The 72,089-nt window shown below is 42.6% G+C and overlaps 3 protein-coding genes across 6 annotated transcripts in view; 1 reads left to right on the top strand and 2 right to left on the bottom strand.

The window, feature by feature from the left end:
* Positions 1-21,497: 21,497 nt before the first annotated feature.
* LOC135255214 (synaptotagmin-5) lies at positions 21,498-48,578 on the bottom strand. 3 transcript variants are annotated; one of them, XM_064336074.1, is made up of 6 exons: positions 47,618-48,578; positions 44,237-44,346; positions 29,188-30,200; positions 25,170-25,338; positions 24,273-24,439; positions 21,498-23,683 (listed from the first exon to the last, which is right to left on the bottom strand). In XM_064336074.1, the coding sequence occupies exons 3-6, from the start codon at positions 30,079-30,081 to the stop codon at positions 23,534-23,536; spliced, it is 1,380 nt and encodes a 459-aa protein (XP_064192144.1). In that variant the 5' UTR covers positions 30,082-30,200; positions 44,237-44,346; positions 47,618-48,578; the 3' UTR covers positions 21,498-23,533. The 3 variants fall into 3 exon arrangements, with proteins under 3 accessions (XP_064192144.1, XP_064192141.1, XP_064192143.1); XM_064336071.1 differs by lacking the exons at positions 44,237-44,346; positions 47,618-48,578 and adding an exon at positions 36,768-37,861; XM_064336073.1 differs by lacking the exons at positions 44,237-44,346; positions 47,618-48,578 and adding an exon at positions 32,531-34,442.
* On the top strand, positions 41,914-60,552 carry LOC135255212 (semaphorin-7A-like). Of its 2 annotated transcripts, none has more exons than XM_064336069.1 (14): positions 41,914-42,090; positions 49,759-49,885; positions 50,204-50,257; positions 50,362-50,460; positions 50,576-50,672; positions 50,841-50,945; positions 52,739-52,869; positions 54,855-55,033; positions 55,609-55,684; positions 55,950-56,151; positions 57,010-57,125; positions 57,644-57,795; positions 58,615-58,670; positions 59,416-60,552. In XM_064336069.1, the coding sequence occupies exons 1-14, from the start codon at positions 41,990-41,992 to the stop codon at positions 59,940-59,942; spliced, it is 2,022 nt and encodes a 673-aa protein (XP_064192139.1). In that variant the 5' UTR covers positions 41,914-41,989; the 3' UTR covers positions 59,943-60,552. The 2 variants fall into 2 exon arrangements, with proteins under 2 accessions (XP_064192139.1, XP_064192138.1); XM_064336068.1 differs by having other exon boundaries at positions 41,915-42,080; positions 49,743-49,885.
* A 685-nt stretch (positions 60,553-61,237) lies between these two features.
* The window catches only part of si:dkey-205h23.1 (AT-rich interactive domain-containing protein 3B), a 55,615-nt gene continuing 44,763 nt past the window's right edge, over positions 61,238-72,089 (bottom strand). Inside the window, exons 8-9 of the mRNA XM_064336070.1 lie at positions 67,815-67,904; positions 61,238-67,546 (exon numbers count right to left, since the gene is read on the bottom strand). Of these exons, the coding sequence (XP_064192140.1) occupies positions 67,356-67,546; positions 67,815-67,904 (281 nt within the window). The 3' untranslated portion in view covers positions 61,238-67,355. The remainder of the gene's footprint in view (positions 67,547-67,814; positions 67,905-72,089) is intronic.

Here is a 72,089-nt window from a genome sequence, read left to right as displayed (position 1 = left end):
AATGTTTTTTCACCCAGTGCTGACATGGCTTCAGAGCAATCCATTACAACGACACACATGGTTTACAACGCTTTATTCAACGGAAAAAATAACAAAAGCACTATGATTTACAAGTGTAAGAAAAATATTGCATATTATAGCTTGGCTTTGTAATGCTGATTGGTTTGACACAAACCAGGCTGAAACATCACAATAACATATTGTACCTCCCAATCAAATGGAAACTATCAGTAACTGCAAACATTACAACAACAAAATATATAAAAATAGCGAGGCACTTCACTTCCCGAGGCAATCAGTGAGGCAGCGATGATGACACTGACGTAACGTGCACTCTCACGCAGCAGCACGCAGAGGCTGAGCCCATCTGTCTGGAGCTCACAGTCACCACCAGTAAAATTACACTTCTCAACTCTGCTTGTAAATCTGATTTGAATGTTATTCTCAGCACGTTGAAGACCTAGTGTTATATATGAAACAACGTGCACGAAAATACGGGACAAACTGCGTCCCGTATTGAATCGGGACGTAGCATTTTACTTTGAAATCTGAGACGATCCCGTATTATACGGGATGGGTGGCAACCCTAAGTGTAGCCTCTGCAGTTCTGTTCGTGGAGCCTTCTGTGGACAGTAGCCACTGATACTTCCACGACTACTTCCTGAAGATTGTTGTGGATCTGTTGGTCAGGTGTTTGTCGGTTTTTCTTTACTGTGGTGAGAATTCTTTGGTCATCAACTACACAGGTCTTTGTAGGCCTACCAGGCCCTTTGCGATTATTGAGCTCACCAGCGCTCTCTTTCTTCTTAATGATGTTCCAAACAGCTGATTTTGGAAAACCTAAGGTTTGGCTAATGCCTCTTACTCTTTTTCGTATTTCTCAGCCTCATAATGGATTCTTTGACTTTCATTTTTACAACTCTGGTCCTCAAGTTGACAAACACTAGTAACAGACTCCAAAGGCAATCAAAAGATTAGAATCAAGACTATATACTGAAAGATCTCTTATACCTGCACTAAGGACGCAATTGAACATACCTGACTAATCACAAACACATGTGAAGCCATTTGTCACAAATGCTATGGTGTCCTGAAATGGGGGGCTATGTAAAAAAAAGTGGCATAACTTCTACATGGTGAAATGAAAATGTATAAAATACTCATTTTATAAAGGAGTACAGAGCCAAATCAAGAGAAAAAATGTCTTTCTACCAAACATTATGATGCTCACTGTAAGACTGACACTCCCTGTTGCATTAGCTTAATCGAGCTTAAACTACATTTTTTGTTGGATAGTTTCAATGGGAATAAATTCCAGAATTTGCTGAGGTGTTTATCAAAGTTCTGCAAGTAGACTTGATTTCCATGTGCAGTTTATGGGGCTTTTATTGGCTTCCAAATGGGCCTTGAGGCCTTTTACAAATGCAGTGATTTATTGATGTTTCTCATCAGCAAACATACTTGATTGATTGGAGAGAGCAGAGCCGGGCCGGATAATGTACATTATTTCAGGGTTCGAGTTGGGGGGTTGGGGAGTTGGGGCTTAATGTGATTTTTTTATTTTTTATTTTTTGCTGAAGTCTGTAACTACATGGGACAGGCCAATTTGTGAGAGAGAATTTAAGTGAACTGGCACGGGCTGTTGTTCAGTGATGAAAAATCACACTTACCATCTTTGGCAAATAGTTGTAGGTTGAATTAGCCTTGTGAAAAGAGACCAGTTCGATTAATTGTTCCTGTCATGCCTGCAGTCTTGTGAAAGTTACATTGCCCTGCAGTCCTAGTCCTCCCCCCCCCCACAATCTACATCTTGTTTGGATTTGTTTGATGTGCAAATCTTTTTTGTGGTGAGAATTCCCCAGCTCTCACAGGTGCTCATACCAGCCAGCTGCTGAGAACTGAGGTTAGCGAGCTGCAGGATTTAGACACAATTCAGACTTCTAACTTCACCAAAAAGGCTCCTGCCTTGTGCTGTGGACCATCGCAGAGCCAGCATACTGTTATATTTCCTTCTGTTTTAATTTTTTTTTTTAACCAAAGCATAATATGACAAAAGTGGGCTTGAAAATTGCTATCTTGTCACATTTTGCTACATTATCTATATTTTACTTCCTAGCGACATCTGAAACTTCTAACTAGGTGATAGCATTTATTGGCAATAAGTTAATGGCATAATTTGTTTCTCATAGATGAGTTTTCCACAAAATGGTGATTTCCAAGTTTTTAAACTGGTGGTTGTGTTAGGGTAGGCCTGCATGAAAACAGATTACAAACTAAAACTTTTTCCTCAAGTCTTTTTACAACCCTTACACAACCCTTATTTAATTGTTAAGTCATTGTGAACGAAAATATAGTCCACCATAAGCTGCATAAGTGCAATAAAATGCTTTTTCACAAAAGTCATTTCTCATCACTTTTACACAAAATTTGAATATTAAGCACAGAATTCCATAATAAAGACAGCCAAAACAGTGAAGTAAATCATATCAAACCAAACTGAAGCAATCAGTCTCAGCAGATAATGTTCATGTAGTTATGAATGCTTTCTGTACATTAATTTATGCACATTAATAACCATGCATGGTTTTTTTTTACCCATATTCCAAGAATTGAGCCATAACACTCAGGTCACCCAATTATAATTCTTTATGTCTTCAACCAGAGCATTGTGTCACCAGAAGAGGCCTGATATGCCACACTTTGTAATCATATGGGATGATGTGGCATCCCATCACTCCTGTCAGGTCACTGGATGGTTTGCAACCCACCGATGTGCGACGATGCAGTCCTATCAAAGAATTATTCTCTTCATGGAGGTGAAAGGTATATGACTACTGTTCATATGGCCAGATGTCCCTTCCTGATGCTTGTCTGGCAGTCCATCAGACTGAATAGAAATAATGGACTGAAAGTGCATAGTACAGTACTTTATTTGTTTTGTGTTTTTGACCTTGCTTTTCACTTGTTCTTGCTTTGTTTTACAGATTTTTTTCATCATTTTGATCAGTATTTGTTCTGTTTTTTCAATATCTTAGATGTAAAATCATGTTTTTTTGAACCACTGTGTACTGATTATTAGAAAGAACTTTCTGTGTAATGGGAAGTTGTGTTTTCAATGTTTTGGATGTTTACTGCATTGTGGAAATGGAATGTGTCATTTTGGCAAACACAGCTCAGTTTCGGGGGCTGCGTTATCTGTTTTGCAGAAGTGACTTGACTAGAGAAATGTGCTCAAGCAGTTGCGAAAAACTAATATTTAAAGTAAAATAAAAAAGGGCTGTAACAAAATTAGCTGCTCATTTGTTCCTGTAGATGTAATAAATGCAATAGTGTGTGTGTGTGTGTGTGTGTGTGTGTGTGGTATACGTACATAGTTGCCACACACATGGTTGGCGTATGATCACATGCAATACTTTCCTGTTTAATTTGTAGAATAACTTATTCATTTTACTGGCACTTTTGGAAGAAGGTGGTAACCTGAAGCGCACCTATTTGCTGTAGGCATCATTAACCTCTACTCCCCTCTACTCTACTCTGGCATGTCCATGTTTCACTGTACGACAATGGCCTATTAAAATCCACTTCTTTTTAGCAATCAGACATTATCTCATGCTCATTTAGTCAGAGAGCAATTTGTCGGCTGTGACCCATCTTAATGGTTGGGAAATTGATGTCACCAAAGCCATACAGGCTTGCATCCTGTTGAAAGATCCATGAGTTTGTGGGCCTCTCGGAGGGGGTGTATTTTTACATTGTCATGGGGGAGGAAGGAACATTGAGTGGGAGGCATCCTCAATCACTTGAGCCAGTGACAGTGTTAGTAATAGACTTGGCTTTTTCACATAGGAAATTTTTGCATGCTCTATGGCTTGAAGACCAAGCGCACTCAACCCCTGTATAAATAGACCGGGATAATTACGCTGAAACCTTGCCTCTCAGGGTGATCTGCTGGATAGTGGCCCAGGAATAGCGACAGCAGACTCCAGGCCTCACTTCTGGCTTATGGCACTCGTCCCCGTGGCCTACTCCTTCCACAGGGTTGTTGCTCTTGGACACGGACCAGCTGTGCGCAAAGCAAGAGGACAGAGCCTCCCTCCAGGAACAGAAAAGAGCAGAGCACAGCACGTGTATGATGTGCGCAACAGCATGATGCATTAGCATGCATCCAATGCTCACCGCATTCATGGGGTCAGGCAGCAGCAGTGGGTGTCCCACCAGGGCCTGGAAGGTATGAGGTGGTCTCTGCCCCACTCCTCACCCGGCACAGGTGCGGGTAGAGAGTCTAACAAAGTGGATGGATCTTGTGTTGAGGCTGTTGCATTGCGATCCTTTTGAGTGATGTGGAGTTTCTCGTTTTCTCTGGCAACCAGTCTGCCATTACTACAGTGGGATTCTGGGAGAGGTTAAGAGTTATGCATGATGTATGTTGCGTGGTTAAAGGTGATTCACATTAAACTTGCTATAGTGCTATTTTTACATTTTAGAGATTTAGAAGATGCTCTTATCCAGCATGACTTGCATAGTTTACATTTCTTACATACAATCCATCTTAATGGCTGGACATCTCGCTCAACAGTACAGAAGTAACAGCAGTGCTTAACCTGGGAATGAAACCTACAACCTTGGAGTTACAAGCCCAGTTCTCTAACCACCACGCTTCACCGCTGCCCCATCATGATTTTGGTATTTACTCATGTGCCATAAAAAAGTGCACTGCTAATGTTGGAGGCATAGGTGAGTGCCGACCCCTCATCTCCTTTTTCTCCATCTGTGTCAGGAGAGAAATCAGCCTTTTTGCATCTTAAATCTGTAAGAATATATCACAGCAGACAACAGAGGCAGTGAGGAGAGAAGGACTTCCTCGGGGAAGCTCAGGGGAAACAAACCTACATTTTACACTATGGCTGTAAACAGTGTGCAATAAAGGCAAAGGGCATATTGTATAGAGCTGAGTCTACTCAATGCAGAGTTTCCCTATGTTATTCGCTGGCCCCATTCTCATTCTCGCCATCCTCCACTACCCCCTTCGCCACACTGTCGCCCCTCCCCCTGAAACTTTGCCTAAGACGTGTGTCAAAGCTCATGACATAAATGTTCAGCACAATACCCAATGACCGCCGTGGGAAACAGGTGATCTCTTCCAGTCCAGGAAAGCAAAGTACCAAACGGACTCTTTGAGACTCAGCGGCTGCCTTGGTAGCACATACAGAATATGCGCTAATTCTTCGATGAGGTGTGGAAGAGAATGGAAAATACAAGATGGGACATTTTATTGCAGAAATGCTTTTATAGGGGGATACCAGGTGTCTGGCTGAGCTCATCCAGGACCTGGAGCCCTGACAGCACAAATTGCTCTAATACACAGAACATAATTGGACATAACTGAAAGCAATTGAACCCAGGATGGGTGGCAGAGAATGGCAGGATGAGAGAGCAAGAGAAAGAGTACAAGTGACCTTGAATTCACTGATCAAAGGCACACTATCTAATGGAAAAATATGTAGACAAAGAAGTCTGGTGACACCTAGAATTTAGTGGATTCTAAAAAAGAAGGCAACCCTGAGCTGAATTAACATAGAGCTGGCGTGAGAAGAAAACCACAGAGTGAAGAGCAAGGGAGAGCACATATTGAAGGACATTCCCCTTGTAATTCTCCCCCTCGGATGTCACTTGGTGTCATAACTCAAGTGTTGCTTGGTGACAAGTTCAATGTGGTGGGACGGTGCCTGCGGAAAACACGGCGAAGGATTTACAGCCGTCGTAAACGCTCATCCTGCGTCGCTGCTGGCACCAAGCCGCGCCCCCTGCACGCCCTCAGCAGATCCACCCATTTCTTCCCTGCGCTGCCTGCATCTGGCATCCAGATAATCCACAGAATTTGACCAAAACAGAATGGTTTCTCCCTCAGGAGACGAGCTGCCCGAGTCATGCTAACAGGATTTCCTTCCCCCGTCTGTGTTCGGCTCTGTCAGTGTTACGGTCAGAATAGAATTTGACCTGAACTGTGGGGCGCACTATTGAATGGATATGTCATCCAGGGAACCTGCTTTCTCTGAAAGTTTAAAAGCAGAAGGACAAAATCGGAGCACCTCAGGGTCTGGCTCTCTATGGCAACGTGAGACGAGGACCATTTCCTGCAGACGTGCATGGAGCGCGTCACCGAGCCGGTAATGCGGTAAGGAGCCGAATATAGACGCCGAGGGACCAAGTTCGTTACGTGAGCAGCAATACAAATGAACACCATGCAAATTGGACCACAGCTTGCTAACGAATCCCAGAGCCTTTAACAAGACTGGGTTTATTATATAGGGCTGAGTGGCTGCCGGAGAATGGGTGAGAAACGGTTGTCTGGAACTGTAAGACAGATTAGTAGTAAGCAGAAGCAGATGGTGACACATAGCACAACAGCCTATTCCCAAATCACTCACCCAGTGCTGTTGTCTGAGAGGCCATCTATATTAAAGGTTGTTGTAGCTATTTGGTTCTTGAAAGGATTACAACAAATCTTGTTGACATTAATTAATGACAAGGCTAGCCAACTGTTGGTACACTATATATTTTGCCCCAGAATGGAACTCCTCTGTGTTGAGCTGTATGAACACGCTCAGAGACTGGAGATGAAACAGGAACTAACCTCGACAGACCTTGACACTAACCTTGACGCTCTGACCATGTGTCATGTTCACATTAATCAAGACAGGAGATCACCATAGCCTGGACAAGTAGCTGGGTGGAGTACATGATTAGGTATGGTTGAATCCTCCTCCTTGTATCAGAGGAATCTGCAGGACCGTGACGTTGCCTTACTGTACATCTCACAGCTCAACAGGTGGGTATGGAGAAGGATAGATACTGGCATGGGCTCTGCACAACTATTGAAGGAGTTCAAATAATTAACACACAGTCTCCATAAATGGCATCTAACCTGGGGTTCCAAAGTGGTGTATCTAGTTGAAGTGCTTTTACAGGGTGCAGTGGTTATTCTGGATTGAATCTGGTCTGCGGTCTGTTGGCAGCAATTGCATCAGCTGCACAGTAGAGTGAAATTATGCTGTCAGCTGGGCGCGTAATGTTGCAGCGTTGCGATGGGCTAACATCTGCATTTGGGAATTCCCATTTGGGAGAATCAAGGAAAAGATGAATGAGTGGAAGTTCAGAGTCATCAGTGAGCAGGCCAACTGTCACAGAATGTGATGTCACCCAACCCCTCACACCTCCCAGTGTTTGAATAAGAGTGCAATTAGTTTGCACTTGTGTGGGGACCTTCAATTTGTAGCTCTTCCGGTGACTGGTGAGGACCACAATTCAAAGATATCTCTTATTCAAACTTCACATCGGGCAAGTGGATGTCATCACAGCTGGGGAGTAATAAAACAGAAATTGTGAAAACTGAAGACAGAGGCTGCAGTTCACACCATTCAAAGTATGATTTTGCCCCCAGGGCTGACTGCTGAGAAGGAGCTGCAGCTGAGTTTATGAAGTCTTTCATTACAGTGGTGAGATTTCACCCCTGTTTATTTTAAACAGTAATCTACAGTACAATGGGCAACATACAGGCAGCAACCAATCAGAGCATGAGGGACAGGTAGTGCGTATCCAGGTCTGGGGCATGTTCATCTGCACAGGGTCTGTAGTGGGAGGGCTGTAGTGGGTGGCCTGCTCATCGTAGACTCACTCTTCACACATCCTACTAATTATCCTCATTGTCACATGGCTATATGCCTTTCGTTATCACTATATTCTGTGTGTTTCCTTTATTTATTTATTTTTCTATTCTTTTTTTCTGGCAGGGGAATAAAGTTGTGGTGATGCAAAGGAAATTAAGCAATCCTCACAAAGAGCTTACTCAGCGCTGCCAATGATTATCAAGGGAATCAATGCTCTTAAGGCTCAGAGGGAGATTAGTTACTGCCAAAATGCTGTGTTGAGACTCTGCAGCGGCTGTCACAGTGCAATCACTCTAATTATGCCTGCAGATGAATAATTAGCGCCTGTGCTGAAGGCACAGCCTTCTCCGTCACTACAGGGGGCAAAGGCTCAATATCTTCAGTCTTCTCATCAGCTTTGTCCTGCTAAACCTGAGGTGATAACTGTTCTGTTCATTTGGACCCCTGTTAAAATAGGGATGCAAGGTAATGTATAGTAGTTCCAGTGACACTCTAAACAGGAGAGTGCAGAATGCTCTAGGTCTAGGAACTACAGAGCAGAAGACCTGGATTGGCTCTGAGGGCCAGAGGTAGAGCTTCAGTGCAAGGAACTCCAACGGAATGAGGGTGGAGTCTGAATTAGGTGGGGTGAGGTATGTAGGTTTGTTTTAGAACACTTTTCATATTTGGTTAAATTTCCTTCACATTCTGACAGATATCAATAAATTAAAAGCTCTAAGAAAAAATTTCAGTTTCTCTGATGTGCCCCAGTCTCTGAAATCGGCCACTCCAAATTTCACTGCGCCAGAATCAACCAATCAGGACAGCTCTCTGCAAGGAGGCTGCCCTATCAGCCTGTCAATCCTGTTGGTAAATCACAACAATGCCAGGCAAGCAGGGTGGGGCAGAGCAGAGATAGTGCTAAAGCCAGCTAGCTACTAAAAAACGGTATGTTGAGATATATGTGATGCAAACAGAAATACACTACAGGGCCAAAAGTATGTAGAAACCTGACATCCGACATCTCATTCAAAATTATGGGCATTAATTTAGAGTTGGTCTACCCTTTGCTGCTATAACAACCTCCACTCTTCCTGGAAGACTTAGTGCTAGATGTTATAGCATTGTTACAGAGACTTGCTTCCATTCTGCCAGAAGAGCATTAGTGAGGTTGGGCACTGATTGGGTGATTAGGCCTGGCTTGCAGTTGGCTTTTCAGTTAACCCCAAAGGTGTTGGATGGGGTTGAGTTCAGGGCTCTGTGCAGGCCAGTCAAGTTCTTCCAAACTCTTCTTGACAAAACCATTTTTATATAAATCTTTCTGTGTGCCTGGGGCCTTTGTCATGCTGAAACAGGAAAAGGCCATCCCCAAACTGTTGGGAAAGCACAGAGTGTTTTCTTTTCTGCATGTGAATGAGACATGATGCGTGCACTCATCCACCTAATTTTCAACACCTTATATGGCCTCTCCAGTACTCAGATGTCAAGCAGTGCACATGCTTGTGTTTGGAAGGCAGGGCTTTGGAGGGAGAGCTGAGGGGAGGGGGAGGTGGTAGGACTTTTTTTTTTCTTTCTAAATCTAGCTCACTCTAGCTTGTTTCTCCAAACTTACATACTGCACCTTTAATTGAAGGGACACTGCACCTTTAATTAGAGGTGTGGCAGAGGGTGAGGTCAAGGTGGAAGGAGAGGTGGTAACAGGTCTGAGGGGCTGTTCCAACCCATTCAAAAAATAGTGGATCCCACATAGCGGCCCATAGTAACTGTTCCAAACTGCTGTGACACTTCAGCAGAATTACAGTGGTACAATGAGCTCAGCTCGGATCCAGATCGATGAGGACATGGTGTGACTAGTCTTTTTGCTGGAAAGACTTCAGAGGGAGGTTGAGAGAGTTCAGATAGACCCCCTTCTGCACACAGGAGCGCACACACCATATTGTACTGACGCTATATCTCATACTCACATGGCATCACTTAGTCTATAATTATTATCCGGGGATTAATAGAGGTCTATAAATTATAATTACTGGCAAAGACTAAAGCATAGCCATAAAATACTTTTCACTTTTGCCCCGGTATGCTTTCTATAGGGACCATATTCACACTTTGTGCTCTCAGAAAGCCGACTCAGCAGAACAACATCAGTCCAGGAATGGTCACGAGGCACGAAGTTAAGGCAGGACGCTCCTGCCGCAGTCCAGTCCACATTAGCGGCTGGCACTCTACACCAGTGACGTTTGAAGTGGTTTCTGGGATCAATGCCACAGGAAGCGGCATAATATCATTTCCACCCGAGCACCTGTTTGCCACCCATTTCCCTGCACCACATCTCATTTAACGCGCAAACCGCTGCTCAATTAGCTTCTTTTTTATTACGTGGTAATTGGACTGCAGAGCAAAGAAAGTGTGTTGAGGGGAGACCGAGACATTGACTTAAAAAGAGTCGCAGTGCCCGTGGTATTTTACAGGATGAAACAGCAGGGGGACACAGCAGGCAAATTGAGTCCCCAGAGGAAAAGGCACTGGGCCATGATCTTGTGGTGGTAAACAGGAAACGGTGAGGCGGCTAGGGGCTGCGGCTTCAGACCCGGCAGCCATTGTTATTGTCGCCTTAAGAACTTCCCAGAAACCCCAGTCCAGAAATTATTCACTGCTCTCAAAACTGGAGTCAGTCCTTGTTAAATTCCTTTTCGTGAACTGAAAGAGAAATTTGAGCTCCACCAAACATTATTTTTGCAGACAAGCAGAATGGCCAGCACTTTTTGAGTATTGAGTGCTCATTGTACTCCCAAATGTACTCTCGGGTTATTCTGTATCCTTAAATGCTACACTGTCTAGACCTATTTGTGATGTTGGGTCGTGAACTTAAAACCTCATGAAGAAATGCAGTTTGGCTGCAGTGGATTATGCTTAAACGGTTGGAAAAATTCAAATGAGAAAGCATGGGAGACTTTTTAAAAATAACCCAGAGGTGAAGCTACAGTACCTTGTGCTAACATTCACTGGCTTTTCTGAATCAATCAAAAGAGTTTGCTGTGCCCACCCAGGCACCACAACTGATGTTTTGTCAATGAGTCAAGTGCATAAGTCATGATAGCACCACTAACTGTTCTTAAACATATTGTTCTTTTCCCATTTTTTACTTTTTTTTCAATGTTCATGTGGAATACCCAATGGAAAAAATCATCATATTAGTGCAAAATCCTTTGGCAGTTTGGAGAACTTAGGCATGCATCCTCAGAAGCCTACACAGACAGCTCCCACTTCTTTTCACACTACAGTCTATCAGATGCGTTGCTACGATGATGTTCTTTAAGAGGACTTACACAAATTGATGAGGAGGGAGATACCTTGTGACTGAAGCTCAATCTTCTTTACCCAACACTGGCCAATTAAGCAGCACCACGTGGAGCTTCCCACCACAGTCAGCACTGGCACGGCCAGGATCTGATTGGAGAGCATGGGGCGCATCGCTCTAGCAAGACGTTGAGCTTTAACTGCATTCACCATGCAACATCTACCATTATATGGTTCATAAAGCCCTACTCTCTGGACACATATTTACAGGAGAAGGGTGACATTGGACTGAATAGCTGAGAGGCCAGGAGTCAGTGCTGTCTCTCCCTTGATTTCCAGGCTGCCAGATCTCCAGGGTTGGCATTGGAATTGTGAGGGCAACTCCTGTGACCAGTACAGCTCACACCAGCCTTGCATCTCCCCATCAAGAACTTCCAGGCCTCTGCGAGGAAATCCTTTGATTTACTCTGCTTTGATTCAGAGATGTTTGAATCATGTTCTACAACCAAGCTGTGTAAGGATTTCCTTGAAACAAAGTGGTTCCTTGTGAAATCAGTGTGGGATGTACATGGGGGAGAGGTGGGAGGGGGAATGTGGGAACGCGGGTGCCGCCTGTGATGGAGCAAGCATTAATCATCGCTTTTCAGAAGTCTCACTGAGGAAGCTGTCCACATACATCTCCTGAAAATGAAGTTAGCATTTACTGTGTGTTCCTGAAGAATGAGTTCTCCTAGATGGACCGAGGTCCAGATGTTGGAATTCGCAATGGAGTGGATACAACAAGGCCTTTTAAATTGAAAGCAGGATTCGGCCAGAGGAAAAAAAAAAGCAGAAAAAGAAGTCCATTTGTTTTGACACAGCTTTGAGTATGACATTATTATAATCAAAACCACTGGTTTATGACCAAGCAGAACCTTCAGCCTCACCTGAATTAAGAGAAACGAGCACTCAAGCCACAGGCAAGAACTGCATTGAGCCCAGTGCGTGGAAATTCGCATAGACAGGCAGAGCTTTGATGTGTTGAACAACATTCATTACAGAAATCTGTGGACCCTGGGCATGATGTGTGGTTAATCAAGTTAATCTGGGCTTCTCTCCTCAGGGAGGAACAAGCTGTCCCTGTTCGCTGAGGAAACTGGCCTAATATGACATACGATTCTTTACACATACAAATATATGGGGGTCACATGAACACCTATGTTTGTTTTGAGACTGGTTGAAATGGACTTCACTCAGCCATATAATAGTCAGCAAAAGGCCCTTGTCTCCAGCTGTTTAACATGTCAGTCTCATGCCGTTCAGTGTCATGTTACCAGAAGCATTTCAGTCCACACTTCAGGCACACATGTTGTCCCTCCTGTGACCACAAGAGGGCCATGTAACGTATTTATATTTCATTCTACTGCTTTTGTTTGTGTGGACCACCAGGTAATGAGCCAAGTAATCATAAAATAAAATTTTCCCATATAAAACAGAGCTACCGACTCAGCAGTGTATGGTGAGCATAATAAATTGCATATTTATTACCTACAAATTAAATATAATCTACTTAAAAATGAAAAGCAGAATTGAGTTGGATATTTATATGACATTAAAAAATCTGATCTATGAGCTTCAACATGGCACTCATTACAAATGAAACTGGGAAACACTGTAAGATGTCCGTTTAATGACATCTCTGTAATACAAAATACACTGCAAGTCTAATGAAACTGACAATCATATTTTATTGTAATGAATTTACACAGTAACTCCAGACACTCTCGTCTTTTATTGATATATTGTTTTCTTTGTATTTTTTAATGGTCGAATGGCACTGATGAATCTTGGTTTATTTTGTTGTGTGAAAAATACACATGAAAGTGTGTGATTTAAGGCTGCAGCAAAGAAAATTATAATTCATGCACCTAGTTTTTTCATTGTAGCCTGCCTTTATCTTAATCAAGTAATTTTCCATACATACCATAATAAAATGCATATTTCAGCAATAGCTTTATGTGAAATTATGTTGTTTTATGCAGAGTGTATCTATGTGATACTCTGTCATGAATTACAGTGAAATGATTCTGTAATATTCAGGTGACACATAAATAAAGTTTAGATCAGTGATACTGAAATCTGGTCCACAAGGCCGGTAATACTGCTGGTTTACATTCTTCCCCTCCAATCAAGGCTGATTTCAACCTGGGACACTGGATGAATGAAATCTCTGGACAATCACTGGCATTAATTGGCCAGGTAGAAAAGAAAACCAGCAGTACTACTGGCATCAGGAGCCAGATTTGAGTATCATTGATTTGATTACTGTAAAATATAATTTCAACCAAATAATACAGCATAATACATACTGTGTGGACTTTACATGTTGCATTCTTTCACTGTCTACAGCCTGAAGAACTGAGACAAAGAAACAGTGTGGACAGCGTGGATGTGAGTGGGTGGGTGCGTCTGAGCGCACACGTGCATGAGTGTGTCTGTGTGGTCTCTCCACAGATAGCCCCAGAGGAAACCTGTCACTTGTGGAACAACTGAGCCAAAAGAGAGCTCTGAAGCATGGCTGCCCCTGGCAGAAACGTACGGCTTCGTGACAGAAAGGATGACATGCTACATTTCTCACTAAAGGGTCGGATGTAGTTTCTGACTTGGCATATGCTCTGTGTGTGTGCTGGTGGGAGGTTGTGTGTGGGCAAAACTTTCTTCATTTTTCTTTCTAGTACCTGTCTTTTAATCCTAAATTATTGCAGCAGATGCAACCTTTTTAGTAATAGTTTTTTTTTTTGGAATAGTGCTGTCCGTCTGAACATTTAATTACAATTAATAATAAGTTGGAATACAGAGTGTGTGTTTGAAAATGTATGAACCAACTTTCTCAATGACTTCTCCAGTCTGTTCTACTGCACACCAGTAGCTGGTAGAAACGTCTAACCATAGAGAGATGTAGCTAGCAGACCCCAGCCAATGGAACCATATCCAAAGCTTTGTTAGCAATGATTTTCCATTTACTGAGACTTGGTCACGGTCAAACTGTAACCCCACAGCATGCCGCTATGCTTCCAAATACCCGACTATATTTTTGTTGGAGCTTTTAAATCCTTGATGCTTTTGAGGGATATTTCACAGGTGTAAACCCTGAAATCATTCCCCCTCAGACACAAGGCCGGCCCCACTGCACACACCAACAACTATTCAGCAACCTCACAGTAACCCCTAGCAGTAATATAATTACTGCAAATTACCCACATTACGAGCTGTGATGTGCCTTCATGCTCCAGTGTTCTTCCATTAACCAGACTCACAGGGGAAATTGCGCATACGCCTGGGTGCTGGGAGTTTCAGCCAAATTCTGAGCTCTGTTTTCGCTACAGCTCAGGGAACCATATTTCAGGCATTTCTGTTAGCGCCTGTAAGCCTCCCCGGTTTAAGAAGACCCTGCAGAAGCTGTTCCGTTCTTATTCAACCCGAAAGCATCACAGTTTAAGAGGGCTCCTGAGAGCCTGTTTCTAAAAGGTGCTTGCTATGAAACCTGGTTGTTTCCTATTAAATTCTTTCACGTAATGTGACTTCCGTTTTCCACCATGTGAGATGCTATAATGAGGAATTGTCAGGTACTTTCTATTGACTTATGTTGTGTGAGATGTGGGTTCGCTGCATGAAAAATCAGTTGGACCTAGGAATAAATATCACTAGTTCAGTGGGCTAGTGCCAATAGCAGGCTATGGCTAGGAATCACAGTCGGCCTTGTACCTCGTTGGGTTGAGGGGCTTGTGTCAGCTATGGTTCCTTGGGTTACCACTGCATGAGCACGTCCCAGCTACCTACAAGCTACCAGTTCTCATTAATGAAATATGCAGTTGTCCTCTGATAACTTGTTTAGTAAGCTGTGTACCGTGCAGTGTGAAAAGTTTATGGCTCATGGGCCAGTGTAATGGAAATGTGCATATGCTTCGCTAGCAATGCTCCCTGTGTGGGTGTAGAAGCTGATTAGCCTAGCGCAATCTCTGATTCCAAATGGGAGAACTAGCTGGAAAAAAAGAAAAGGCCATAGTACGGACAACAGTACTGCTTGAAGGGGCACAGATGCCAACCTACGTGACTTGTCCTTTGTTAGCACTGGCGGAGTCGTCGGAAAAGGCCAGCTGTCACAGAGGGTTCGCCCATCCAATACGCGCGGACACACGGTGCGGGGTAGCAGCAGTGCATCGATCACTGCGGCGAACGGGGAACGAGGAGAACGGGCCAGTCGATACCCCCCGGCCCGCGGCACACTCATTCTTCGGCCGGAGACTGGGAGGGAGGTGACTCATCTAGTTGAGAGGAATGGTATAATGGCAATAGAAGCCCGTAATTTCATTAGGAGCAGGCGGGAGGAGAGCCAGTAAATGTCAGCGGCCCGGTTGTTTTTCATAGGAAGCTCAAGGTTATACTTCAGCAAATGTTATGTGACTCATCAGGCTAATGCGGATAGTTCCTGCATCCACCTACAGAGCAAGGACTGTTTCTTTCAAAGTAGAGAGTAGAATGCTGTTGGGTGGTTCATCCCGTTAAGACACCAGTGTGTGGACAGGCCTGTGGTCAGGTGATAGCTCAGGACCATACAAGGGGCGAAGATGAAACACATTTCAGATGGTGGGAGGTCTGTGTCTTATCGTGCCACAGAGTACCCATTTGGGCAATCTGTTGCTTGCAGTCTGCTGTGATTGGTGGGACTGAGGAAGGCAGCCATCAGAGAAACATAGTGGGCCTGGATGTGTCTGACTCTCACATCCAAAACCACTGCAAACTGGTTATAGTTGCAGGTTTATGTTCTGGACTGGCAGTATGCACCTGTGCATCATGTCAGACTAGTACCATGCGTGTACAGCCTCTGAAAAATTTTGCTAGAGACTTTGAAGATTCCACATGTCTGGATTGTTTAAACAGCCAACACATCAAATGAACAACAGAGATATGCTTTTAATCTTAAATCATGATAAATTGTAGTATTTTAAGTTTTTAGAACAAGATTTCACATGTAAGCTAGCAATGCTAATGGCTCAGTTTGTGCTGGTATCCACCGAGGTCCCCACAGCTCAGGCCTGTCTGGAGAGAGACTCTGCAGCAGAGGCGCAGTATTGAACAGGTTCTGCTTTAGTTTTCCCTCCCCTGTTTTTCTCTGCTTTGTGGCCCAAATCAAAAGCTATGGAAAGACTGTAGCCGGGCCAAACTGCTGTTACTCATTCCTCTGAAGACCCGACCCTGGAAACCGGGCCAGGGAGCATAAATCAAAGCGTTTAAAGATGTCTGGTTAGCAACACTCGTTTCGAACAGGTACACGTTGCACGGCGGACAAATAGGATTAAAGTAAGGCTGAGGCCTACAGGGAGCGTAGAATGCTATAGAAATGGCAGTAATGGTAAATATCACGGTGCTGACTCATCCAGAGCGAGTCAAAGACCGCAGGGAACAATCCTTTCTGCTGTAGATGGCTGAACATCTAGCGATTATCAGTCAGAGAAAGCCAGCGAGGCAGACGCCTGATCGATGCAGAGCGGAGCGAATCGGCCTCCCGCCAGTTCGTCCATCCTGATAATTGACAGATCGTAAGGAAACCAGGGGATGAATTTGGCTTCACTCTCTTTACATTCACACAAGCGAAATCACAACAGTTAAGAGTGTATAGTACTCATGTTCGTATGACTGTAGGGAGTGGGTGGGGTCCACTATTCTCTGGATCCTGATAACCCCCACCCATTACCAAAATGTAATAATTTCCAGGAAAATTGTAAATTGCATTATACAAGCTTTCACCAATCCAGAGTACTAGGTATCTATCAAAATGAAGGAAACATCAGCCATAGTATCTCTCTCTGTCAAGTTCTTGCCAGACTGTTCTTGATGTGTTGTTCCTAAGAGAATTGCTTTATCAGCTCAGGAACCACCCTTGTGGAAGAACCTCCTGGCAATATACTTCGTATGCTGTTTCATTTTGGCAGTTAACAGTAAGCAATGACAGATAATAATACACAATTCATTGAATGGAAAAAGTAGATGAGAGTTTATCAGCAAACTTGGAAGTGAGAACTGTTCATACATCTGATGAGGCTGAACACCTTTGAGAGAGAACAGTGATCAAAGCAGATCTGGGGTCACAGGTCAAAATTCATCAAGGTTAGCTTCCTGCACACTAGGCACCATAGATACGTTCATTTATGTAGTCCTTTTTCTATAAAGTATTCAAACCGATATACTGATTTTTTTTTTTTTTAATATAAGAGGCAATTAATTTTACAGTATCGGTCCATTCTCCATTCTCCATTCTCCATGAAATTGATTCCTCTGCAGGTACAAGATCGTCAATGAGAGATGGGACTGCTGTGGCACAAGTACCACCTGCAGGGGGCAGCAGTGAACATAGTACCTACAGGACAGCAGGGACCGCCAGATAATCCAGTGTGTCAAGGATGAAAAGGAACAGGAGGTCTAATTCAGAAAGGATTTACACGGTCAGACTGACAAGACGAGCATACAAACCAAACTTTTCTCTTCATCCCACAATGGTCCACATACTGAGTACAACTTTTTTATGGAGATGCCATTCTTCGTGGCATCTGAATGTAAGGCAGAGGAATGTGGGAATGTGATATTAAAATTAGGACCAAACAGCATCTGCTCTACCTCCGCCACTGTCCTCAGCTTCCCCATTCCATTTACCTTCGTTAATATTGACCTGGACAAGCTGTTGTCTGTTGCATAGCCAGCCTTTTAATATAATTCTGAATGTCATGATTGACTGTACAAAGAAAGAATACCTGAAGCAAAAAGGAAAGGCACAAACACAAACCCATACACATAGCAGTAGAACAGGAGGTCAATCCTAGACATTACTAATACTTTGGTGGCATGGATAACAAAATCATTTCAAAATTGATCAGAATATGTGGCACTCCATGGACTGTATGAATTGAAGCTTGCTCAGTGCAGCTCAGCCCGCACACAGCTCATACCCCCCCAACACACACACACACACACAAGTACTTACTTACACAGCCATACAAAAATAAGTATGCATGAGCACATACACATACGTGCATGCACATCACATTACACACACACACACACACACACACACACACGCACAAACACACAGCATTAATATTAATCTCCCAGACCCACCATAATCACCCAGCTTACTGAGAAGGGGGGGGGGGGGGGGTAGAACGAGGCCAAAGAGCAGGAAGATGATAAGGACACGTGATGCCCAGATTTCACTAAAGTGGGTGAATAATCGGCTTTGAAATCAAGGAAGACAGGAGGCTATCTCAAAAAGCACAGATAAAACATATCTCAATATCCCTGTTAACAGCCATTGGTGACAAGAGAAATTATGTAGATACTGGGAGACCCAAACGTCATTCATCTGCAGAGACGTAGGACCGGTGTCTGATTTCTCCAGGAAATGAAACCAGCACAACCTTGGGCATTTTGCAGTTGGCTGGACTAATGGTTAAAAGCAACTGTGAATGAAATGGAAGCCAGCAGGGGAAAAAAAACTATGGTTATCACTAACCCCTCATGTTCAGCAGCTGTCAAGAGTACTTCCTCCATTGTATACTTGTAAAGAGCTTACGGCTTCAGTGAAATACCCCACAAACCTTTCATTGCAGAGTCGCAGACAGAACTGTGCACATGATAAGAGCTGTGGGAATGTTTACCTTTTCCACAACATAGCCTTTCACTTGTACAGGTGAAGGGGGGAGGGGCAGTAATCGCAGCTACCCAATCACAGGTCTGTACGATTGTGGGAGGCCTTTCTGCCACCCACCAGTTCCAGCCACTGGTCGCTGATCCTCTACCCACAAAGCCTGATGCTACTGGGCAGAATCTCAGAATTCCCTGTTCTCCCCATGGCCAAAGCACTACAATCCTGCCACTTCCTCTATAGCAACAGACAAGAGGCTGATATCAAACATAACAGACAGACATGGGGGAGGATGGGGATTAATACTTTAGCCCCTTCTTCACCCTGAGTGCAAACGTGCCTCAGGCTTTTCACAAGAAGAATACAGCCGTATCTATTTTTGCTTAAAAGGAGCAGGTCCATTCTCTCCTACATGAGCAGTCGGGGTGCTGACGAGGTGAAGAGTTGGGAATAAAGAGGACTCTCCTTCCAATAGGCACGCTCCAGGTACCCCCTCACAGAGAGGGGCTGATAGAGTCGGGCCCTGCATTGACGTCATCTAATCTGCAGTAATCAAATCTTTCTAATCTGCCCAAACGTTGCATTGTTTTTATTGATCGGAGGCATCCTGTGTGTTTTTCAGGTCACTTATTTTCGGGTCATGTTGCTTGCTGCTCGGTTAACCCCCACAATGCCCAAATCCTTATACACACTCAAATAATAGACATGCACGCGCACACACAGGCACGCACACACACAAGTACATAAATACACAATCACACACATACAATATACATGCACACACACACAGGCACAAATGCAAGCACACAATGAATGCATGCACGCACATACACACACATGCACGCACACATAAGTATATCAATACACACAACCACACACAAAATATGTATGTTTTTTGTGAGTGTACAAGTGTTAACTACCTCCACTCTATAATATGTTCCAGGGCTGACATAGTTTCCATTTACTTCCAAACAGTGAATAAATATGTGCCTGTTTTGTCCTGTGAATATCTTTACCATTAATGCCCTTGTATTAGAAGTGTCCTCATGATAACTCTATGCCTCCGACAGCAATTGCTCCTTCACTTAACACCAGGCGACCTTCAGCAGAAAGGGACTATTTTGGCTGTGTGAATAGATTTGATTTAATTCTGCGCATGGTTCGCTCATTAAGCTTCTGATGAGATGATTTGTAAGTACAAAAATAGAACACTCTGATGCATGCACATAATTTGATATTAGCATCAAAACGAATAGCTGTCTGCTTTTCCGTTTGTTGCAACTGCATCCAGCTGAAGTCATTTCAGTTGACACAAGAGTATGCTGGGCATTGAATTACATTATCTTTGCATTGTAATATGAATAGATAAATTTCAGGGGAAATTTTCATTAATTTTGTTTTATCATATTTGTTTATAACTGATTTACAGCATTTTAAATGCTTGACCTATGCTGGGAAACACTTTGGGCTGTAAATTCATTGTTTAAAATGTGCTATACTAATAAAGTTGATTATTATTATTATTATTATTAGCATTAGCATTATTATTATTACTGAGTGTCAGTGATTTCACCTGAAACCTCAACCTTTTTCATTTTTTTTCATGCTTTAACCCATTTCTCCTTGGAACGGAATGCCTATATATACTGTATATCAATCCCCGTTATCGATTTGGCAGGGCACAGATACGCATTTGTTCTCCTCTAAAGCATGATGTGATGCCAATTGCCTGTTCTTCCACAGACAGCACTTAGCAACTTTGGCTCTAACAGATATGAGTTGGAGGTAGAGAATTCATATGCTGCTTAACACATGCAGGCTTATTGGCATCTGAATGACCATGGGGGCCAGCTGAAACCCTCTGATCCCTGGTGCTTTGCCCCGGGGAGCTGCCACCACAGTTGCATGGCATGGTCCAGATTCCATACCAAACCCTGAATCCATCATTGCACTAGAACAGGGCCTTAACAGGATGAGCCACCCAGCAGCCCCAAGGTGCCTTAAATGTTCTTATTATCCTTGGGTTAATTTTAAACTTACAATTTAATTTCCCTCACGAACATGCATAAATAAACATATTTTCCAACAATTATGCATGAATCACATTTCAGTGAAGTACAAAATTCTCCGTTCAAAAGACTTCTGGTTTTTTAAATGATAAATGTCTAAATGTTGTTGTTTCAGCCCTTAATTGTGTAATATCCATTGTGAAACATATCTGAAATTGTAAATTTGTGTTTAATATTTGAGTCCGTATTCTAGAAAAATAAAAAACTGATGTTTTATTTTAAACTGCATCATTTTAATTCAAAGTAATACCATGACACAACAGAATTGATTTTTTTAGCTATAAGTGATCTCCATTTAAAAGCGGTAAACAGAATTCTCAAATCTTCTTAACACAAGAAACTTCATATCCTTGAAGAAAGACATTGAACATTTTAAAATAAGTTCTAAACAGCATTCCAACAGAATTAAATAACAGGTTGGTTTGGGAGTGCAGCTCCAGCAAGATATGTAGGTATTCTGAGGAGAATGTGTACAGTGGAAGATGTAGATGATTTTGGGGTGTGACTCTGGCATGGAAAGTGAATGACTTTGGGAACTTATGGAAGACACTGATGGTTTTGGGGGTGTGTTTTCGGCAGAGAATACAAATGAACTGAAATATTTCCAATGGAATGTGTATACTTGTTTAGGGTATGTCTCTGGGAAGAGTGGTGCATTAATTTGACAGTACCAATGACATTTCCAATGATATGCATAGGTTTGGGGGTTTAACTCCAACAAGGCATGAAGATGATGCAAAAGGTTTGTTAAATCTCCAAGTGAGAGATCAGCAGGGTCAGAACTTAAACACTACATACAAATATTACGTATTTTTTAACACACAATTGCTATTTATTTCCGGAATTTAGCAGTTTGAAAGAAATAAAACGGTACATGTGGCACATGCAAAAGTTTAGGGACGCTTTCGATTGATCCATCATATAATATGATGGATCAATCAAAAGGGATTAGGGACCCTTTTCAATATGATCCATCCATAATATTTTCAAGGTCTCAAAACTTGATTGGCTTGTTAGGCCTTAAATTAAGCCATCTGAAGACGATTCCAGAGCTTCATAAATACTCTACTTACTGACCTTTCTAACCTCTCAGGGTGTTGTGCTTACTTTCAACAACCACAGGCTCCTCCAAGCAGCCGACAGAGGACTTGAAAATGACGATGCTTGACTCTTAAAAATAAGAGAAGGCTATAAGAAGATATTTAAACACTTTTTTTCACTGTCAGAAACATAATTTAGAAATGGAAGTTTAGGGGAACTGCTGATGTCAAGGCAACATCTGGAAGACAAAGATAATTTTCTGATAGAAATACTCATAGACCAGTCAGCTAAGCAAAGCGAAATACACATTTCATTGCAAAGGACCTGCACAAAGGCCTAGTGACACTGGAGTAGAGCTGTACTGGTCCACTGTGCACAAAAATTTCATAAACATGATTTGTATGGAAGAGTTGTCAGAACCATAGATTTCCTGCAATCTCATCTCAAAGTCATTCTATAGTATGCAACACAACACTTTGGTAAGCCAGAGACTTTTTGTAACAAAGTGCTGTGGACTAAGGAATGCAGCATACTCCAAACAACTAACCCTATCCCTAACCCATACCCTAAACCTAAACATTTCTAAATAGAACGAACAGGCGAACATGCTGCCAAATACTGTTGTCAGTGTACTCAATACGAACTCCGCGTCCTTCTATTTATAACACTCCAGGCCGCAGGGGGGCGCACAAACTTTCCGCACAGATTTTTTTCAAGTTGCCTTTCACAACTCAGGATCATTGACACCCAACTTGACTGGAAGTTGTGATTTCTGCCAAAGCAGACATGACAAAGAACTGACTGACAAGGTGGCCAAATTTCTGCATATGCCACATTTAGCATTTCATTTTGTCTGTTGAATTCAGCAGATTAAAATGAATTGTGCGTTACAATTTACAGAAATGTCATGTTAAGGTTCGCTCCCTGCAGAGGTTGTGTTAACTTCTTTTCAAAACAAATTTTAGTAGGGGCGCCAAAACATTTGCATGCCACTGTGATAGACAACCCTGTGGGTTTTAGGATGTGACTCCATAAGGAGAGTATGATGGAAGATGAGATATGAAGATGATTGTTTATGAACAATTCAATTGTTTGGGGGAAAAACAAAGTGCAAATCTTTAAAATCACTCAAGTGCTAGAGAACCTCAATAAAACACAACCTAAAAACTCCACTTCACAAAGTTATAAAGACTATGACTGTCAACAGATTGTTTGGATAACACTGCAGCCCACGAGAAGGGAACAGACCCCCAGGAACTGTTCTTTCTCTTGGAGGATATTGTTTTCCTTCCTTGGTGGAAGGAAAACTGTCTCGAAAGGTGTGTGTGTGTGTGTGTGTTTGTAGAGCATGCCTAAAAAGTATGTACTCATGTACACAATGTGAAACACATAATGGGGCTGCAACAGCTGGACTGAAGCGTTGGCTCTGTCTGACTCCCAATGACACAACAGTGCAGACACCACTGTGGGTCTGTGTGATACGGAGCATCACCCATGCCTCCAACCAGCGTCCCTCACCTGAGTACCCCTGGCTTCCTGGCACACTGTCAGGCCTCTGCGTGCCAGCAGGTCTCTAGATGTGAGATCACCGGGCAGGACCTTCAGGGCTGGGTCTGGCTTTAGGGGGGTCAGGCCCGCTGTGGGAGAGGACACAGCCCCCTTGCCCTCTCCACGGCCCTGCCCCAGCCCCCGCCCTTTTGGCTCAGGGTTCCCTATGTGGGAAAGGAGAGATTATTAAGAGTAGGGGGAGGGGTTTTGAATCTGGTGGGTGGAGCTACGGGTCCAAGGATATCCCTTCTGCTCTAAGGTGAGTCGGGCTGGATGGCGTGCCAGCGGGCTGTCTCCACCTGCCCCCGGCTGCACATGTCCTTCCAGTGTGTCTGCCCTGTCTCTGGAGCCTCGCGGCCAATCAGGACGCGGCCCAGAACGCTGCCCTTCGTGTAAATCCGCCCCTAGTGGAGAAATGCACAGCATCAATGCTCATTCTACAAACAATAAATCATGGTTCTGAAAAAATAGCATATTTAATGCTAAAGGACAGCCATGCAATATCACCTCAAGGAAATTCATTGAAGTAAATACAGACAGATAGGAGCTGCTGGGTGGCTCACCCTTTTAAGGTACTACTCTAGCATATAGATAGACCCCATGATCTGGTATGGAATCTGGGCCATGCTAGAACAGACAGCCCCACAGTGTGGTGTATAATTGGCTGTACATTCTGGAAGGATTTCAGTTAATATTTCAGATAACATCTGTCACCTGCACACCAGCGACCCCTTTTGGCTGACCAAGGGCTCACAATCTACATGTACAAATTGCACCATTTCTGTATATTATATATGAAAAGAACCAGCAGCTTACATCATGTGTTTTAAAGGAGAAGGCCTGCTTCTCCTGATTTGACAGAGAGGGTTCTAACACAAATGAGCTATCAAAATGGGAAGAAAATGAAAAGCTAATTAAGCAAAACGCGTGATAATAGAAATAATGTGGCCAGCTCTGTCCAACTCAACTTTTAGTCCCACCAGTGCCCCCTACCTGCATGACAATGAACTCCAAGACAAGGGGCAGTTGATTGACATCCCCAGGTGGTAGGTCAAACAAGAAAGGGGCGTTCCACACGGCATTGTACCCGCCGGCTCCCTTCGTCTCCTTGGTGCCAATCACCACGCCCTTCTTACGCAGGTTTATCACCACATAGTGGTCTGTGGGGGGAACAAATCAGCGACTGTCAAGCCTCACTACATTTCCCAAGATCCCCACCACCTGTGCAAGACAGAACCACATGGGCTAATTCTGCAGTGGTTTTGCCCATGGAACATGACCCATAACTCTGAAACCTTAAAGTGGTGCATAAAACTACCTACAACCGGCACTAAGATGAATCAGTGTTTGGAAGGAGACCGAAAAAAAATGTCTGGAGGATTGTGAACAGTGAAAGCAGGATTTAAACACGCGTTATTAAAAAATGACTACGATCCTCAATGGCACTGAAGTTCTGTAAGAATGGTTTAATCCCCTTGATTGAACATTACACAAAGCTTTTTTTTTTTTTTTTTACTTCACCAATAAAAAGCAGAGGCCAATTCTACTTCTGGGGGTTCTCAATTTTAGAGGCAAATAATTATTTCCACCTTAACATTTCAGCATCTATAAGGTACAGAAAATTTAGACTGACAAATTACTTTTTCATTAGAATAAAGCCTAACCATGCTATCACTTGAATTGATCCTTTAAACAGTTTTGTGCACATGACACATGCATTTTAAATGTGTCATTGCAAAAGACTAAAATGATGTTTGGAATGTTCAGTAGATGAAGATTAAGCTACTGTCTAACAGGAACAGGACTGAACTACAAATATGACTCATATGGGACAGCTGAAGAGACATGACAGTGAGAGATGAGTTTAGGCGGGAGGAAAATGGATTTCACCTGGTGCCCCGGGCATTCTGGTGAGCTTGGCCAGGTTCTCGGCCTTGCGGACCATGACCTTGATGCGATGGGCCAACGTCTGATACTGCAGCAGGACGAAGAGCTGGCCCAGGACCCGGGGCATGCAGACGGGCTCCTTCCGACTCAACGCATCCACGGAGCTCAGGCTCTGTGGGAAAGAGACCAAAACAGCAACAGCGTTAAGATTAGGGACAAACGCACGTTTGTTATGTTATGTTTTAACAAACGTGTGGGATGCTATGTTTTAAAAAAAACTTCTTGGGACGTTCATTCCCTGTTTTGGGTTGTGTCCCTTTTTTGACCCACAACACAGATTCGACCAAGATTAGGCCTTACCTCTTTTTCTGCAAAACATATTGGGAACAACATTAAATTTGTGCTATTATGTAAAGCAAATAAAACTTGTAATTATTATTTGCTTTAAAACATTCTGCAAATTTAATGTTGTTCCCAGTTTTTATTTTCAGTGTATGAAGCAGAGAAGAGAGAATTTTGGGCTCTCCTTGTAATGAGGGTTTAGTGCTTTGGTTAACCCGATCCCTTTCCCCCTCTCCAAAATATTTTTCAGAAAAAGGGGGTAAGCAAATAATAAATACGTTTTATTTGCTTATGCGCTTGGTTATACAAACCCAAAAATTATTTTGTTTACACGATCCTGCGTAAAAAGCATAATTAAGGTGAATCCAACCCACTTCGCGGAAGTCACCTACTGGTATTTCATATTGCACTCAAAGTTCCACTCAGACTCAATCGTTTAATGCGTTAGTTTAATGCCGCCTTATGTTTCTACAGCTGAGAACCTGACAATACAAGTGTTTACGGGCCCAGTACACTGACAACACCCAGAGTGAACTTTCAACACATCTGTGTCCATGAATTCAGCCTACATAGAAAAATACCGTCTATTCCAGCTAGTGATTATAGAATTCACATTTGAAATGTTTGACTGATTACTTGCGCAACAGCCAGGATTATGCATGACTCAAAGAAAACAAACAAATTCCATGAAACTTCAGAGTTATGCCAGAAAAGATGCAATAAATTATTGTTTGGCTACACAATCCCTTTGTATTTATTTCTATTTGAAAACAGAAGTTTAATCAAATGCTTTTTAGTGAGCTCGCAAGATAAGTGCACTGGCTGTCATCTTGGGTCAGAAAGGAAATGGGTTGTGTCCACTGAACGGTTAGATGGGCTGTATGTAATCACATTGTTACACCTGGGCCAGCCAGCACACAGCGACCGCATGGGCATAGAGTGGTGCTTGATGAATGGCTTGAAAGGACAAAGAAGCAGGCCTCCAACTAGCACTGCTGGCACCAGCTCTCAGTTTCACCTCCTCAACATCTCTATATCACATGGCTCAAACAGCCACCACTCTCTCAGCATGCCGTCTTCCACCCCAAGAATGCTCCGCTCTCTCTTTCTAGAACATCACCCGCATAATCTCCACTTCTCAGAGCTGCTGTAGTTTCTCCAAGAAAGTACCACATCCTGTCTCCTTCAGGACTTTTTGTTCCAATACATAACAACATCTCCACAACAACTGCTTTACTTTCTCTCCAAAACATTACCGTACCACAGGGGTGGAGACACAGGCAGTGCAAGCAGTGCAGCTGCACAGGGGCCCATGCTGTGGGAAGGCCTGTGATCCTCTAGCAGATAACTAGCTCTACATCAAAAAAGTCAGTTCTTGCACGTGCCTTTTTTTGACACTCGTTAGTTCCATTTACTTCCTTAGCACCATCTGTCTTAGATATCATTCAATAAGCAGACTCATCTCGGTCATGGTAATAACACTTTCTTTGTAGTCTGTGATGTATTCATACAGTATATGTCCATGCAACAGTAAACGTGTGGTTTAAACTATTCAATTCAATAAATTGTGGTCACGTCTTCATTTTTTAAATTAAAGTTAATGAAGATCTACAAACCTCAGGAGCAGTATAGGGCAGGAGAGACTGACTGGTCAGGCTATAGCATACTTTCTGTCAAGAACGTCAAGAGTTCGGGAGCTGAATTTGAAGGAGGTTTTGTAAATGTAGGCTCTTCGCATTCCCTTCAAATGAGTAAATAGATAAAGTGCTTTTCTAGGGGATTGGTGTTGGGTTACTGATGGCGCCAGCCTGTTATAGTCTGAATTGGGTCACTGCTGTGTGTCTCACGTGTTTTGATTTGTATAGCAAAGCAGAAACGCTAAACAGTAACAAAAATTTTGGATAAGGATAACCGTAATGCACATGCGTTTCTTAAAGGGATAGTTCACATTTTTTAGACCCAGGTCCGCTGAGCTGCTCACCACAAATTATAATGAATTGGGGGACATATCAGGCTTTTGGCCACCTTTGGACCTTCAGTGTAAAATGTAGACTTTGAAGTGTCCTGTGTTCCAAAGATGCAGCATTCCATGGGTTAGCGCAAGCACTGGTGTTGAAGAGATTCATTGTGCATAGCCCCATGTAGCTTTTGAGATTTTCAGTAGAGAAAAAGTTTCAAGGTAACAGGTGTATTTTATTGTAAGGTGATATTTAGCTAGCTGGAATGGTTAAACTTTATGAAGGTTATGGCTGTAGCAATACTTGCTATCTAGCTAGCTGACAGGCAAATTCCTAGCCCAATGAATTTGGAAATCTGTAAATTAATAACATAAGCATTCTAGGCCTACACATAGCCTAGTCTACTACAGGTGAGCCCCTGTGCCAAATTTTGCCTCTTTTTTGTACTTTTTGATCTGATGTGTTGTGTATGCCTAAGCGAGCTATCGCTGCGCTGCAGCTGAGCACTGTCTGAGCTGAGCCCTGTTCGCGGTTTTGATGGCTACCTTGACCTACTTTCCCAATAGCCTAACACGTACAACGCAACACATTGTCCACTGTAAAACATCTAAGCCAATGGCGCAGTGTATTCACATGTTTGCGTTTTTCTGAGGGGGCTCGTAAAAAAAATCTTAACTAGTTCATAACTAGTTTCCACAACTGCCACTCCATCTCCACTTCATATAGCTGATTATCACTTGGCTGTCTTCACTTTACGCACTAAACTGGCCTACCCTCCATCCAATACAGTAAAGAAGTATTCATTTGTAACCGACTTTTCTGACAGCCCAGAGGCAAGGACACCCTTACCAAAAAAGGTTTCTATTAACATGACAACAAGATTGAATGTTCTCAGCCCTCCAGACATCCAGAATGGTTTTATTAATAGTATTTTTATTTTTATTATATAATCGCATATCTTCTAGAACAGCAGCAATCTGACAGTAATATGTTAATTAAGTCTGGATCATTGCTCCAATGTTTCCGGTGTTCGAGAAAGACTCTCACATCCTTCAGTGATCAGCTGGGGGGCCCTATCCAATGCACTCACACTGCATTTCAGCGCATTAGCTTCAAATCCGCCCCTGCCACAGGCCGGCAGCATCCAATGACACGAGAGGAGAATCGCTCGTACAGAAGTGCCCATTCAGGAGCGCTGTGGAATGAAGACTGATGGCGTAAATGCTCGCCTTCTCCGCAGTCAGCTTATGTGGCAGCGAGCCAAGACTGTTGCGACAGGTGAACTCACCGGGCAGAATTACTGCTTTGCCCTCTGATTAAGTCTGCACAGCTCTGCAAGGGCAAACCTTCTGACAATCTGGCCAACCCTGGCTCTCTGCATGTTTGCCTTCCTTTCACGAGCTACAACTTCACTATGACAAACACCACTCAAAACAAAACAGGACACGAAGAACCTTGCTCCCCTAATTCACCAATAAATAAATATTATATACTGTTTGATATTTACAGCAGTGCAAGCCACAATGAATAGAAACAAGTGGACAATGTAAACATGAAAATAATCTTGCACTGTCTAGCACTGGCTAAAGGTTAACACAGCAATGGATTTCAGTACAGGACAGTGTGTTCTATATGGCGGCTTGTCTCTTTCACGGCAGGTGAAGACCTGGAAGTGAGTTTCTGTGGTCGTTAAGGGTGACTGTGAGAGAGATGTTTGGTACCTTTCTCAGCTTGTACTTGGCTGGCCTGAGCTCCTTGGTGAAAGAAATGGCGTAGTCAGGCTCCCAGTCTATCTCCCCGCAGGGCAGCTCCAGGTCTCCCAGCGGCGCCTCCCGCAGGCCGGAGAAGTCGCGGGCGAAGACGGCCAGCTGCAGCGCGCAGCCGCGGAGCTGCTCCACCGAGCCCACCTGCAGCACGAAGGTCTGGCTCTGGAACTCGGGGCTGAGGCTCCGCCTCCGGGCGGCGGACTGCAGGGGGGCGGGGCAGAGCGGGGGCAGGGAGGCGCGCACGAAGACCCCGCCCAGCCGGCGGGAGGCCCCCAGCAGGCCGAGGACGGCGACGGTGAGCGTGCCGCGCGCCGGCGAGAAGAGCAGGGTGAAGTGGAGGCGGAGCGGCGGCTTGCGGCAGGAGCCGGAGCCGTACCGGAGCGCGGAGGGCGAGCCCTCGGGGGCGGGGCTCGGCTGGAGCCGGCTGCGCTCGCCGTCCAGGAAGCTGTCGCCCGTGACCGTGCAGCGCCGCTCCAGCGCCCGCCGCGTCTTGGACACCAGGCCCAGCTTGGGCAGGGAGGGCAGGGAGGCCCGGCCGTGGACCGCCGGCTTGTAGGAGGAGCCGGCGGGGGTGCTGAGCCTGCGGAGGGGGAAGTGGGATTTCGGGTGCTCGTTGAGCTCGGACGCCGCGCGGGGCCGCGGGGAGCTGGGCAGGGCGGCGAAATCGTCCTCAGAAGGGGAGGGGGGAGGGGAGGGGGAGGGGGAGGAGCAGCCGTAGGGGGAGGGGTACTCGAGCACGTCCCCCTCCAGCTCCTCGTACTGCTGCTTGACGGGGACGGTCACGGCCAAGGGGGAGGAGCCGCTCAGGGCCAGGTTCACGTGATCGGCGGGCAGGGGAGGAAGTGACATCGCCGCCTCTTTGTCCTCGGGGGGGCGGGGTTTCCCGCGCCGCCAGCACAGAACGCAGCCCAGGATCAGGCAGAAGCAGAAGACGGCCAGGCCCACTCCCAGAAGGACCTGCAGGTGCACTGCACAGAACAAACACAAACCGTTACAGAAACAGACCTCCAGAGAATGAGAAGACCACCGAAGTGTGACCTCTCACATGCCTGTTCTGCCATATTCAGCTTCCATTTAACTTTTTTTCCACGACGTCGCTTTGACTCAAAACGAACATTGGCGATTGTCAGCACGGAGAAGGAAGATAATTATCCTGAAACACATAAGATCCTGTGCTATCTGTCCTATTTACTGTCTTGGACTGAGTCCAGTGCAGCAATAGACACTATCCTCTCTTCAGTACCCCCGTTCATGCGAATGCGTTATCAGATTATGCAGGAAATATCTGTGGGGCCTAATCAGAACTAATTGTTCCCTCTTGGAGATGGAATTGCCGCAGTCGACGCGCTGATCTAAAACAGACCTGCAGAACAGCTACTGCGATCTCAAAAGCATGTGTTGAACCAGTTCTGCAATGGAGGCTGCTTTAGAAATGTATGAACCCCCCTTAAATCGGTGCATAAAAGCAGTTAAAAAATGCTGCAAGGATAACTGTATTTCCCAGAGACAAACCATCTGCAATCTACCTGATATAAAATAAACTAAGCAATATGAAATAGCTATATCCCACAAGAACTTCAAACCCTGCCCCAATAAGTGGTTCTGTGGTTTGCTCCGAATGAACTGAACTATACCTAGGCCTACCTCAGGATGAAAGCCCCAGAAACGTATACAAAGCCAGCAGTTAGAATGTCTTTTTGATTGTACAATTGGGGAAGACTGGAAACCACAAGAAATCTTTCTCATTTCTCATTCTATACTTATTTCAATCAACACTGATTAGTTGAATTAGTTGGCTCACTGAAATACATACTGGCTTCAAAGTTTAACACACACATACGCGCGCACACACACACACGCACACGCTCTGTGTGGTGTGTGGGAAGTGTGTGGGAGTGGTGGAGCTAATAAGAAGATAATAAGAGAGAAAAAGTGAGCATTGACTCATCCCAGAAGTCGGGGGTCTTTCTGTCCGGAGGAAAACTGGTAGGGCTTTTAATAAGGGATAGCTGGTATTTACTGTAATTGCTGCTCGAGGCGTTCTTGCACAGCACAACAGAATTTTGTGAAAAATCAGGTCCTTGGTCAGCATCTGTCAGCAGCTGAGTAATGTTGAATACAAAACGACTAAGAAAAGATGATGTCATACCCAAAGCTATTTCCAAATCCTACATTAAAATGATTGGTTGTATAGTAATTACTTTATCCTCAATGAAACCAGAAATTATTTGAAGAACCCATATTACTTAAGATACTGGAAATAGTCTAGATTAGCACTGATTGTAGATTTAATATATCTGTAATAAATAAACGTTAAAGTGAAATCTCTTCTTAGAGTTGGACTCAGCATGCTTCGTTCAAGCATCTCTACAATACACAGTGAAAAACTGACTGTTAAATAAACTGTAGGCTTAAGTAGGCTACATTTTACTTTGACACAATACTGTACATTTCATCCCTGTTTGACTCATATCAGTTAAAGTTTAAATTAACATTTAGCATGAATGCCTTTCCAAATCCCATGGAAAAAAAGGTCAGGAAATTACAGAAATATCAGGTCAAGAGCATGACAGTCAGTGCTGAAATAAACAAATGCCCATTGTCACTTTAATGAGATAAATTGTTTGTTTATAGTTATTCAGAAAATCTTATTTTCCAAAGCACTGGCTGCAAGCAGAAATAAATGCATTTGAGACATGCTTGTACTTGATAACAAGCCACTTACAATGTCACAAGACTGCCACATTAGAGATATTGCACTTTAATAGTAATAAGTGCAGGGATACTATCTACAAGCAATCTTCAAACAATAGATTTTTTCCATAACTCACACCCGTCACACCAGTTGCTGTTACAAATGGTTCAAGAAAAGGTTTAATGGTTGCCATATGATCATCATTCCACATAAATTATCATGATTGCATCAAAGAGCAACTGGTTTGTGATCTGTTGTAAATCATGCAGCGTTTGTAATTGAGAAAAAAATAACAGTAATAACAGCCTTTTACTTTCAGCACGTCTACATTTACTTAGATTGTATTAGTTTATTTATATAAAGCAAATCTACTGATCGTAAATTAAAATTATTTCTGAATTTTCAATTGCAATAACTGCTTGGAAAAATCTGAATAGCTTAATCAATAAAAGAACACTGACACTTGTAAGAATAAATTTCGAGCAAGTGTTAATCGAGTTAAATGATTTTGATAAGTAGAAATGCTTCACTTAATGAATACATTTACGGGATACAAAAGATCAACATACATAAAAACCGTAGGAAATCAGCAAACTGCCTTACCATCAAACGTAAAATGCAACATTTCCCTTGTTTCACCGGCAGTTATGTCAATGTCACCGCTGCTGCTGTCTGAATCTGGCCCATTCCCTCCGCCTGCTCCGCTCAGAGGGAATTTCTTTGATAAACTATTCCACGGCCCTTTCTCTCATAGCGAGAAATGTTAGTGACGTCGAGCCAATGAGCAAGCGAACCGCCTGACTCAGAAACCACCCTCGGTGTAGGAGGCAGGTATATGCCAAAGTCTAACTAAACCGAACAGGCGTGTTAATTCTTGGATGTTCATGCCCTATACCCCAAACAATGAGTACCATTACCCAAACTAGAATTATCGCGAATTAGCCATAGCCTATTGCTGGGGAGAGCCGTTATTAAATCCGATGTTTTAATGAGCAACATTAATTAATAACGAGAGGAGATTTAGAATAAACCATTTTGATTAATAAATTTCACAGGCACGTGCTCAATGATACAACGGAATCACTGGCACTGTTTGCCGGTTACGGATGGCTGGGAAAGGTATGCAAGCCAATGGTGGGCTGGAGGCTACAGCGCGTAAGGGAGGCAATGAATGTAGGCTATCTTTACTCGATTAGCCAACTACGAACGTTGCGATTATTTCAAACTATTGACAGTATCCCATATTAAATAGGCCTATCAGTCAGCTGCTTATTTTTGTACCGCAAAATTGAGACATTTATATCATTTAAAACCGTACCTTTCCTAACTCAATTTGATTGTGATGGAACTGTAATTTGGAAGACCAAATATGACTGTTAAGTACATAAACTGATGGTGAAATAAGAAATGAAATAAATTGATAACTAAATAAATGAGCAATGAAAACAGCTGATGTGTTTGAATGACTGCAGGTGACAAGCTGCCGAGCCTTCAAACAACGCAAAACTCCACTGCTGCCAGTACCTTGTCATCTAGCCTAATAGCCTATTTAAAAGCTTCAAAACTATATTTTACACTGACATTAACATTGAAACATACAGATCATGAAAGCCAAGACATTAAAGTAGTTGCTACGTGTGACTGCTGACAAACTGCATTATAGTTTAACCTGCCTGGGGTGTGTCTGCATTTTTTGACTGGCTAGCAATCCTAGCGTGCTACATCAGAACTATGCAGTCTGTTGATACAGGCTTGTTTGAGATGACTTTCGGCTTGCCTCGAAAACAGGACGAGAGGTGCCGATTGCATTCGGGGGAGGAGTCAAAAAGTCGGACACTTCTTGGTTGACTAGCCTGCTCGCCTCGTCTAGCAACGGCAGATATCGCGTTCGCGTTCTTTGTTGCAGATGAAGTGGATGCAATAGAAGTCCCACTACTATTAGGCTACATGAAGATGGACATCTGGCAATTTCGGCTAATTATAATTTCGAGACCATTGATAATGTTTGGCCAGCTAATTATTATTTGGATTGTATGTGGGGGGTATATGAGAACAGCTAGAAATACTATAACACTCACTACAAATTGATGTGAATCAAGTCTTTATTTCCTATTATTATTATTATCGGATACATGGATGTGTGTACCAAGAGCTTCTTCTAATTACTTTCTCATTATATTTTATTCAGGGGTTTTTATACAGATTTCTATATAAACTCCATTGCAGAGATGTTTATTAAGACAGCATTTATGAGGAATGTGTAAGCCTGGTCGATTCGAGTCCACGGAATTTTGAAGCCATGGGGATGCTAGGTTTGACACAGATGTTTTGGCACGTAGGCCTATAGCGTTTTGAGATTTAGCGATACAGCGGTTTCATAAATGTATCATCCCATAAAAACATAGTACGAGCAAATGTGTACAGTATATTTGTTTTACTGTAGGAATTCCACTAAATGTTGTTTCATGATGTTGAAGAATCAAAATAAATCCACACTAAAAGTTGCAGATAATGATGCTTTTCCCTCCAACCATGATTACGATCGCCTAATTTTTAACACTATTTAAGCAAACAACCATTATTTCCTGGCAAGTTTGCGATTTATATGTTGGTATTTAATTAAACTGTAGCATTTATGACATTAGGCATGAAAAATAAACGGTCAAGTTATGTTTTCTGAAAAATCGCCAAAACAAGTTTGACCTTTCTACTATGAGGGCGTGCACCTTTTATACACTGTCACCCTCCTCATTTTTTAAAACGTAGCCTGTCATATGTTGTATTAGTGCTGGGGAAGCCATATCTGAAAATGTAGTTAAGCTAACAAGGCACTGAAAGTTGTTAAGCTGCAGCACCGGTACCAATAAAAGAAAAGTACTTATCTACATAAAATCTACGGTCACAAACCAGTGTGACACGCCTGGGAGGGAGATTCGGCAGTGTCAGGGAACACCGTTGTCTGTCGCATGGAGAGAGAGAGAGCGCGCGCCCACACAAAAATGAAATAAAAAAAAACAACCCTCTTCAATCATTGTTGAGACTGACATCATGGAATACTATGGGTTTTCTATTTTCATTTTTTTCTGCAATGTAAATTGTGTTTAAACTCAGAAATTGCACTTCAAGTTTTCTCTCGTGCTCTTGTTATCCCCTCACTGGCCAAACAAACACCTAGCCTACAAAATGTAACCCGGTCTATCACCTGCTGTCTGACTCATAGTCCGATGCTGTGCACAGCCAATGCTGTCAGCTCCCTTTTTGGCTCTCTGTTTATCCTTCATTGGAGGGCACAGGCAGTCCACCCACATGCTACCCATTACTTAGAGACTGTCAACTCTCATTATGAGCAGTATTACACTCGCCCCCTCTCTGTTTCACACAACCTCATACACTCATACACAAACACACACTCAAACATGCGACCACACCTGCCGCACACACACACTTACGTGTACACACAAGCATAAACTCGAAACTACATGGGTAATGTGTGTTTATACACACTCATGCTCATGTAGACAGAAAGACAGACGCACATACGCACACAGACATACATAAACACACAGACGTGCAAACACACACACAACATAAAAGCAGCGTACAAGGAACCTACTCATTCAGTGATCTCTATGTGCCTTGCTCTACTATTTAATTGCGTCATTTGAAAGTGCACAAGTCCAACTAAAAAATAAATTAATAGGAAAAAAACCCTATGTAGATGAAGAATGTATAATCTCATTCTATCTCCTTAAAAAAATAACAAATTTAAATTTTTAATTCAATGGCTTGTTAGGGGACAGTCTAGGGAAAATCTATTAATTTAGGACTCTGGAAAGGGCAACAAAAACATCTTGCTGATTTGGCTGTGGACATGCTTGTGTAAATCTGTTGAAATACAGATGACTAATCACTGTAACAATCTCTCTCTCTCTCTCTCTCTCTTTCTCTCTCTCTCAGAACTCACTTTTGTACACAAGACAGCATTAATCCACTTAGTTACACTACAAGCAATGATATATAACAAATGCAGATGACATCATTTCATTCTGTGCCCTTCACTGGTGTTGCTAGAGCAACTCTTAATTATCATTGAAGGAGGAGGTCATCTATTAGGACCACACATTTTGTTCATTCTGATACATGAGTATAGTATTGAAAAGGATTTTGTGGTTTCAAGTTCTTCATTAAACCAATATCTTGCCTCTAATTGGCAGTACTGTTAACACAGTGATCGTGGCACTGGCCATGCATATTTGCCTTGTGCCATGAGGCTGTACCATTTAGTCATTATTTCCAAAGACGGAATTGCACTGACACAGTTAAGGCTTGCTATCTTTTTTGTGTCTTGTGCACAACAACAACAGAGACTGATTAAAAGTATAAAATAAAAAATTATCGGGGAGCTTTTCAGTGCAAAGTTGAATATATGCAAAGAGTAATATGAGAAGACAATGGATACAGGGTCCATTGTATGAGGACAATGGTATAGGGATGTACAGCTGAGTGTAGTAGAGTTGCAAAATGAGATGGGGTGCCTGAAAACAGCTGTATGGTAAAATAAATAATCGGCTGAGTTAAACAAATGCGGGAAGATAACTGAGGTTAAGTGCATTAATTGCATTAGAAGAGAATACACGCAAGACTGATAATGAAACAGCAGAAATATGAGGGCATAATAGATGTGAGCCCAGCAGTACTGTGAGAATGGAGTGAAAGACCTGCTGTAAGAACAGTAACATGGAAGGAGAATGAATGCGAAGGGAGATTGAGTCCCGCTGGGAGGGGATGGATGCGCACGAGGCAGGCGAGCTGACACCGAGGTCGGGGTCGGGGTCGGTACCTTCCAGGTGTTTGCTGAACAGCACCTGCACCAGGAGCCACGCGAAGAGCAGGATGGTGATGCCCTCGATCATCCCCTTGCAGCAGAAGAAGAGGACCGACTGCCACAGAGGCTGCCCGGGGTACTCCTCGTCCCGGTAAGGCATGCTGAGGCCGGGGAGCGCTCCACAGAGAATCCCCCCTCGCACGGGAAGTGTGGCCTCCGCCTCCTTCTACTGCTGGGTATCTTCACACTTTGCGCGGGCCACTCTCACGCCATTCCTCAGCCCACACCACGCGTATGGACAGAGTCCTGCTACCTCTGGCTCATTGTGACTGCATGGAGTCCTAGGCCCTGCCTCTCTTTGACTCCCGCTGATGGCTTTCCTTGCTGTCTGGCTCATAGACGTGCATTCACTAGCTTTGTACCTAGCAATGAATTCTCCCTGTGCCTTTGTGTCATCCCCTGCTTCCAGCAGTATCCTTTTTGATCTACAGATACTCCACACGTCTTCCTCAAAGTGTTTTCATTTCCACCGCTATCACATTCTTTATAGCAATAAAATCATGCTTTTTTTTCTAAATCAAGATGGTATATTTGTGGTTTTGCTAACCTGAGGGTGAAGACAGGACTTCTCTACTTTTAGTGCTTGTGTCCCTTTCAGATCCAAGCACCAGAAAAATGTCACAGTGACCCCCTCCTGATTGAAGTTCACTCCTGTAGGAGAAGAGTTGAGGCACAAAATCACACTCCTCTGTTCCTTGAAGATTCAGAATGCTGTACACAGAGTTCCCAGTCTTGAAGAAAAGCCAGCACAGAAGGCAACCTTTTACTTGCTTTCCACCCCCCTCGTTATGATGCAGGCCCCCCAGTGGCTACGGGTGTCCAGTACTGCTGAGTTGGTTTGCAGATCCAGAATTGCCTCCCAGTTTGGATATCCTGCAGCCCTCCTTGCTCTGTCCTTTTTGCATCCCTCTCCAAAGCAGGAAGTCCTGCTTCTGTGCAGCCTGCACAGGATAGACGCAGCTACCGGATTACGAGGAACCTGCATTCAGAGCGAGAGTTCTCGCATCCTGCGGCTCTTGTTTAGTATCACGCATATCTGCAGTCTTGTCCCAGATCCCAATACCCCCTCTGCCCCCTCCCACCCCCCCGCAATCCTCACCACCACCCCCCCGCCCTTCATTTACCATCCAGTAAAATCCCCCCTCCACCACCCTCTGCGACCTGCAAGCTGTCACATGCATTAGCAGGTACGCAGTCAGCACTCTGCAAGGATTCAGGACTTTCCACTACTGATACTGCAGCCTGCACCCTGCACCACAATGAAGGAGCCTTTCTCTCTGAACCATGATTCAGGAGCCATTCTCTCTGCACCACAATTCAGGAGCCGTTCTCTTGCCAGCTGCCGTATTCAGGACATAAACACTTTCTGTTGAGAGGAAACCCCACATTAGTGCTTTTATCTTGGTCTACCTCTCAGGCAGCCCGGGCATTATCTTCATTGACCAATGATTGCCTGCTTGGAGTAACATGCTCCACAGGCAACACAAGCAACCAGACTGTGACAAATTGGATTTATTTGAACCACACTTCCAGATTCCTTAGCCTAAAGTGTGAAAGACTTCACTCTGTGTATCATACAATATCTACACACTGTAGTCAGAAAACTGTAGCTGTTTGCTGCTAACTATTCCTCTTCATTTAAAACAACGAAATAACAATGACAGAAATACAGATTTTCTCAAACAATTCAAATAAATAATTAAATAGAATACCAGCTTTAGCAGCAGGCTGCTGAATACTATGGCACTGCACTTAATTAATTATCCCATGTGCCCCAGTATAAATAAAAGCATTGCCTAATGATGCAGAATCCACATGCACAGTTTAGCCAATGAATAGCCATACTGCCATCTACAGACCATATAAACAAGTGCATTGCAAATAAAAAGAATGCTTGCCATTCATTTAAAATCTACCTTTTAAATCCAGAGAGAATACTGGATTCAGGTTAAGTGATACCTCCAAATGTGCGTTTCTTTAAACTATTTTGTGGTAGCTGGTGCTTCATCATTCTTTTATTTTTCCAACAAATCTTGACTATCTTGAAAAATTCAACAGAAAGGTCCTGCAACAAGAGAATATTAAATGATGCTAATGATGAAGACAATGCAAACTGTAGCAGAGGAAAATCAAACTGACTTTACTGGGTGACCAGTATGTGGAGGTGGTGGTTGTATGGGGAGACAGAGTCACTGCAGTGCAATGATGTCTGTGTGAAACATTTGTACTTGCACATATCCAGATAACTTAGTAACAAGGCCCTTCACTACAGAAATGAAGTTGCAAAAGTGCTGAATTCCATCTTGGACAAATAGGGGGAAATAGACATGGTGCAGAGTTGTTGTATTGGCAGTAGGCTAGCAATATAGATTTAAAAAATATAACAGAAATGTACCTTTTTATAAAAATCTAAGTAAGGCTACAAACCCGAGAGGATCAAAATGGGTGGAAGAAATCAAAACGGCATAATAGTAATGCATATTAGTGTTATATATCAGCAAATAGCTACAATTCACCATATAAAATGGTATTTGAAAGCTTCATTGAATCCATGCAGGTCGGTCTTGATTGTATGGACCCTGGGTTTTCAACTGAGGGTCAGTGGACCACTGGGGTCCTTGAAGGTGCGACAACAGGTCCCTGGCCAGACATGATATGCAATTAATTTTTTTATAGATTTGGGGAAATATTTCAAAATACGACCACTTAGAAGGCATCGACTACCAAGACGACAGTCTGAACCCGCTGTACCCACCATTTTCCCATAGTTGGTCGAACCGCTCAAGGTAGGTACTATGCGGGCTGGCTAACGCTATCGCGTCTGTCTGTGATACACAGGATGTCTGCCACCACCAGTTGCCGTTTGTCCTGGGAATAGCCTGTGGTTCCTCAATATCGGCCCGCTCCTGACTCGCTCTGGCTCTCGCACGATCAGCCTGCAAATTAGCCAGCTCTTCTTCTGTGTATTCCGGCTCGAATCGATAGGGCACAACAATCTCATGATCAAAAACAAAATCTCCTTCGTCCTCAGATATTTTCAGTTTTGCTAGCTAGTAGTTATACAACACTATTTCTACGATCAACCTAATGTTATTGTCTGCAGGTACACCCACATTAGAAGTCGCGCAATGATATGCATCCTCGAGTTGACACTGCCTCGGTCTACTTCCTGCATTTGTAAAGGAAAACAACAAAACAGTGTAACATATTAACAATGAAATTGTAGTGGAAATTTTTCATATTTTCCGTTTTGCCAGTTCTACACAGTTAGGGGTGAAATCTTACGCAGACCAAATACAATAAATTTTCCAGTCGTTATTTGCGGTTTAGTCTGTTGTTTATTGAGGTAGCAAGCAGTTGTATAAAAAGATGAACGTATCCGGTTTGATTACAATTCTATTGTTCCAAGCTGTAGCCTGTTGGTTAGTAGTTGATCTGGGGGGAACTGTTTGTGCACCTTCTGCCAGGAACAAGTGTCAGAATTTTGTGAACTTTTACATTTGGAGAGAAATTCTTATCCAAAAAATAACTTTTTTCAATTGGCGTCTATTGGATTGCATTGAAAGTTTGAGGTGGGATTATTAAAAATTGCTACAGTAAAATTTCTCAGAAATATGGTTGTCATAGTTCTGTGTTCCTGTCTGTGTTTTCCTTGTTGGGCCGCCAGATGGCGGCACTTCTGTTCTGTGTCCTGCTCCCCCTGTTTAATTGTATGATTGTTTCCAATTGTCCAATCATTGTTTTCTGGCTGTCTCGTTTTCCCTTCCCCTTCCGTGGCCTGATTGTTCATGGTGCCCTCCTGTGTCTCGTCAGTGTCTGTCTATTTACGTTCCCGTCTCCTGGACTCAGGTGCTGGATCCTTGTTGGTTTGTCGGTGTTGTTGGTTATGTCTGGTTGTGTTTGTGCGTAAGCTCTGATCACGTTCCTGCCCTGTGTTCCTGCCATGTTCTGTTCCATGCGCTTTTGGTTTTTGGATTTTCTGTATTTTGTATTTTGAAGTTTCCTTTGTGTTTGAAGAGTTGCCCTTGCACCTTGATGTTCCTTTTTTAGTAAAGTCTTTGTTCTACCTTGGAGTTGTGTTTTTTCCCCCTCTGCATTTGGGTCCCAACCCCCCACGCATTCGTGACAATGGTAGGGTGTAGACCACTTCAGGAGCCCTTCTCTCATAATTAAATGTCAAATTTTCAGACTTTTAAATTTTGATGAGAAAGACAGTTGAATATTCAATTTCAATAGGATTTTATTCAAATTTGATATAGACAATTTGAGTTATTGAAATGGTGAGTGATTTTCGCCACACATTTCAGATGTGCATTATCTGTCTCATACACATATGCAATGGTGAGACTATTAGATTTTGAGGAGAAAACAAAATGCGTGACACTGATCTGTCCATAGTACAGTCTTAAAAGACATGTGAAGTGAACGTAACATAATTAAAAATATATATATTTTTATACTCATTACCACCTTTGTTCAATTTCTCTCTTGATCCGTATCTCTCTTTTAGAAGCAAATTATAACCTTTGAAAATCCGTAAGGAAGACCGCGAAACCGTCCAATTATATAACGCAACCGATTTAAGGTGGGCCGGAATTTCGAATCGGGAGCTGCGAATCGAGAGCGAACTTCAGCGTCGTTTTTTACGCCAATTCCAGTTTCTCCTGAATGTTTCATTTCCAATCCTAACCTATTCTATTGTAACAAAATCTCTGGTTAGTTTGGGAGGCGGCACCAAGACCAAGTACTTCAATGGCATCTTACAAGTGACTCTGGATTTTTCTAATTACAGCGCACAAATAAAAAAGTCCCCCTTCCTCTCATGACCCACAAAAGACTGACTGAATAAAAAAGTAAACAAACAAACAAATAAATAAATATATGCCATCTCATTCATCGAGAATAGGCTGAAGTTCACTTGTATATAGCTACATACATATTTACATTAAACTATTGTAAAACAAGTTTTAGAAAGTTATACGGGGGTAATAATGCACTGAAAAAGTAACTGATTCCCTCAAAAATTAACCACAAAATCTTGGAAACAAAACTTCATTGACCAAGTTCTTTCTCGTCATTTGCAATCATCAATAGGCTAGAGGTTGTCGTCGGAACAGCAATGAGAAGAGCGTCCGTAAGACGTCATTGGTCATTTGGTGGAATAATTTCAATTCAGCATGTTTGTTTCGCCGTGCCTTTTATTCTTAAACATTTTTTCTTTTTGCCTGGCCAGCTCAAACAATCCGAGAGTCTTGCTTGATGAGAAAGGTAATACCATGTAGCCTAGAAATACAACTTTTTGTAGTAACTTCTTTTTTTGCTGTTCTTTTTTGTTATGTATAAATGTTGCTGATATTTCATTACGAAAACTGATAGGAAATAACATTACGTGTGAATTATATTATGTAGGCTACGTGGCATTTCTATTAACATGAAATTAAATTACGACACGATAACCGCCGTAAGATAATGTGTTCTAGGATAGTTCTAGAAATTGCCTTGAATTCGTGCGTAGACAGTCTACTTCACATTTTATAACGGAGTAGCTAATGTTAAATGACAACCATTAGCCTAATATGAAGCCAGAGTCGCTAGCCTTTTTTTGCAATTAAAATTGAACGGAAAACCGAAATACACAGCGGGCTTATCTCCTTAAATATTTACTGAACTCTCCCGCCGTTAGTTGGAGACAATTATGGTAGTTTTGCTTGTTTAACCCACTGAACTGTATACGTTCTTATACAATTAATTGGTTTAACCCTTAGAGGTTTAACATGAAATACGTTGTTTAAGCTCAGTGCATCTGCATGAAAAGTGTTACATTTTACCCCGTGTTAGGTTTTGCCCCACTGTCCCTAAACTAAACTGTCTGTAGCTTCTTTTTTTAACATATAATTTGTTTTTGATTAGCCCAGATATGTTTCGTACAAGCCGCCTTTAAGTTTTTTTTCTTGCTTAAACACAGAAACTCTGAGAAAGCTCCTATAAGCTACTATATTATAAGTTGGGAGGTCAAACCTTTTTTGGTGATCTTTCGGAAACCATATTTTGACAGTTTGTTTTTCATGCCTAATGTGCCAAAAATAATGGTTATTTATTTCAATATTCATATGAAAAGCAGATAGAAAAATATGCATTATATAATAAAATATACACATTTTAATAAATATTTGCCCAAGACCAAAACAACCATTGTTTCACAAACTGCTGCACGTATGATCACAAAAAACAGACCGGTGAGTTTTTCTTTGGTTATTAAATCACCTTGGATTTCTACATTGAAATCAATGGGCAGCAAGCGCTTTTGCCCTCAAGCATGCGCTGTAGAGGCTGTTTCCCGTTACTTCCTAGGCTTAGCCACCTGGCTCCTCCTAGCCTCCCCAGTTTCTAAGTACGCTTTATGGTTATTTTGAATAATATAGCGAGGGCCCGTTATTTTTCCTGCGCTGTGGGCTATGCATGGCAAATTGTGGTCACTCACTCACTCACGGATGACCTTTGAGGGACGTTTTGTGGGACACATGCGCAGGTGGTGCTTCGTTTAGTGGGATGCATGCGCAGGTGGTGCCAGCTAAAATGTGTCTGCGGAAGTGAGTTGTGCCGTGGGTCTGTACGGTTCCATTCTTGCTTTTTTTTGATCCCATTTTTCTGCTGAAATGGCTGTAAAATTCCAAATCCCTTACAACACTGACAGCTGGAACGTTTTTATACGAACTTATGAATATAACCTATTAACCTATTAACATCTAAAACATTTCACAGTGAGTTTTTCTTCTGATAAAACGTGCAATAATGCCTTCAATGTGGATACATTTTTTATAATGACCCAACTGATTTTGGTGGTGCGTTAAATGCAGGCAGAAATCTGTGCAAATTAGCATAATAATTTATGACTTCTAAAGTAAAAAGTAACATTGCTGAACTGTCAGTGCTGTATGTACTCAGATTTTGTAAGTTTCCTCATTAAAATCATTGTTAAATTGAGACCAGTTGCCAATTTTGTTTTTTTGTTTGTATGCGGAACACCATTGTGATTAGGCTACATTGCAGGCAGAACGTTCAACCTCCTAAGGTCGGCAGGTCATCGGACATTTCTGCTAGCATTTTATGTATCTTTAGCAAAAAAAGTCTGTTAAATTAATCCACAATTTCCCTTGTTTTTGATCGTAAGATCAACTACTAGTTAAAGTCACTAAAATTCAGGTCAAGATATAGGGGCACATAATCTTCTGGAAACACTACCGACTCATCTGTGAATATTTAGTTAAAATATATTTGCTGTATTTGATTGGAACATAGTTAATACATAAGCATATAGTAAGATCTAACAAAGTAAATGATTAGTTATGTGTAATCATCCAGCATGAATACTGAATGAACACTCAGTGATCTCTTAGCTTTTAAAATAATGATTCAATGGTTACCAGTCAGTTGCTTTCAGAGTCCCGGGTAGCATGGAGTCATAGCCGGTTCCTTCCTGGTAGGATGGTAAGGGGGAGGATAACAGAAAGGTCTAGCTGACCAGTTTGGCTTCCTAGAAATGTATAAGAGACAGAGCGAAAGAAAACACACACACACACAATATTCCTGACTTCTTGTCTTTGGGAGGTTCAGTGCCTGAAGCCTGAGAGGCCTTGCTGCAAGTCTTAGGAATTTAGGGGGGTACATACATCTTGGTAAATGGTAAATGGACTGCATTTATATAGCGCTTTACAATTGATGCCTCTCATTCACCAGAGCAGTTAGGGATTAGGCATCTTGCTCAGGGACCCTTCGACATGCCCAGGGCAGGAATTGAACCAGCAACCCTCCGACTGCCAGACAACCGCTCTTACCTCCTGAGCTATGTCTTTAATAAGAAACTCTCCATAGTACTATCAAGGACACTGAAACTACTTATACTCATAACAGTTGACTACAAATGCCTACTACACTACAACTACACGTCAATCATTCATTCAGACTGCCAAAATCCAGGCCTGCCATTAAAAGTACTGATATCAAAATGACGCCAAGTTACGGTACTACAAACAATATAGGCTATCTTGCCTCACCGAAATTAAATAAGATGTACTTCAAAGCAATGCTACCCAATATTTCCTCAATTTTTTCAAGTCACTTGGCCCTGTGTGTATAAGCATGCAGTACATGGACAGGCCAAACGTATGTGTGGATGGCTTTCTCACAGTCAAGATTGATTGAATAGGCATCTATATGTCCAATTTGTATTGGTATGTATGTATTTCGCTGCCCAGCCTTTCTGTTGTGTGAATGATTGTATGTTTCTTGGTATGTCTGTTCGTAAATGTGAATGTAACATGCTGCGAGGGAAATGTCCCCATGGGGATAAAGAAGTTCTCTATGTATGGATGTACAATATGTATTTTACATACAGTATTTATTGTACGTGGCAAATATACAATCACTTGTACATTTACTGAAATTCAGTTCAGAAGCAAGTATAGAAATATGGAGAAATATGCTTCCTGTAGTGACTCACCAGCAGTTTTCTACATGAATTTCAATGTGTTCCATGAGGAAATTCCAAATTTTTTTGACACTTTGATCTGACACAAATGCATGACATTGTAAAATAGGTAAGATTACAAAACACAGGGCCAAGTGACTTGAAAGAATTGAGGAAATATTGGGTAGTACAGTGAGGCAAGATAGCCTATATTGTTTGTAGTACCGTAACTTGGCGTCATTTTGATATCAATAATTTTAATGGCAGGCATGGATTTTGGCTGGCTGAATGAATGAGTTATAGACGGTGTATGTCTTGTATGTGTGAGTAACTTGGCATTTTTGTACGTTGAAAACGTGTTTTTTATTAGATATCATTTCTTTTTGCAAAGCGTTTTATTATGAGAGTGAGAAATGCGAAGTGACCGTGTAAGAAACGGTTGTGTATTTTGGCTATCCTTGTGTGAATTTGTACAGTCTGATGAGCGTGTACCGTTTAGCAGTTTCGGTTTGCTATATATGTAAAACAAGTGTAAACGCATCAGAAACGCAGGTGAAATATGGCCAGTGTATGTACTCACAGATTTGACGGCTATCCAACGAGCCTTGATTGACAAAAGAATCAGCAAGCCCGTAGAACTAGAGCTCCCTAGGGCGCAACTTGTATACCCTTCTGTCCTGCTCCATTGTCTGTTATTTTGTGGAGATGCACTTTTAGTGTTTGTAAGGTTTATAAGGCATTTTGATAGGCTTATCTGCAGGTAGGAATCCTCTTCGCTGTTTTGCTAAGCTAGAACTGGAAAACTTGATAGTGGAGAATAGGAACAGACGCATATGTCCCAGCAGGCTTTGCATATGAGAAAATAACAACAGTGTGAGAGAAATTAGGAGAAATTATGAAATCGCGTAGTTGAAACAATATGTTTTTAGCAGAATGGGTTGACATGATCACAGACTATAGTGCGAAGTAGATGAAGTGACCATGAGTGAGCTTAGTTTCCTTATCGAACGGTATATATAACAGTCTGTATAAAGCAGTAGTCATTAAAGTGGAGGGGTAAGTAACGTGTGAAATTTATTGAACTCCTGTGCTTTTCTCATGTTCAGTACTAATAGTTATAATTGAGTGAGCCATGGTTTTAAATGTAATGTTTTAATGGGGAGTTGCAGAACGTACATACGTAGTAATTGTTTTTATGTGGCTAGATAGAGAACAGGGCGAGGTAACATGAATGTAGAAACGTGGCGTTTGCTGATAAGAAGGTTTTGTACGGTAGCCAAGTGAAGAAATATAGTTAGTAGAAATGGCACAGTGGTGAACTGGTGTAACTTTTTTTAAATAAAAGGAATACATTTGCCATCATGAAATGCATATGGGTGGCTGTGAGTGAGTTTTGGTAAAGCAAATATAAATAAATAATAAATATAATAAAGCGTAAGAAAACGTTTAAAAGAGGAAATTATCTGCCTGAGGGCGAGGCGGGATTCAATCATTCAACCAGAGATTTACCAGTCTGTGACTTTGTTAGTGCAGCACCATGACATAGCTATGCAATGTGTGAAATATCATTAGCAAACCTGTCCGTGGTTTTAAAGAAGAACATAGGCCAGCAAGCACAGAAGAGCTCTCGTTGAATCCATATGGCTTTACAATATCGTAGCTGGTTAATAACTGAACGTGCAGACGATATGTCATAATGCAGTGTATACATTCGGTGAACCGTGGGTAGATATGGTGCAATTGAGAAGTAGTAGACAATTATTAGTGAGGGTAAAAGCAGGTTAAAGAATCATGTTCCTAGCTGGGCTTGAACCTAGGACCCCATATTTCCAAGATTGTAATCTTGCCCACTAGGCCACAGGCACACTAGCTGGTTAAACTGGAAATGTTTCAGAGTAAAAAGGTATGGGTATTTTGCGTGTGTATGCAAGTTTTTGATTGGGTTGTGTAGGTGAAGATTTGGCTGGTGTCGATACAATGTCCAGTGGGGAGACGTTGTTAGTGGGATAGGCGGCAGGAAAAATAAGAAGAAGAAGGAGAAGGAGAAAACGCAAAATCCCCTTAGTTTGGGGCTTTATTGTGTGGACATGTGAAGTTGTTTATGAAATCTGTCTGTTGAAATGGGGTCAGAATGTACAGAATTTAATGTTTTTAAGGGCTGAGTGTCTGTGGCTGTTGAGGTTATTTCTGTGGGGAACCCTGAAAAGTGCCAAACTCTGTGCTGTACGGGTATGGGGTATGCCCCCGCCAAGGCGTAACTTGGCAGGATGGCATACCTGCCATCCCAATTACTCAGCGACCACCCCTGCCTTAGGTTGTCTCTCTTTGGAGATCTTACCCGTCATTGGAGTGAGTCACAACACACACTCAGTCGTCAACCATCTTCTGCGATCTGTGGTTTAGATCTCTATCTTGTGGTGTTTCTGGCCATTCCTGTGTAAGTATGAAACACATTGTCAAGAGTCCATGCACAATAACAGTGCTGATCCCTCCCAGGCCATTTTCCAACCACCTGAACAAATCCCACATCAGAAAAGGAGTTTGATGAATTCTCACTACCTCTTTCTGCAAAGTTATTAATCTCATCTCCATTGTTAGGAATGTAACTATAACATTGCATGTTAGTATTGTTCTCTGGTACAACAGAATAACTGTAATTGTTTCACACCCATGAGGTTCAACTTGCAGTTCACAGATTACTAGTTTAATGTCTGGGTTCGTGTGCGGGCAAAGTTCAACACTTGTTGTATAAGTGACATAGGAACACCAGTCTAGTGAGATGGGCATAATTTCCACTCCCCCTGCCACTCTGTGTGGTTGCAGAACAGAAACCCAACAGTCAGAAATGCTTAATTCCTCTGTGTATTTCTTAGTTATTTGGTGAAAATGATTCAATTGATAATTTTGATTATTGTCATGCAATCCACCTCTGTCTTGGGTACCGTTAATGCCATCGAGGCATTGAAAAGGGTAGTATGACAATTCCCCATGTCAGCAGCAGAACTGGGTGAATTTTAGCTGGCCTATTTGGAACTGCAGACATGTTTTAAACCGAGAAAGGCAGACTATTTGCTCGCAATGCCTGGTTGTACTCCTGCTCTAAACAGTACTAGTGTGCCAACAAGCTCAGGTCCGTCAATTCCCTGTATCTGTACAACCCAAAAATGATTGTAGTCACTGTCATCACCAGAGTCACTGTCACTATGTGGTGATAAAGGCATTCTTCTTCAGCATGGTCTGTATTAAAATAAAGAGGTTAAAACCACATAATATCAGTCAAAAACAGAATTTAAAACGGTCAAACAACATATTTCAAAGGATTTTTTAAAATCCATCTTCTTGGTCTTGATATCTGCAGAGAGACCTAAACGTTTCAGTTAAACTCATACAATAATTAGTTAAAGCATCTCCAACTCAGTTCTTCACCACATGTCACCCCTGGAATCTTCATAGGGACACCTATGAATAAGAAGGGGAAAGGTTAGAGGGTTCTGGCTCAGCTCGCATTGTCAGCAGAGTGGCCAGCAGAACAGTTACTCAATTCCTGTTAAAGGTTCTGTTTCTTCCTAGTAAACCTGTTACAAAGAAAAACGTTGTGCGCATTTGTTTCGTTATATAGCAGCAACTTAATCCACTTTTTCTTTCCTCACTGCGATCTGAGTGACACACTTTCACTTTATTGCAAAACAAACCAAAAACAATTTGGAAGTTATAATAATACTTATCATGCTTTGCCTGAGGTACCGCTGACCCTTGCCAGATCCAAACAAAATAAGCATAACATAAAGCACTCTATCTCATTTCCTTCTATTAATGGTTGTTGAGAAGCACTCCACTCCATCGAGATATACAAGAACCACTCCACTCCCACTATAGCTGCCAACAGTCAACTGCCGATTGTCATACATTACTGGTTCTCCCCACTGCGCTATGGTTCTTCCGGCAAAAAAAGAAGACATTGCTCACATGCGCATGATGTCTGGGGAAACAATCATTTCTTGATATTTTTTGTACGAAGTAGTTTAAACTACCATTTTTGATTGATTGTATTTCAGCAAGCTACATTTCTCTTTATGGTAGCTTGGCTGTAGTTCAGCTGTAGTTGGCTGTCTTTCAGTGTGAAGTAATTGGTAGTTTGTCCAACTACATTTTCAGAGTAGTTTACTTATGAAAAAACTACCCTTGCAGCCTCAATGCTCTCTGCTGAATTAGAGTTTTGGAAGCTAGTGGCCGTTGTATTTATTAGCTTCTTGCAGCAAGTTATCAGTGGTAACATTTTTTTTTTTTTTACTCAACTCCGGCTTCTGTAAAAATATGCGATATCACGTAGGGCTGAAATGTTGTGGCTATATTTGGCTATAGGCTGAAAACAGGAGATTAGTACTCAAATTCACTTACGCGTCAAAATAAATATAAATGAATAATGAATCTTACCATTTTAACATGCTCTGCTCTGTCCCTAGATGTCCCCATCAAGAGGTACCCTTTGTCTGGTAATAACAGACGTATAGAACTTCTTCTGGGTCCTCATAACAACAGTATCTTTGTTGGGGGCCATGGCAGACTTTGGTACATTGACTTCAACAGACCTGATTCATCTAAGGAGGTAGGCTTTTTATATTGCTTTGATTCAACCTTGGACACGTGACCTGTGCATTTCATATTCCCCCAGCCTGGCATAAGTTCTGTGTGCACTAAGACACATGCAGGTTCATTGACGATTCTGAGTGCTGAGTTTTTTGTTCACTCTGAGGTCCATTCTCCATAGCAACACACTTGGATCAATTGTTTGAATTAAGAAAATGAAGGTGATGTTGTTCAAGGTACTCAGTATGTCTGTTGCACATCATGGAATCAGAAATAATTCCGAAATTATGCAGACAATTTTTCTAACAATTTTTTCTCTTGCCATATTGTACTGCAGGTTACCTTTCCTGTGTTGGAAAGGAAAACAAGTAATTCAAAGCCAACAACCCCTGTAAGTGTTTGAAAAATAAATACTCTGGAAAATTGGGTAAACACCAGAGTGGGTATCGTTACAAGATCCATGGTTGGTTAATTGTTTGTTTCATATGATTTCAGTCCAACTATGAGTATGATATTACCACGCTACACAGTGCCAATGCCAAATTGCTGTTTGTGTGTGGATCCAATGGAAAAGAGCCGAAGTGTTGCTTCATGGTCAGTTACACCATATTCATTTTTCATTCTTTGGCTCTGGTGAATTTTGACGTTTGCTGCTGTGCTCATAGAAACCGTGCCCGATCTTTCGCTAATATTGTTATTTTCAACTCAGTCTACAGAGAGGCTTGAGATGAATTGCTCTGGGGGCATTAGAGCTCGAGGAATCGCCCCGTTAAATGCGACTGAGCGGGCTCCCTCCCTCTATCTTGGTGAGTCAGTTACTTAAGGAAAGAGTGTCAACCTGGTCTTTCACAGCTCATTTAAATGGATGGAGACTCTTGATTTCAACCTTTGGAACTGAATGACAAAGATCTACCACCAGTCTATGTGTGAGCATGGCTTGTGTTGTAACCAATGTCTGTTTCTTTGTCTGTCAGAGGGTGATGTGTACGCTGCTGTGAATACAGACGTGAAGGACAATTTGGTGGCACTGCGCAGGATTGGGCCAAAGGCCGATATCTGGCCAGATATCGACAAGAATGGTAAAAGGAATTGCTTTAATAAGTGGTTGTAAGAACCAAAAACATAAAAGTGTAGGGAGCTGAACAGGAGATTTTGTCTTTGGAATCATGAGTCAGTTTCTTCTGCAAGGACGTAACCGGAGCTTGCTTGATGGATGAGGCGAAACAGCCTATAGACAGGGTGGGTTATCCAGAGAGGAAGTAAACAGAAGGATGTCATGAGTGATGGACTGGAGGAGAGATGAGTGGAAAAGGGTGGGAGAGGAAAAGGGAACGGCTTTAGAATATAATGAGGGGGCAGGGAGATTTAGCCATCTTGAGGGGCTGGTGGATGTCACAGACTCTCTCCTCAAAGCAGAAGACAAAGTCTTCCGCAGTGAGGGAATGTGGAGGTTGACAATGGGGGGTTTGCTTCTTGCGAGAGTTACAAAAGAAGTTTGGAAATTTTATTTGATAAAATTTTCCTTTAACAGAGGTCACCGCTAACAGAAATGCATTCGGCAGGGAGTAGTTCCTGGACAGGGCAGCAGTGGCCCTGGATGTGTGCAGTTTCCTTTCTGTTGTTTGTAGTTTGGTCTTCCACTTGAAGGGCATGAGACAGCCATGTACTGGGGAGGATGGTCAGATTGGTCTGGAAACAAGAGAGGATAAGGAGCCAAAGTCTGAAGAGAGAGAAGAAAGTGAGAATGTGATACAGCATCAGTAGAGCCTAGAGATGAGAGAAATATTTGAGTGGTTTTGGAGATAACAGAAGACAGCGGCAGTGGTTTGGGTGGTTTTGAGAAGAGAGGGAGGGAGAAAGATACTAAGTGGCAGTCAGACTGATGGAGAGTGGTCAATGTGAGATTGTTGGAGGAACAGTTCCTCATAACGGGCAGGGGTCAGACAAGGTCTAGCGCAGCCTTTCGGTGTATAAGATGAGTGAGTGGCAGTTGAGTCCACACAACAATACAGCCAGGTGGGTTTTAGTAGAGAGGGCATTGTAGGGAAAAACTGCAGGGATTGCAGCGTTGTCCGGGGGGAAGGGCAAGGAAGGGGAGAGAGAGGAGAGAGGAATAGGCTGAGATGAAGTCTACCCTCTGGGCAGCGGACTGGCTGTTCCGTGCGATCATGACACAGTCATGGGGAGACTGCAGAGGGTTGAGAAGGTTAGCAGTGCAGCGGGGGCCAATGAGGGTGGGACGTGAATGGGGAGAGAACACTCAGTATTAGCAATCGCATAAGTTTGTAAGGGTGCGGTGCAATTGACCTTCCTCGTAGGCCTTTGGCAGTTAGATTCCCTTGCTTTAGCGTAAGTATTTCTGTTGGACAGAAGCCGCCACTACGACTGCCGCTACACCTTAAAACAGAGACTAAATAGGAAACAAATACAATCACTATCATTGTATCATTGCTTCCACTATCATTGGAAGCAGCAAAAGAATAGGCTACTCCATGTGACAATCCAGCACCCTACTAAATAGTACTTGAATGATGGACAATGATTCACCACACAAACTTCAAGCTGAGACTTTAAACCCATTCCTGTTGGTAATGTACACCTGTAGTCTATGGACATTTCTTCAAAGTGCCTGAACTATGTGCTCCACGCAGGAGCAAAAACAGTGCTACATCTAAATAACTGTTTTTTTAAGTTGTTTTGCTTTATGGCCGTATGCTCGGTGGGTGCTGCACATGGGTGGTGGTTAAGATGAGCTTCCAGCATCACTGAAAGCACTTTGAGACCATATCATTTTTGCTAAGTTTTAAACTTATTGGTACGTCATCTGAGACTGCTGTAGGGTGATTTGTCTTCCCTGGGCCGTGTCATTCAGAACAGAGGTATGTGAGCATGGCGTTCAGTGGGCCCAGAGAGGATCAGCTGCAGGACAGGGTCTACACTTTCCTGATGCAGAAGAGTTTGGAAGCTAGCTCCTGGACCACGTGGGTCACCCAGGTCTGCAAGGTAAACGCCCCTCTCACCTCACCAACCTCAACGTTCCAAACCATGGGTCTGGACCCACTGGTGGGTCATGGGATGGGTTGAGGTACATATAAAAAATAAGAAAATAATACTATAAATGGTATTACTGTGAATAATACAATTTTCATTCACACCACTGAAATCAAGCTTTTTTTGCCTGTTCTGTAGTTGTAGTTGTTAAAGTATATGCAGCGTACATGCAGTGGCTTGACATGCTAGAAAACACATTTACTGAAATGTGTCCAGAAAATCGAACAAGCAAATTTTGCTTTGGTAGTCTACAAACAGAGTAAAAGCAGATATTAAGGAACAGCGCAAACCTCATGTTTCTTATACCAGTCTGAGCCCACTCTCAGTCTGGGCTTCTGCTAACTCAACTGCTTTGGAAATGAAGGGCAAGGGAGTCAAATGGTCCCCAAGACTGTGAATGTCACTGCCTGGAATTCCCCAGACCAGCTGTTCCCAAACTGTAGGTTGGGACCCATTTGTGGTCCAATACTGGGTCATATTTTTCTTATTTCTTTTTTTACCAATTGGGTGCCCATGGCTGTGTACCCATAATTAGGTCATACCATCTGAGTGATATTATATGTACGTCCTGTTGATGTTCACACTGGCCAGTAATATGACGCCAATTTCAGTGTTGTGCAAGTTCACACTTCACAAGAGCAAGCTCAAAGTTCAGTTCACACAGATTAAAATGAACTAGTTCACGTTCATAGTTCACAATTTTGAATTTTGAACTAAGTTCACAGTCCCAAAAATGAACTAGTTCACGTTCATTTCTTCCGTTTTTTAAATTCTATTCTATTCTTTTTCAGTAAAACCTCCTCCTGCCCATCCACCCCAAGCCCCCAATCATTGCCACTGCCCACTTCCCAAACTAAATGAATTACTGCATACTAGCCTACTATAGAATCAAGATTACTTTTAAAAGCCAAGAAAAAACAATGTGAGTATATGTTTTACCACTTAAAAAATATGTCATATTATGCAGAAAGTGAAAAAAGAGGTGCAGTAAAGGTATACTGTAGATGCAATGGAAATTTTATTTAGCCTGCATGAACCAAATTATGCAGAAGTTCAAAAACATAAAAAAAATATTCATATGCTTCCAAGCGAGCTGGTACAGGCTCCACCCATGGCTTCATTACAGTCGCTAGATGAAAGATGTGCTATGATCCATCCTGTGGGACTTCTGCTGTTTATTGACGGTGCAACAGAAATTTTCGCTGCCGTTGACCGTATCGTTCGACTAACCAGCTACCGTTGAAAAGCAAATTTTATAGGTTAGTGCTTATGCTAGCTATATCATATAAACCTCATACGGGGATCCGTAAAGGCTAACAACACACTAGCACTTACTTCTTGTTAGTTTTATCAGCACTGCTGTGAAGTGTGTTTTCTATGAGAAATGTTATGTCTGTGCTGCTTACGGCACCCGACTAGGATTTACGGCAACCGGCATGCCAGCATGGCTAGTGAAACCGGCTCTAATTTTAGCAACGCAGCTACAAGTGCTGCTGAAGCCAGTTCATATGAATATTTGAAACACTTTTATGAACAAATGTATATATGTCTATGGTAAGCAGTACGTGAGCGTCGTTAACTCTCGCTAGAGTTAACGACGCTCACGTTCACTAGTTGCAAAAGATACGTTCAGTTCACGTTCACCAGAAATATGAGCACGTTCGATGAACACCGCTCTTTTAGCGCGTTCATGCACAACACTGACCGATTTCATGCACTGCACTACAACGCAGTAAATACAATACATACAGTCATCATACAGTTGTTTTGGAATTTGATTAAATGTTCAATATTACCATATTTGAGCATTTGTCTGTATTTTAATTACAAGTGGGTCAAGTAAAATGTATTTGTTCATTTTAGTCCTGAACTTAAGACTTCTACGACTGGACTGTGCCAAACGGTGTGGACTGACTTTTTGTTTCCTTCGTTGCTAGGCAGACTTGGGCGGGTCAAAGATGTTCCTGCAGAAGGCCTGGACTTCCCGGTTGAGCGCCCGGCTGTTATGTGGAATCCATGACAGGATGCTTTTCTTCGACCAGCTTGTGGATGTGACTGTCTCGCAGGAGGCCAATTGGGAGGAGAGGAGGGTGTATGGACTCTTCAAGAACAGCTGGTATGAGATCACTACAACCGCCCTTCAGTTGTTTTCTTTCTGTTCTTAGGAAATGTAAAAATAATACTTGGTGTAAATATATACCAGAGGTCAGCAATTGCAACGATCACTATGACTCATAAAAGCAGGAAATACAACCACAGTTGTCAGTGGGTATTTAATAGGTGAAACTGGAAATGTAGCTAGATGACAACACAAGGAAGGACAGATTGGATGAATTAAGAATAGTTATAATGGTTTGGTAGCTTTAAAAGTTTGGGGGTAAGAACATGTAAAACATTCAAATTCCTCTTTATGAAACAGGTGTTTATTACCAGTAAACAAAATGTCTGTTTATGCAACTGATATTCAGACACAGATGGGTTTCTGTGCAAGGTCGCTCCTCATCCCTCACTGTGACAAGCATTGTGAAGAGCGAGCAGCTGACCGGTGTGTGCTTGTGCGCCTGTGTATTCTTCTGATATTTTGCTGGTAGATCATCAGGAAGACCATGCCCTCACAATGCACGTCCCAGTCTTGTGTCCCCGCCAAATGTACACTTACACGTGTATTTGTGTGTGTGTGTGTGTCTGCAGGGATATGACAGCAGTGTGTGTATATACAATGGCTGACATTGATAACGTCTTCAAATCTTCTGACGTCAAAGGGGAGGTATGAACATGCTTTTGAGTCTTTTTAATTTTTTACTGCAGTTATGATGCTGCTCTCAAGACTGGGTGTTTACATGTTGTTCATATGTATGTGATGGAGGTCTCATCCACAGATTATGTATTTAGTATGAAATACTGCCTGGTCTTAAATTGACATTGAATGGAACAAATGGTCCTGATGGTTTTCAGGTGAAAATGTGTGTGAAAAAGGTTTCCTGGATTGACTGTTTGAGCATGTGACATGTCTCTCTGTGTAACTTCACCAGTGTGTTGAGGACAGTACAAAACTGGGGTCTGATGTCTTGAGGAAAATAAAGGACAACCCAAATGTGAAGAATTCGGTGTTGCCTGTGAAAGGCGGTGGCCCCCTCATGGTCAGTCGCTATGACTACCGGCATATCCGAGTGGACAGAGTGCAAGGCGGTGGTCATGGCCGGATATATTACAACGTACTCTTTCTCTCTCTGGGTTAGTATCTCAGTCGGTGTCTTTGTCTATTGCAGCCATTTTTCCATAACGTTCTTGAAAATAATGAAATAATGAAATCTTGAAAAAGCCTCCTTTTTTCACCCAAGTCGAAGGCAAATCATACATTTAAAAGGCTACGACAGTACTGCAGTCCTGTGGTCTACTTGAGATTCAGGTGCAATTTTGGGAGTTATTTGTCACCCTCACCAGATAGCATCTTAAATGACTTGGGTAACTGTTGAATTGAAACAAACAGAAAATTATAATTGTACATGCTTCCCCACATCTTTCACACGCACTGTATTCTTGAGTGCTTTACCAACAAGCTGAAGACAAGCAGTAGTTTAATTAGCATAAGCAGCAGCACCACTTTGAGGTGAAGACTATTTGCTAATAAGTAAATACCATCTCATAAAAAACACGTTTTCAACGTACAAAAATGCCAAGTTACTCACACATACAAGACATACACCATCTATAACTCATTCATTCAGACTGCCAAAATCCAGGCCTGCCATTAAAAGTATTGATATCAAAATGACGCCAAGTTACGGTACTACAAACAATATAGGCTATCTTGCCTCACCGAAATTAAATAAGATGTATTCCAAAGCAATGCTACCCAATATTTCCTCAATTCTTTCAGGGTCAACTTGCTCAGTGAGGATGTAGGAAGTTCCTCTTGCAGCAAAATAGTTTCCTATTTTGCACACTATTTCCATGTAACTATAGACTCAAGTGTCACAATTGTCTCATCAGCTGTCTGTGTGTGGTGTGTGTGCATGTTTGTCTGAATGTGCATGCTTATGTTTGCGTGTGCATGTGTGTGTGCATGCATGCTTGTGTTCATTGAGACAGAGAGTGGCAGTGTGCACAAGGTTCTGGAGCATGCCGGAGAGCCCTTCATCATCGCTGAGCTGCATCCATTTTCGAGCAGGCACTACATCCAGAACATGCTGCTGCAGCCCTTCACAGTATGTCCCTGGTTACCAAAGAAAGCCACATCTCTTCCTCTGCACAGGAGTATGGTACACTGACGCAGCAGGCCAGTTGGGGTTCTAAAACCCACATGTATGCTGAGTTTACACACAGTCTTAACTGCAATTATTGAAACTAGCAAAATATTAGTCTTTATTAGACATAAATATATAAGGAAGCAATGAATGTCAGATGAGTGATGCTTCCTTTTTCGGTAATGAGCTGTATGGAAGTGAAATAACTGAACTCATGAAAGCTGAAACTGGACACCTTGAAACTAATCCATTGGTGGCTTACAAACAAAACAAAGGGCAAAGGGCAAGTCAAACTTGTGTACAGTGTTAAAACCAACATTATATGGAAGAGCTTAAACATTTGTTCTCAACATGAATTGATCTTGATGTAAATTGGAGCAAAAACTAGGTTGGCCCCTGGCTTATCATCACCATCACCATCACCATCATCATTGTTGTGGTAACCATCATGGATTAAAATCTTTCTTATTACCCTACAGAAGAGACTGTATGTGAGTTCCAGCAGTGAGGTGGTGGAGGTGGATCTGAATGGGTGCCAGAGGTACGGCGAGCAGTGCGAGGATTGTGTCCTGGCCAGAGACCCCTACTGCAGCTGGAATGGCACTCACTGCGCAGCAACTGCCGAGTCTAGGTACTTCACGACTTCACGTTCTGCCCCTTCACCATTGAGTCCTGGTACTTCCCCTTCTGCCAGGTACTTCCCCTTTCACTAGGGGGGGCAGAAGGTGTGGAGCTTTTTTTACAACTTTATTTACATAGCTTTCCCGCTACAGCAATTTGTTTCCCCGCCCCCAGAAAGGATCGAGAAAAAGTAATATTCAAAACATCAGCTGCAAACAAGCTCATCTCAAGCTGCTTTCACGTACCTGACGGTGACTTTGGTTTATTCCATTGGGGTCGTACTCAATACTAGATAGGTGTACCTAATAAAGCAGCCAGATTGTAGAAGGGCTCGGAAACATAAAGCCTTTGTCTTTGAAATGAGACGTTTATTGTCTACTGAATGTACACCCTGAAATATGAGCGTTTAAGCAATACAACTAAAAAAAAGTTAATCTGCATTCATTGTGACATACCATGCATACCTGTATAAGGTCTATTAAAACATAAGCAGAACTTTTCTAAAATGTAAAAAATAGAACTGAAAAAAACCCAAACAATCCTGGCAAACTGCAGCAAAACTAAATCTTTATTTAAAAAATAAGTTGTGCCTCATGCTGTGGGTATGTAGTGAAAGTAAACAGAGTTCAGAAGCTGAGCTCTCAACCATGGTGTTAGCTTAGACCACCAAGCGTATGACTTCCTTTTAACCAACACCTCCACACGCCTACATAGTGAGAGAAGTGTCACCTTTATTTCCACACCTTTTATCAGACACCCCACCTCACCTCAGTCCTCCTACACACCTTAGTCAGTGCAAGCTGACCAGTTGTGTTTTTTTAACAAACAGAAACACAATTCAGGATGTGGAGCATGGAAATGTTTCTGTGTGCAGACAAGACAAAGGTAAGAAGGCCTTCTCATACGTTTGCAGGTTTATTTTTCCATTTCAGGAAGTGTAGACTCTGTGACCCTTGGTATGACTGGGTAACTTCACTAAAAAAATTCAAAATGATTAGGTTGTCCCTCACCCTCATTCAGACTGGAAGTGGTGTTTATTAACGTCATTTGAATGTAAGGCAAGAAACAATGTCACACTTCAGACAGTAGGTTAAATTACCCCATGAGTCGACATATATTGTTTTAGCACATACTCCAGTCCAGGGTCAGTTTCATAATTATATATATTTTCTTGTGACCAGTGTTGCCCCACTTGTGAGAACAGAAAGAATTAAATAGCAAAGGCAAAGATGCCAAAGGTTGAAAACCACGTGGATTAACCTTGTGTGTATCTCTTTAGTCACAGGCTGCGAAAACATCAGTTAATAAATATTTAAATTTGTGATTCACGCTGTGAAAGTAGCCAGGTGCTTGTAGAGGATGAATACTCAAATAGAAATAAAAGTTCCTGAAACACTGTGTACTTTGCAAGGTACAGTTTTATTGCCACACCATGGTGGGTAGGCTTTCCTCAGAGCGCTATTGTAAAACATCCCGTGAACTCATCGGATGATTGCGCAAGGGGTGGGACCAAACCTCTGCAATAGAAAACTGCCAGCGGCGTTGCTAATGATGAAAAAGCTTGGCTGCAAGCCTCATAAATTGGGTTTGGCCTTTTTTCTTAACATCCGGTCTCCCCATGTTCTTTCAGATATTCCCGAGAGGCCCTCGGAGAGTGACGCTGATTGTCCCACGCTGGATGTCCCACCGGAGTCAAAGTACTTCCTGAGATGCCCCATGTTCTCCAGCCACGCCCAGTACCACTGGCTCCACAACGGCGTGTCGAGGGAGTGCCAGGTGGCGGAGGGCTCCTGCCTGCTGCTCATCGAACGCATGACGCCCGATCTGGGCGGCTGCTACGAGTGCGTGTCCGTGGAGCGGGGCTACAGGAAGACGCTCGCCCGTCACCAGCTGGAGAGCAGGGCCCCAGGCCCCACCCCATCTCTCCTGGCCCTGGTGTGCCTCCTGCCGTGCCTCCTGCTGTTACCGCTGCTGGTCTGGTGGGCGCAATCCCCGTTCTTCTTCCGCTGCGGCACATCCCAGGCTCCATTCAGCATCACTGAGGAACCTGCACATCTTCCAGTCCCAGTGCAGTCAGCACGGGTCACCGGGACTTTGAATGTAAACTTTGAGTCAAAGTTTGAATGTAATCCAGTCCATAGCAAAAGCTTGATTTGAAAATTAGTTTATTCAGTCTAACACACACACACCTGTAAAACATTCAGTCTATACAATCTAATTCCGTTTTTGGAGATCAGTGATAAAAGTTGCCATTGTATTTTAGTTTATATTTGCCTTGGTTTAGAATTTTCCTATATATGAAAACAAAACGAATGTACGCATATCATTGTATATATATAATATTAATATATATATATATATATAATGTAATTAATATATTTCATTACACGATGGTGCAGTGGGTAGCACTGTCAAAAAGGTCCTGTGTTCGAATCCGGCCTGTGTGGAATTTGCATGTTCGTGGGTTTCCTTCCACGGTTTGAAGACATGCAGGTAAGCTAACTGGAGACTCTAAATTGACCATAGGTATGACTGAGTGAATGGTGTGTGTGTCCTGCGGTAGGTGACCTGTCCACATTGTGCGACCCTGACTAAAATAAGCAGGTACAGATAATGGATGGATTATATAAGTATTGTACACAAGATGTTTAGGGAAGTATTTATTGCATTCGTCGCAGATAAATTTAAGTACATGGATACGCAGCACTTTATTCCTAACAATGTAAGATCAAAGAAGAATGTCTGAATAAAGGATGTCTCAGATGTGTCATTTTGCAAGTGTGCTTAAATTATTTTTTTGTTGTGACGTGGTTGATGGACAGGTTGCACATGGTTTGGGCCTCAAGAGAAAAATTTGGTACAAGTTGTGGGCACAGAATGATTCAAACTGGCCCACAAAAAGAAATCTAGGGGGCTTTTTTCCCTGCTGGTGTGGTGACTTCTGAAAAAAGGTAGCCTGTACTTTAAAGGGCAGTCAGAGAAAGAGATGACTACTTTAAATTTGTTTTTAAAAGGGGGCTCACATTCTACTTATTTTCATTTGACTCATATTCACTTTGCCTAGAACCACGTGGGGACACAAGAAAAGTGCAACTGGGCAGTACGTTGTAAGGGAATACACTTCTCATTTTCGAATAAAGACAACAGTGCAGACCTGAACTTTTGAGATGAAATTAAACAGATTAAATGAATAATAATTCATAATAATTAATATGACAAACTCCCAAGCTTCAAATCCCCTAAATCCCAAAATTTGAGGCCAAATAAGCGCACCACGAGTGGTAAATGAGTGATAAAGAAAAATGTGAACAACCAAGTCAACAGAGAATGAGACCATGAAAATCACATTTTTATGCGCTTTCATTTATATACACTTTATGGTACAAACTAGATTAACAATCATTCTCATGTTTTTGTCCTTATTTCACTTTTATTAAAGACAAAACAATCAGTAATATCAATATTTTATTATTGTTGTTAATAACAATACAAAAATATGCACAAACCCCACAGATTGATTTTATACTGGAGCATTGTACAATTTTGAGTCAAAACAAAAAGCTTGATAAATGAGGTATTCAATAACCACTTGCATATGCAACTGTAATAAACAGACCAGGTTCAATTGAAATTTTTTAAACAACAAAATCCAAGCCAGCCAGAGACCATGTTCCACAGAGTATCAACATCTCCGTTTCCTGAGAAATGGTAACTTGCCAAATACAGAATACAAAAAGCAAAGCGACAAATAAACAAAAATGCCTAAACCCTAGCGTCCAGCAGGTCACTATGACCTTGCGTTGGAGGATTTGTGTGTGTGCAGGTCACTGTACACACAAGAGGTTTCTTTAAAACACACATTCCCCCGTCTGTCACCATCAATACGAATAGTGATAGTAATCCTCTGCCCTGAGGTGTCTAGGTACAGTGGGTCCGGCAAATGAATAAATATGCCTTGTTGCAACCAAGCAGGAAACAGGAACTCGCTCCGTCCCCAATTAAATAATATCTTCGTAGGAGGAATGGGAGGGAGATACTTCAAATGGATTCGTAGTTAAAAATTATTTTTCATTTACAATTATATGACCAGGAAAAACAATGTTTTGCCCTTCCTTGGCAATATCAAGAATAGTTTCCCTGACCCTTTGTTTAAAATTATACAAAGAAAAATGAAGCCTAACCCATTTTAAGTGCCCGTCTCCTCTTGCTGCTTTGCACAGTCTGAATTTGGGGCAGCAGAGGAACACAGAGAGCCAATGATGTCCCTGAAAGGCATGACACTACAGCCCATCTGTGAAGCATCTTTTATGGAGATGTCTACACATTATCAATAGACCTCTAGCAGATGTCAACCCTCTCCTCCACATACATTCAACTAACCACTCGGACCAATCCAGCATTAGATACATTGGTTTATCCAATAATTGCAAAGGTAGCCCTTCATTGAACGGGCAGAACACGAGGTGAAACGAAAGAGCGCCGTAGACTTGAGGTAGTATGTGTCAGACTTCTGATTGGCTCTTCCGCCAGTGGTGTCCCTCTATTTATGGACCAGTGTTACAAAGGTCTTGGAATTTTAAGGAACCGGAGCATTCTCTGAAAATGTTACGATTAAGGACCACCAACTCAAAGGCTATTTTCTGTGCCTGAAACCAAATTATTCACATTGAAGAGTCAGACTCAATGCACCGTTTGAGGCAGCTATCAACGCTCTTCTATTCATTGATTTTCACATTCTTAGTGACACATTTCTGTAACCACTGTTACAACCCATTTCAAGCACTGTGGTGGTGTTTCAAGAAATTCAGTTCATTGTATGATTCCGAAATGAATAAGTCTTTTTCATGACTTCATTTCCCTCCACTCATCCACCACTCACTTCCTCATCACTGTCAGAAAGACAGCTACACATACCCATACGCACACTTGCAGTTATGGCCCTGGTAGAACAGGGCCATAACTCCACCCAACACTGATAAAATATGCCACAAACACACAATGACAAACTGCCTTCACTCAAATGCTGAACATGCAAATTAATACATTTGTGTTTGATTTTTGTCCCTGAGTTTATACCTGGGTTTCCATGGTGGGATTTAGTTTATTGAGATTGATGCTCTTTGTCTCACCTCCACACACACCCACACGTTTATACACGTACAAGCTTGTTCTCACGAAGGCATGCATGCACACACACACACACACACACAGAGCAATAAGGACGGGAGACAAGTCATGTCTTAGCTTAAGTGATCGTGATTTAAAAGGTTTCTGTTTCATCAACAACTAATTTCTTTAGTATCACTTCAGTTTCTTGGAAAATCCATCATTAAAAGGGGAAGAAAATCAGTCTTGAAATCTGCATTAAATGTCATGTGATTGTTTGGTTTTCTTTTGTGAAACCTCTAATTTAATCTTTAAACTGTTAAGCTTGCACAAAAACCTTGCAAAAGCACTAGCATTGGTCAGTAGTAAAAATATTTAAGGTATCGACTACACTTCCTCCAACATCTACATGAAATATGGCATCTTCCATCTTCAAAATCATCTTTGAAGAAAGAGCCAGTTAGCGATATGACAGGTTCGACAGTGTACTATCACTATCACCACTCAACTGGCCCATTAAACTGAGACAAAACAGGGAAAACAGAAGCTAAAGCAGGCAGGCATCCATGCTGGGAGGGAAACATGCATGAAACCAGAAAGAAAATTCTCTTCCTTCAATAATTCCCACGAGCCAGAACAGAAGCACACTAATAAGCATAAACGTGGGCGAAAGATCTGAGGAACACGAGGCCATGAACGAGCTGGCAAACCCCCCCTTCGGCCCTGCCGAACCTCACATGGTCTGCCAGAGGGTACAGCTACGCCAGCATGGTTGTGTGACTCATCCGTCAGGCCAAGCTTTGGTGGGGGGGGGAGTTCCAGGCTTTCGGTTAAAGCGCACCAGGATCACGACATCTGGGAAGGTGGCTATGTAAGCATGGTCTTACGCAGTTAAACCGTGCGAAGACCGTGCATTGTGAGGACACGGCTACAAAAAGCGAGAGGGGGTCTTAAACCATGAATTTCAGGACACTGTTTAAAAAAAGGCAGACCAGTTCTGATGCGGCCGTCAGTAGTTCTGAAAAACCCAAACACACATCGACATGAGTAGCTTGACCCAATCAGACTCAAACATCATACGCAGCACATACAGTTGAGCCCAAAGGTTTCCATACACCTAGACTAAAGATATTCTAACTTAGTTTTTCACAACTCCGCACATTTCATGTAACCATACATTTCTTTTGGCAAGTCAATTAGGGAATCTACTTTGTTCACATCAGAGGTCATTTTAAAACAATCGATTAGAGACAGATTTATTTCAGCTTTAATTCACTATATCAGAATTCCAGTGGATCCAGTGGATCATACACCAAGTTGACTGACTCTTTAAACAGTCTGGAAGATTCAAGAAACTGATGTAATGACTTTTTAGAAGCTTCTGATTGGCCAACTGTCACAATTAGGAGTTAACTGGCACCTGTGGCTGTATGAAAGGGCCTACCTTTAGAGCCACTGCTTTTTTGCCCTTGATACCATCGGAAAATCCAAGAAACTGAAGAAACCTCAGAAAAAAATTGTGGACCTCCACAAGTCCGGTTGCTCTTTAGGAGCAATTTCCAAACAACTGAAGGTACCACGAGCATCTGTACAAATAATTGTATGCAAATATAAAACTCTTGGGACCATACAGACACTGCATCGTTCAGGAAGATGGCACAAATTAAGTCCCACGGCTGAACGAAATTTGGTCCGAAAGGTTCGACTGAACCCCAAGACAACAACAAAGGAACTGATGAAGGAGTTGGAGGCATCAAATACCAAAGTATCTACATCCACCATTAAGAGAATCCTATATCGCCATAGCCTGAATGGCTGTTGCGCAAGGAAGAAGCCCCTACTCCAAGACCGGCATAAAAAAGCCAGAATGAAGCTTTCAGGTGATCACCAGGATGAAGACCTAGCCTTTTGGAGGAGTATTCTCTGGTCAGATCAAACTAAAATTGAACTGTTTGGTCATAATGATCAGCGCTATGTATGGAGGAAAAAGGGTGAGGCTTTTCATCCGAAGAACACCATCTCAACTGTGAAGCATGTTGCATGTTGCATGGCAGCATCATGGTGTGGGGGTGTTTTGCTGGAAAAGGGACTGGTACACTTCAGAAAATAGATGGCATCATGAGGAAGGAGGATTATCTACAAATACTGAAGCAACACTTCAGGACATCAGCTAGAAAGTCGCAACTGGGTCTTCTAGCAGGACAATGATCCTGAGCATACCTCCAAAGTTGCAACAAAATGGCTTAAAGACAACAAAGTGAAAGTATTGGAGTGGCCATCACAAAGCTCTCTGTGGACTGAACTGAAAAAGCGTATCCGAGCAAGGAGGCCCACAAACCTGACTGAGTTACACCAGTTCTGTCAGGAGTAATGGGCAAAAGCAAAGTATTGTGAGAAGCTTGTGGAAGGCTACCACAAGCATTTGATTCAAGTTAAGCAATTAAAAGGCAATGTCACCAAATACTAACAAAGTGTATGTAAACTTCTGACCCACTGAAAATCTGATATAGTTCATAAAAGCTGAAATAAATGTCTCTTAGTTATCATTTTGAAATGACCTCTTATGGAAATAAAGTAGATACCCTAATTGATTTAACACAGGAAATGTACAGTAACATGGAATTGTGAAAAATTCAGTTTGAATCTCTTTAGCCTTGGTGTATGTAAGCTTTTGGCCTCAACTGTAGACCTATTAAATGGAGAGTAGGGTCGTTATGCAAGGCGACAGGCATGGCTGTCAGTGTCAGACAATGTTTGCACTTGCTTCAGTTCCAACCTGAATGAAAGACAACAGGCATGAATACGCTTTAGAAACCGAGGGACACGACTGGGGCAGTCTTTGGTATCCAGCTGTGCAATAATCAGAGACGAACATTCAGGAGGGAGGGCTGTGTGTAAAATACTGCCCTCCCCATTCTACCCGGCCGGCAGTCCATTTTACATTTTAAATGATGAACACTTGGTGAGAGCTGGGAAAGAGAAGCGATTCCAACGGTTGGGCTTGGCATTGGTGAAAGACACAGCGTAGTTGTTTTAAAGTTGGATTCTGTCCGGAGTCCAGTGTTCCTGATTTGCCGGCACTCTTCGAACCGCTGACCGCACCTGGTTTCAAAATGAGGAGGGTGCGTCACGTCCGCTTGACCGCACGAGGTATGCAGTGTAGTTCTCCGTGAGAGTCTTGAGGTATGTCTTTGAACGGTCTTGCAGATTTGTGCATTTTTTTTTGGTATGAAGTCCTGTTTTTAATGAAAGGAGTCCACAGGGGACCCCTCTGTAATTCCTGAGAAGGATGCTCTCCAATATGGAAAGGCAAATGTGAGGTATGAAATACAAACTGTGTTTTACAAAACGTCTGGTCCTGCTGTATTGGCAAGAAAAATATCCTTCTTGTGGCTTTGTTTGGTTTTTTGTTGGATTTTTTTCCAGGGCTTTTCTCCTTGTCCTAGGGGGAATCAAAACTGTAACATTCAACCCAATGCACAATGTACTGGGAAGCTTGAATTATGGTGCCCCCCACCACTTTGTATTGATTGACAGTTGCTATGGGAGTGATGAGGACCCTGGTTGCACAGGTGAAGGCTGAGGTGGTGACAGTGAACCCCAACCGTGCACAAGCCCAAGTCTGTTTTCTCCTCCCAATTTCTCCATACTGTTCAAACCAGAAGAATGCTTGCTTTTGCATAGAACTCACATCTAATCATTCTCTCCCTCCAGAAGTCCAGAAATTCAATAAACCTATTTATGAAGATACTACGAATCCCTCCTGACATTCGTGGAAGAGAAGCTAAAAGACGTGCGATATAAAATGGTTGTTCAAAACGTTAGACAGAGAACGTAGCTTTCACAGCACACTATCTGATTGAATTATGACAGCTGTCCGCCACCACGGCAAAACATTCCGTGAAAGATCCCCATTAGGAGAACGTAGCACAAATCAAAGGTTCCTCAGATTTGAACAAAATATAAAAAAATAAAGTTCATTCATCTAAAGTATACTACAGCTTTTGAGGTAAAGATTCTTGGATGATTAAACCACTGCAGATTACTTGATTTTGAGGTATGTAAAAAGAGAAAAGAGAATTATACTAAACGTAATTCAAAAGACAACACATGGCAATAAAACAAAGGTAAAATTCAAAATAAAAATGTTCAAGTTCAGTTGTGAACACCTGTCTGAGGGTTTTGGCTGTACATTTTTGATGTGTTGAACTATTTCCTGTGTGTTGTGTGTGTATGTACGTGTGTCTGTGCATGTATGTGTGTGTGTACACATGAATAGTTTTACTTTAGACCATGCTTTTGCATGTGTGGACAGCCAAGGTTAACAGGAGTGCTGAGGTACTTGTTGTGCAACAGTTTGCTCTGTTTCCACCGATCAAGCTGATCGGCTTGAGGTACTGTATCCCTGCTGGGGCCTGCGGGTTGCGGAAAAGCCTGGGGTGTGGGTGCTGTCCGTGGCTAGGGCTAAGGTGAGCTGCTGGTGGAGGGCTCGGCAGAACTGGGGCCCTTGGAGGAAGAGGAGGGGGGGCTCGGGCTGTGAGTGGAGGAGAGGATACCAAACCCCCCGCTGGGGCCAGCAGGGGGCACTGTGGCAGATGCGGAAATGGTTGCAGCCACTGTGGCTGGTGGACCAGACTTCTGGGCATACAGCATTCCTGCAAGGACACAGGCAGAGGCGCCACAGTCAAAGGGAAGAACACGGGAGAATTTACACAAGCCTGCAAGATATATCCAGCAACAGCGAGAATCCCGCTATAAAGCATTTGAGCTTTCTGTCCCATTTATTTAACATACATTTGAGAAATGGGAAGAAGAAAACAGGCAGGGTTTGGTAAAAGAAATAAGAGTCTTCACAGGAATCGTGAAATGGTCCCGTGGTACTTGTTCTGAAAGGCTAGCGGGCGAAAGAGGTATCGCACACACCTGAGTAGAGAATGCCGTTGACCTCCACTGACACGCTGATACTGGTGGCTCCGCTAGTGGAGATGGTAAGGGCCAGGTCCTGTTTGTCTTCTAAAACATTGATAGAAATACAGAAGGAACAGTAGGAAATTTGAAATAAGCAACAAGCACAATCCATTTTCAAACCCATTTCATCTGCAAATACAAAAAAGTCCAAGTATAATTAGTCTGACAGCTGCTGATAATGCATGTCTAATATTTAAAGTCGCATGACTGACAACCCAATGTTTTGTGGTGCGCAGAGACCACCATCCCTCACTGTACGACACTCATGTCATGCCTAAAGAGTCTCGTGATGTTTTGGGACAGTCAGCAGGTTTTTACACCAAAGGTTCCCAATTACTCTATTTCCCAGAAATCTTTAATTAAAGTCTGAAAAAAACATGTTTTTAAAAAAAGAAAAAAACAAAAAACAAAACATTAATAAAAAAAGTTTCTCTCACTTCAAGCTCAAAAGGCCTCCCATTCTGGGAGGGTAGCACAGCTGGCTGTAGAATTCTGGAGGCCCTAAACAAGACTGAACTTTGGGGAAATGATTGAATGATTGTGCACTAGGGGGGTGGGTTGGGTGGGGCCTGGTGAGAGAAGAAATTTGGGGGGAGGGGGATTGCTGGCAATGGTGGAGTGGTAAACCAGGGCAAGAGCAATAACATCTATTCACATTCTGTGAATACTGCATAATTACAATGTCTTTCACAAAAACAAAAAAATTAAATTAAATTGTGTGGCCCATTGACTGCGGCAGCCCGATAGCTTTGTTACGCCTTTGATTAAAGGCACTGAGTCTCGGTGTGGAGATCTGGAGCACATCGCAGAGGTGACCATCTTATCTTGGATCTCAATCTGCTCATGTTCTGCGTCATTCGCGAAAATGATTGCTCATGTATGTGGAGTCAAAAAAACTCAGCGTTCTTGTGCCGTGGAGCCGCATCGGTAGAAATCAGGACTTTTCCAAGCTCCCGTGAAACTCCGGCAGAGGCAGCAGCTGGTGGCGACTGCGGAGAGCATCATTGCATTTGTACTTCAGTGAGTTCCAAGTGCACGTCCTCCTCTGCTCCAGCCACGTCAATGGAGAAAAGGCCTGAGAACTGGTTAATGACCTTCTCAATGACGGCAAAGTCTTGAAAACGCTGGTGGAATTCTGTGATGAGGCGATGTGAATACTGTCACGTATTTCCACGTTTTCCCAGGAATGTTGGCATTTGGAAAACCTCTCTTACCTCTCAGAGTGGGGCAGTGTGTTGTTGGGTCACCTCCCAGTAAATGATTTCAGGAGCGTGTAGGGAAGACAAGGGCCATCTTGTCATACGCTTCCTAACTTAAACAGCTGCACGTGCAATTTCCTGTTCTGGAGGACACTTCCCGTTTAAAATAGGTCAATTACTTTTGGCTCCCTAAAATGGAGAAACTATGCTTTAAATAATATGGATTACCTAATATGGATGAGAATAACCTAAAATTAAAGTTGACAGTCACCACTTTCGTCATATTCATCGTTTCCTTACTAAAACAGAGCGAAAACAAGAAAAAATGTGTCACTGCCCAAACACTTACAGACTGCGCTGTATTAATAATAGTAATAATAATAATATGAAAATGTCTGTTTCTAGGAATAACAGAAACGGTAAAGGAAGAGAGGGGGCAAGGAAGGAAGGATGTGGTTAGGAATTAGAAAATGAATACAAAATGGCAGCACACATCCTGATGCAATGAGGTACTGAGACAGGTGAAGTTAGAAAATAAATCCATCAGAAGTACAGCAGGCGACTACAATATTACCTATCGCACGTTATCACGGTAACATCAGAAAATAACGGCAGAACTAAGAGACAGACCGTCATTTCAACCGACAGAGTTGACCATGTAGAGCAGAGGTTTTTTTGGTGGGCGTTAAGGTACATTTTTATCAATGTGGAAGGAAACCAACACGTCAGCAGTGTGGTTTATCTCACTCAACAGGTTCCCTCACAGAGGAAGCCAAAGACAAGAACCATGCGATTTTAACAAAATGTCACTGCCTTCAATAACAGAAATATACCACTCGGGAAACCACCCTGGACCAGGAGATGTATGGAAAGCTAATTGAACTGGGGTGACCGCTTTCCACAGACCAGGCAGGGTCGAGGGCGGGGGGGGCAAGTCGGTCGCTTACGTCGGGAGAAAGGGGAAACCTGGTCACCAGCGCCCGTGACCACAAGACCACTTCCTCATCGACAGACCAATGTAGAGAGATATTTATTGCTGCCCGGCAACAGCGAGTCTCACCTGTCCATGGACGGTCTCAACTACTCACACAACGGCGTAACTACGCTTTCATTTCCACTCCACGGCTCTCACCGGCTTCAGCCAATAGACAAGGCTGTCTATGGGCCACTGAAAAAGCACATCGATAGTGCATGTGATGCCTATACCAGACACAATCTAGGTAAAACCATAACAGTTCATGGCCTTCCTGGGATTGTGGCAATTGCCCACCCTCTGTTTGCAAGCCCCCTCAATATTCAGGCTGGCTGGTTTTACATCCTTATAAGGAAGTGTTTTGCTCTTGCCACCATTTGAGACGCCAGGACATATTTCCCAGTCCAGCTGGCCAGTGAGGTTGACTAAAAAAGGCTAGGTCTGCCAACCGAGGAGGGTCACAGTTCACCAAGGGTCAGATCTTGTTCTCTCAAAACTGTCAGATTTCAGGGAACAGAAGTTGCTTTGGTGCGTAACGCTTCCTGGTGTGCGATATGGTGCAATTTCATGGCTTCACCGCCGGACTCAAGACTTTACCGCACACCCACAGAAGCTATCCTGCTATGCTTGCTTGTCAAGGCTGGTGTTCCGTTGGAGGTAAATCCATACCCATACAGCTCCCTGGGGATATTAACGTTTTTGCTAACGACTGACACAGTGTCAAAATGTCCCTTCCCTTCGATGAATCCGTGAGGCTCCTAAGATCAGCAAACTCTTGGGAACAAAAAAATAAGCATCAAGTACTCACAAAAATGAATACATAAATAAATTTAAAATTAGCAACTGAGCCGATACAGTGGCATGAGTGCTCTCATTGCACATGACTGAACAGAAATTAATTTCTGGTGCTTGGCCTGATACTTGCTCCACGAGGTTACGTGAGAAATATTTGAAACTGCGTTTCTCAGAACTACTGTGGTTAACAGCTTATTCTTATCTTCGGCACATTATTGCGTCAACATCCTTTATAAAAACACCCTGTGTAGATGGTTTTTCTTGCTGGACTAACGGTCACCTACCTCACAGTGAACCCTTGTATCATTCTCTTGGACTTGGTTAGCATGACTGGTTTTGTTGAGGGGACAGGCTAGCTGCCAATTGTTTCGCTTTCTGTCTTCTCATTATATTCCTTCATTACAGCAACTGCATACTGGCAAATTAAACGGATGCCCTTGCCTCTGTTCTCATATATGTACGGCAGCTGTTCTGCCTCAGACCGGAAAGCACTTCAGAGGGTGGTGAAAACCGCCCAACGCATCACCAGCACTCCACTCCCAGCAATTCAGACTGTCCAGCACAAGCGGTGTCTGCGGAAGGCACGCAGCATCGCCAGGGACACCTCTCACCCCAGCCACAAACTGTTTGCCCTCCTTCCCTTTGGGAGGCGCTACAGGAATCTCCGTTCTAGGACCAGCAGGTTCAGGAACAGCTTTTTCCCCTCAGCTGTCACCTTGCTGAACTCTGCACCATGGTGACAGCCCCCATCCCGAATACCCCCCACGCCCCAGGCCCCCCCCGCACTCAACTAACTCCGATGACTGAACCTTGCACTGCCGCACCTTGCTGATAATATATTTAACATATTTATATCTATCCACTGTCTATACTGTTTATAACTGTCTATACTTTGTTTATACCACATTGTATTCATATTTATCATATTGTATTCATATTTATTCACTTTCATACTGTATATACCTTAGCTTTTCATTCCATATTCTATATTTATATTATACATATGTACATACACCTTACTGCACTTTACTGCTTGTTTTGCACTTCTGGTTAGATGCTCACTGCATTTCGTTGTCTCAGTACATGTACTCTGTGCAATGACAATGAAGTTGAATCTAATTGAATCTAATCTATATTATATAAATATATTTATTTTTCCAGCATAGCTGGAAACTTCTACATTCACTTTCTATTTTGCATACATTTGGTGCCACCATGTCGAAAAGCTTGCTAACACACTGTATAGAATCATTATTTAAAAAA

The sequence above is a fragment of the Anguilla rostrata genome, chromosome 5, assembly GCF_018555375.3.
Source record: "Anguilla rostrata isolate EN2019 chromosome 5, ASM1855537v3, whole genome shotgun sequence".
NCBI classification, from domain to species: Eukaryota; Metazoa; Chordata; class Actinopteri; order Anguilliformes; family Anguillidae; genus Anguilla; species Anguilla rostrata.
This window is presented reverse-complemented; position numbering and strand designations above follow the sequence as displayed.

Excerpts from the sequence above, each read along its gene's own strand:
- LOC135255214 (XM_064336071.1), bottom strand. The coding sequence starts at position 36,912 with ATGCCTTACCGGGACGAGGAGTACCCCGGGCAGCCTCTGTGGCAGTCG. Across the intron at positions 30,201-36,767 it reads GTTCAGCAAACACCTGGAAG|TGCACCTGCAGGTCCTTCTG; the intron begins GTACCGACCCCG and ends TGTTCTGTGCAG. Across the intron at positions 24,440-25,169 it reads CAGAATGCCCGGGGCACCAG|ACCACTATGTGGTGATAAAC; the intron begins GTGAAATCCATT and ends TTCCCCCCACAG.
- LOC135255212 (XM_064336068.1), top strand. The coding sequence starts at position 41,990 with ATGTTTGTTTCGCCGTGCCTTTTATTCTTAAACATTTTTTCTTTTTGC. Across the intron at positions 50,946-52,738 it reads GCCAGATATCGACAAGAATG|AACAGAGGTATGTGAGCATG; the intron begins GTAAAAGGAATT and ends CGTGTCATTCAG. Across the intron at positions 56,152-57,009 it reads CGTACTCTTTCTCTCTCTGG|AGAGTGGCAGTGTGCACAAG; the intron begins GTTAGTATCTCA and ends TCATTGAGACAG.